The sequence below is a fragment of the Podarcis bocagei genome (genome assembly GCF_964188305.1).
Source record: "Podarcis bocagei genome assembly, chromosome: 7".
NCBI lineage: Eukaryota > Metazoa > Chordata > Lepidosauria > Squamata > Lacertidae > Podarcis > Podarcis bocagei.
The window spans coordinates 2,462,494-2,533,029 of NC_138132.1; the positions used below are offsets into that span (position 1 = coordinate 2,462,494).

Below are 70,536 nucleotides of genomic sequence, written 5' to 3' on the forward strand. Positions count from 1 at the left end.
TTTTTTCAGAAGCCAAACGTGCTCCTTTTTGAGTGTTACGCTTCCGATCTGAGTGTTAACGCTGAGGTCTGTCTGTTTTTGCTCTTCATTTTGTGTTTTCGGTTTTGCGGCTTTTTTTGTTTTTGTGACTGTGTGGAACCCGGTTCAGCTACCGATTGATGGATTGATTGTGCGACTGGAGTACATTGTTTATTGCTTTCATTTTATGGATCAATGGTCTTGTTAGATAGTAAAATCCATGTTAAACCCCTTTTAGAGGTTGTTTTTAAAAGCCTGGAACAGATTAACCCGCTTTGCATTACTTTCTTTTTTATATATAATTTTTTTATTAGTTTTTCACAATTTTTATAAACACAAACATTACACAATACAAAGAAACAAACACACAAACAAACATGTATAATTTCAAATCCTTTTTTCTTAAACTTTACTTCACCGACTTCCCCATACCTCCCCTTTCTGCATCCCAATTTCCAAATTTGTTTCAGCAAATCCTGCCCCTTGGTTTTATCAGATTTTCCCTGATTCTTTTCTTTTACTTAATGCTTTGCATTACTTTCTACGGGAAAGCGCGCCTTGGTTTTGGAACGGACTTCCAGAACGGATTAAGTTTGTGAACCAAGGCAGCACTGTATTTTACAATCGAGCGGAACTGCAAAAGTCGCCGAGTTTTAAAAATGAAATAAAGGGTATTAGGCAATAACTTGTTTTTTACCCCGTGACCTTGAGAAAGCTGAGCCCATGTTCTCTTGAAAGGTTTTCTCAACCCCTCTCCATCTCACAAGGAGGGTGGGGCTCATACTTCAGTCTGGCCTGTTCGCAAGCAAACACTTCTGTCCCTCTCCGTCCGAACTTGACGCTCCTTGAAGGTTCAGACCAGAACATTTACCTGTCAGCAGCACCTTGAACAAATGTCACCCGCAAGGACGCCCTTCACTCAGCCTCAAGAGGTATCACCAGACCTAATGGAAGAAGTGGGGGGGGGGGAGGGAATCTTCAAGGAGGCAGTGTGGCATAGTGGTTAGGGGGTTGGAGTAGGACAGGCATGTCCAAAATCCATTTCGGGGGCCTAATCCGGCTCCTGTGGAAGTTTACTTCCTGGGGTAAAATCCTAAAAAAAAAACCTCGACAACTTCAACCCTAAAAAAGGTCTGGTAAAGTCAACAACTTTGGTTGGCCCTCACGGCCCTTCACTTCATCAAATCTGGCCCTCTTTGAAAAAAGTTTGGACACCACTGGAATAAGACCTTGGAGAGATCAGATTTCAAATCCATCCCACCTCACACTCCCCCCCCCCGGGCCGGATTTAGGTTTGATGAGGCCCTGATCTACTGAAGGCAATGGGGCCCTTTCTATGTCCAGCTGTCCTTTGTCGACAACAAATTGTCGCTGTTTTTTGTGTTATATGCTATATGGTCATTTATGGACCTCACAGGTATACTCGAGCCATTTGCACATGTTTGCATGCAACCGGTCCATGCAGAATGTAGGCACCCTATATATAGAAAGGAGCAAACCAGGGATATTTTAGGGAGCAGGCTAGCAGGCGGGGCTTCATAAGAGCCTACACAAGACAAAACACTGTTGCTGTGTTGTCTAGCTGTTTAGTCATGTCCGACTCTTCGTGACCCCCTGGACCAGACCCCCTGGACACTTCCGGGTTTCGACGGTCCGTAAACTGAAAAAACGCAACCTGAAGCATCTGTAACCCGAGGTATGACTGCATAATTGGGACGCAGGTAGCGCTGTGGGTTAAACCATTGAGCCTCTTGGGCTTGCCGATCAGAAGGTCGGCGGTTCGAATCCCCGCGACGGGGTGAGCTCCCGTTGCTCGGTCCCTGCTCCTGCCAACCTAGCAGTTTGAAGGCACGTTAAAGTGCAAGTAGATAAATAGGTACCGCTCCGGCGGGAAGGTAAATGGCGTTTCCGTGCGCTGCTCTGGTTCGCCAGAAGCGGCTTAGTCATGCTGGCCACATGACCCGGAAGCTGTATGCTGGCTCCCTCGGTGTAGTAAAGTTAGGCCAATAAAGCGAGATGAGCGCCACAACCCCAGAGTCGGCCACGACTGGACCTAATGGTCAAGGGTCCCTTTACCTTATTATTATTGTTATTATTATTACTAAATAATAATAATAATAATAATAAAATTATTTATACTCCGCCCTCCCCAGCCAAGGCCGGGGTCAGGGCGGCTAACAACCAATAATAAAAACAAGTTGAATGAATACAACTTAAAAACAAGATTAAAATACAACATTAAAACATTAAAACAATTAAAATGCAGCCTCATCACAGGAGGAGAAAGGAAAAAGAAAGAAAAGGCTGGTTGCTTGATCAGCCCTCCAGCCCACCTTCTCCAGCCTCCTTGCCTCATAATAATAAATAATAATAATAATAATAATAATAAATGTTATATCCCACCCTCCCCAGCCGAAGCCGGGCTCAGGGCGGCTAACAACAATAAAACAGTACAAAAGTACAGCATAAACAACATTCTAAAATCATTCATTATAAAATTAATTAATTCAAGCCACTGGCAACCATTGGGCCAGAGCTTAGCGAAGATTGCCGAGGGAGGGAGTCAGGCTGTGCCCTGGCCAAAGGCCAGGCGGAACAGCTCTGTCTTGCAGGCCCTGCGGAAAGATGTCAAGTCCCCCAGGGCCCTGGTCTCTTGGGACAGAGCGTTCTACCAGATGCCGCAATGGAAAACCCACAAGCCAGCAAGACCCAAGTATGATCAGTTACAGATAGGTAGCCGTGTTGGTCTGCCATAGTCAAAATAAAAAAATTCCTTCCAGTAGCACCTTAAAGACCAACTAAGTTAGTTCTTGGTATGAGCTTTCGTGTGCATGCACACTTCTTCAGATACACTGAAACAGAAGTTGCCAGATCCTTCTATATAGTGAGAAGGTGGGGAGGGGTATTACTCAGAAGGGTGGTGGGAATGGGAGATTGGCAGATAGCTGAGATGAGCCTGTTGACGACTCTTAACGACTGTAATAGGTCTTACAGGGAAAGGCAAGGGGTGAGAAGGTGAGAAATGGCTTAGTCATGTATAATGAGATAAGAATCCAATGTCTTTGTTCAGACCAGGTCTCTCCATGGTTTTAAGTTTGGTAATGAGTTGCAATTCAGCAGCTTCTCTTTCCAGTCTATTTCTGAAATTCCTTTGTAGTATACTACAAAGACCTGGTCTGAACAAAGACATTGGATTCTTATCTCATTATACCTGAAGAAGTGTGCATGCACACGAAAGCTCATACCAAGAACTGACTTAGTTGGTCTTTAAGGTGCTACTGGAAGGAATTTTTTTTTATTCCAAGTATGATCAGAATCTCCTGTCCTGTTGTTTCCAGTAATTGTCCCAGCAAAAGTCACTTTGGGCTGCAGCAGTTGGTACCTGTTTTGGATTTGAATTGCTTAGTTTAATGCATGTGCTGTTGCTGTTTAAACTAATTTTTATATATATATTTAACTGTTTTATATATGTTTGTAAACTGCTTCAGGGTGTCTTGTTGCAAATGAGTCATAAATGAAACGGACTGGAATTAATTCCCATAGTAGATCTCCCATCGGTTTGCAGCAATCATGTCTTGAGATTTTTTAGTGATAATTATTATTGGTCACTTTCCTCACAAAAGAAGTCCATAGAAAGCTACAATTGCAAGACCAACTCTAAAACCAGTTCCTACGAATGCAGCCAATAATCTTATTTTTATTTATTTGTTAGGTTCGTATACGCACCCTGCCCCCCCCATCTGAAGATCTCGCAAGATAAAAATACAGAATGTGAACACAAAATGCGTCAGGATAAGAGGAACAAGAGCAAAACTAAAACAATACCCCCCCAATAAAACACATTTAAAAGGACATAAATGTGAATAGGCCTCAGCTAATTAAGACGTTAAAAACCCTTCTCTTTGCAAACAAAAGTCAAGGGCACCAGATTTGAGAAGCCTTGATCAAACAACTTATTAGCACAGGTGAGTTGTGCAACTTCCAAATACAATATTGCAGGGATTATACAATACTCTGTATTGCAGAGATTAGGATTCCGCCCTTACGTCTGTGAACTCAATCAAGGCACAACCAAGCCTTCTTCTTGGAACCCTGTTTCATCAGATAATTTTTAAAGCAATCCCAGTTCACAGACCTATGGGAAAGATTACTTATCGTAACCCTAGAATCATAGAATCCTAGAGTTGGAAGAGACCACAAGGGCCATTGAGTCCAACCCCCTGCCAAGCAGGAAACACCATCAGAGCACTCCTGACATATGGTTGTCAAGCCTCTGCTTAAAGACCTCCAAAGTAGGAGACTCCACCACACTCCTTGGCAGCAAATTCCACTGTCGAACAGCTCTTACTGTCAGGAAGTTCTTCCTAATGTTTAGGTGGAATCTTCTTTCTTGTAGTTTGGATCCATTGCTCCGTGTCCGCTTCTCTGGACCAGCAGAAAACAACCTCCCCCCCTCCTCTATGTGACATCCTTTTATATATTTGAACATGGCTATCATATCACCCCTTAACCTCCTCTTCTCCAGGCTAAACATGCCCAGCTCCCTTAGCCGTTCCTCATAAGGCATCGTTTCCAGGCCTTTGACCATTTTGGTTGCCCTCCTCTGGACACGTTCCAGTTTGCCAGTGTCCTTCTTGAACTGTGGTAACCATTGAATACGGACTACTAAAAAGCAAGAGAAATACAGTGGTGCCCCGCAAGACGAATGCCTCGCAAGACGGAAAACTCGCTAGACGAAAGAGTTTTTCGTTTTGGAGGTGCTTCGCAAAACGAATTTCCTATGGGCTTGCTTCGCAAGATGACAATGTCTTGCGAGTTCCTGCGGGGGTTTTTTCCTTCCCCCCCCTTTTTCTAAGCCGCTAAGTCGCTTATCAGCTGATCCAATCAGCAGATAAGCCGCTAAAAGCCGCTAATAGCGCTAATCCGCCAATCCTTCAATGGGCTTGCTTCACAAGACAAAAAAAAAACCGCTAGATGAAGAGAATCACAGAACGAATTCTTTTCGTCTTGCGAGGCACCACTGTATAGATACCGCAAAGAGATAGATGGAAGTCAAAAGGAAATATATAAGGGACACAAACCGGTATAGAGGATCGGAAAGAATGAGGAAAGTAGAAAAGTTTAAAGACGGAGGTCAATTCTTTCTAGGAATTTTGCGTACAGATTGCCGTATTTTTCGCACCAGACCACAAGTTTTTGGAGGAGGAAAACAAGAAAAAAAAATATTCTAAATCTCAGAAGCCAGAACAGCAAGAGGGATCGCTGCGCAGCGAAAGCAGCAATCCCTCTTGCTGTTCTGGCTTCTGGGATAGATGCGCAGCCTGCATTCGCTCCATAAGACGCACACACATTTCCCCTTACTTTTTAGGAGGGAAAAAGTGAGTCTTATAGAGCAAAAAATACGGTATTTAAAATATGGTTTGTACTCCTGAAATGATTCTGTCTATTGGAAAAATATGTGTTTTTGTGTTTTTTCTTTTTCAGTTTTCTGTTTTGCCTTTTTGGGGGGTCTTTTTTAATCTTTATTTTTCACGATTTCGATCTGTTTTGATAATGGATTGTTCTTGTTCGATTGTTTTTTAATGGCAAAATCAATAAAGCATATTAAAAAAACCCAAACAAAGAAGCGAATATTTTTATTTTCCAGAGATAAAAAAGAACACGGAGAGGGGGAAATAGGAATTGCACAATTCTGGGAATAATATCACCAGAAAAAAAAAAATGAGACCATTTTTTATGTACACAACAGTAACAGCCAGGATCTTAACTGCAAGAAACTGGAAAAGTGACAAAACACCTACAATAAATGAGTGGCAGGTTCAAATGATAGAATATCTACAGATGGCCATGATGACAGGGAGAATTAGAGGTTACCCAAAACAGAAAGTACAGAAAGAATGGAAAATCTTTAAAGAGTATCTGGGAAAACATTACAATAACAAACATCTCCTGGCAGAAATAGAATGATACTTGTAAAACAACAAATATAATGTTTTTTGATATCTGACGAAAACAAAGAAAGCAATACACTAATTTGGAACTGTGTGTGAAAAAATACTAGAAATAATAACACAATGAGTCTAATCGGAAGTCAAATGTGTTTTTTTTTGTTTTCTTTTTTCTTTTCCTCCCCCCCCCCTTCTCTCTTATTCTTCCTCTTCCTTTTTCTTTTTTGTTCCTCCTTTCTTGGTCTTCCTCTCTTTGAGAAAGAGATAAAAAGTGTAATATGAAAACTTCAGTAACTTAAAGGTGATGCTGTGTAATTTTTCCAATTACTATTTATATATTGTTAAAATTGGTTAATTGGAATGAATTGATGTAGCAATTACTGTGGTTTTTCCCCCTTTGTTATTGTTGAATTCTAAATAAAGTTTATAATAATAATAATATTTGCCCGATAATAAATGTTGGAAATGTAAAGAGACTGAAGGTACATTCTTTCACCTTTGGTGGACGTGCCCAAAGATTAAGGCTTTCTGGGAAATGATCTATAATGAAATGAAAAAGGTATTTAAATATACCTTCCTGAAGAAACCAGAGGCCTTTCTCCTGGGCATAGTCGGCCAATCGGTGCCAAAGAAGGACAGAACTTTTTTTATGTATGCTACAACAGCAGCAAGAATACTCATTGCAAAGTATTGGAAGACGCAAGATCTACCCACCTTGGAAGAGTGGCAGATGAAGGTGATGGACCAGGGAGAAGAGTCGGTGGAAGATTGGAAGAAATTTAAAGACTATTTACAGAAATACTGTAAAATTAATGAATGTTAAAGGGACGTTGGATTGAAAACAAGCGGTGTTGGTAAAAAGATTAATAAGAATATGTAAATATGGATTGATAATGGTGGAAAATATATATTTACTATAGGTTAAGATGCTGAGTAAGGTTAAATGATAGAGGGTAAGGATTTGCTGAACTAAATATCTGAATTGGAATACAAAAAGGGAGGTGTGAGGAGGTCAAGAAACTAGTGAATGAAATATAAGATATGAAAATACTAATCTTTTTTCTGCTTTGATTATTGGCGTTTTTTATTCTTTTTTCTTCTATTTTGTTAACTGTTTTTTATTGTGTATTTTTTATGTGTTTTGTTGTGTATTTTTTATTTTTGTAACTTTTCTTGGCTTTTGTATTCTGTGTCTAAATCTTGAAGCCTTTGATTGTTTATGAAACTTCAATAAATATTACTTTAAAAAAATATAAATAATAATAATAATAATAATAATAATAATAATAATAATAATAATAAATAAAGGAGATGCCTGCATTGCATGGGGTCAGGCTGGATGACCCTTAGGGGTCCCTTTGGGCGAAAGCTCCCCATTGGCGCGGAGCCGCCACACTCTCCAGCGCCCTCACCTGCCACTCCAAAGGTGGCGCCGGGCCAGGTACGGCGACGCGGGCGCGCCATGACGTCACGGGAGGGGCGCGGACCTCCCCTTAAAGGGCCCGCAGCGCGGCAGGTGAGAGGAGCTTCGCGAACAGCTGGGAGACGGAGGGGTTGCGGAGCGGGATCCCCGGAGCGCCGCCTGACACACCTGGGCTCAGGTGAGCAGCCGCAGCAGCATCTGCGGGACGTGCGCGCGCGCGCGGGGTCCAAATGGGCGGCAGACACGTGTACGCCTGCGCTCGTGTGAATGCGAAGTTGCGTGTCGCGGGCAAGAGATGAGACCTGCAGGCGGGGAGACAGGGTATTTCCCGCAGGAAGGAAGGTGTGTGTGGTTTTTTCTCACGGGAAACGTGCAAGGCAGGGAAGCAGGATAAGATAACAGAACGAGCGTGCAAAGAAGAAAAAGAAGAAATTTAATGCAAATCCGCCCTCTTTGCACGCCGGGCACAGACGGCAGCAGCGGCTCTCTCCGAAAGCGAGGGGCAAGGGTGTGTTTTCTGTAGGAAGCAAGGAGCAAAAAGCGTGCAAAGGGAAGGCAGTGTGGTGTTGCGGTTAGAGAGCTGGCGTAAGACCTGGGAGGCTTAACGCGGGGGCGGCCGAGCTCATCTTACTCAGAGTAGACCCATAGGAATCAATGGAGACAGGGTGGTGTAGCGATTAGACCGAGACCTGGGAGAGAGCAGGGTTCAAATCCCACCAGGAAGCTCCTCTCAACCCGGGGTTGGGCTAGATGACCCTTGGAACCCCTTCTCACCCTGCAATTCACTTATTCTTTGAGAGAGGGAGAAGAACTTTTCCCTACCTGCTTTCTCAACGCCGTGCATAATTTTTAAAATTCCTAACCTGTCGCCTCTTGCTTGTCTTAAGTCCCAAACGCTGCGCTCTTTCTTCATAAGCGATTCGCTCCACCCCTCGATCATTTTAGTCGCCCTTTTCTGACCCCTTTCCAACTCTGCAATCTCCTTTTTGGGGTGAAGCGCGTGTGTGCACTTGCACAGTCACAAACAATTCCTCAACATAAGATCTCCGTGATCCCAGTCGGTCGAAGCAACATCTTGCATTTTTTTATACGAACAAATTTAATGCGAATCCGCCCTCTTTGCTAATCTTCTCCCCTCCAGATATTTTGGGCTGCAGCTGGAGCAAACTGTTTAGTTGCTTCCCGCCTCTGTTTTCCTCCTCTGTAAAATGGGGGCAAAAGTTCTGGTCTGTTTTCTGGATCCGTGTGGGTGGATAAATGCCAGGGCAGGCTGCTGTTCTGGCTTTGATGCTTAAATGACATATTGCGTGCTCATTTAATTGAACTGGAGCCTGGAGCCAAAAACTTTATTGGGAGCAGGAGCAAAAGAGCAAAGCACATTTTTGGGTGGTGGGATGCGAGCTTTGGAGCACGTTTCTGAATGAGAAATGATTATTATTTATTGATTTATTAAATTTGTATTCCGCCCTTCATCTGAGGATCAGAGGACAGTTCACGGCGTAAAAATACAAAATGGAAACACAAAATGCATAGTAAAACAAAGGCAAAACGAACCAATAACCCGTCTCCCAATAATTTATTTCCATTTATTATTTGGTTATTACCTTATTTGTCTAGTTAAGGCAGCCTTTGCTAACCTGGTCTCTCCAGATGTTTTCGATTAAGACTCCCATCAGCCCAGCTCAGAACATCTGGAGGGCAACAGTTTGACGAAGGCTGATTCAAGGCGTTTCTTCCGTGCTTCTCAGCCAGAAAGGTTTGCAACGTGACTTTCCTGCGGGAAATCGAAAGAACACAGGCTCACATTCTGAAAGTTGCAGTCCGAAAGGAAACTGGGATGGGGAGGGAAGAGGAAAACCGGGAAACCTGGGCATCAATTTGCAAACTTACAAAGTAGCAACCAGCGGGAATGGAAACAGTTCAGAGAGAGGATGCTTTGAATGGAGCTGGTCTCTCAAGCACTGAGCCACAGAAGTGGTCTTGCTTGCCTTCTTTCAGTAAAGGTAACCCCTGACCATTAGGTCCAGTCGTGGCCGACTCTGGGGTTGCGGCGCTTATCTCACTTTACTGGCCGAGGGAGCCGGCATTTGTCCGCAGATGGCTTCCGGGTCGTGGGACGCAGGTGCCGCTATGGGTTATACCACAGAGCCTAGGACTTGCGGATCAGAAGGTCGGCGGTTCGAATCCCCACGACGGGGTGAGCTCCCGTTGCTCGGTCCCTGCTCCTGCCAACCTAGCAGTTCAAAAGCACGTCAAAGTGCAAGTAGATAAATAGGTACCGCTCCAGCGGGAAGGTAAACGGCGTTTCTGTGCGCTGCTCTGGTTCGCCAGAAGCGGTTTAGTCCTGCTGGCCACATGACCCGGAAGCTGTACGCCGGCTCCCTCGGCCAATAAAGCGAGATGAGCGCCGCAACCCCAGAGTCGGCCACGACTGGACCTAACGGTCAGGGGTCCCTTTACCATTTACTTTAAAGGGGTCCCTGACCATTTGGATTTAATGAATGACTCTGGGGTTGCGGTGCTCATCTCGCTTTACTGGCTGAGGGAGCCGGCGTTTGTCCGCAGACAGTTTTTCCAGCATGACTAAGCCGCTTCTGGCAAAACCAGAGCAGCGCATGGAAACGCTGTTTACCTTCCCGCCAGAGCGCTACCTATTTATCTACTTGCACTTTGATGTGCTTTCGAACTGCTAGGTTGGCAGGAGCAGGGACCGAGCAATGGGAGCTCACCCCGTTGCGGGGATTCGAACCGCCGACCTTCTGATCGGCAAGCCCTAGGCTCCGTGGTTTATACCACAGCGCCACCCATGTTTCATTTAAGCAGTTCAAATAGCTCAGTTGGTAGGAGGCTGCAGTTGGAAAGCCAAAGTCTGTGAGATTGAATCCTATGTGGATTTGTTTTTTTTTAATTATAGCTCAGTTGGTTAGAGGTTAGAGGATGGATGGCAGCTAACAGATTGAGGTTGAATCCTGACAAGACAGAAGTACTGTCCTTGAGGGACGGAGGGCAAGCAGGTGTGGAGGACTCCCTGGTCCTGAATGGGGTAACTTACCCCACGTAGAGTGAGTTACAGTAATCAAGTCTGGAGGTGACCAGCGCATGGATCACTGTGGCTAGGTCAGAGCGAGAAAGGTAAGCTAGCCTTTCCCACCTGGGAATCCCAGGTTGAAAGGTGCAGATCCGAGACCTGTGCTGTCGTCGGTCCTTGTCATTCACCGCCCCTCCCTCCCTGGCAAATGTCCTTGGCCGTCCCATGGTCCTGTTGAGCAAGGAGGCTGTGACGTCTCCTTGCAGGCTCCTCTTCTGTTGCAAGCCTAAAACTGCTCACTGCTCACCTGAACAAAGTTGACAAACATCTCCTTTCTCCTGGACGGTGGATCAGCCCACACACTTGACAATCAAGTCTTGCGTCCAAGCAGGAAAAGGAGCGCTACTCACAGGCAAGCCTCCCGGCTCTCGTTGTTGTGTCTCCTGGGCCGGACATTCCTGGCAGAGTTCCTGCACATACACACACACACTGACCCCACAGTGAATGCCAAGACCTACTGGGGGCACCAGGTAAGTTGTTTGCTTGGGTGAGCTGGGAAGCTGCCTGTGTTGGGGTAGGACTATCTTTAAGATGGACAGGTGAGTGGAAACAGCTGGAATGCCAGTTGTAGGTCGATTTGTCGATTTGCGTGTGAGAAGCGCCTTGAATTTCAGGTTTCTGCACTCAGGCAGGAAGAACCAGGTGCACAAATATGAGAGGGGAGAATATCTGGCTTGGCAGTAGCACATGCGGAAAGGATCTGGGGGGTCTTGGTGGACCACAAGTTGAACAGGAGTCAACAGTGTGATGCAGCAGCAAAAAAGGCCAATGTTATTCTAGGCTGTGGGGATGCGGGGGACACTGTGGGTTAAACCACAGAGCCTAGGACTTGCCAGCCAGAAGGTCGGCGGTTCAAATCCCCGCGACGGGGTGAGCTCCCGTTGCTCAGTCCCAGCTCCTGCCAACCTAGTAGTTCGAAAGCACATCAAAGTGCAAATAGATAAATAGGTACCACTCTGGCGGGAAGGTAAACAGCGTTTCCATGCGCTGCTCTGGTTCGCCAGAAGCGGCTTAGTCATGCTGGCCACATGACCCGGAAGCTGTACACCGGCTCCCTCAGCCAATAAAGCGAGATGAGCGCTGCAACCCCAGAGTCGGTCAATACTGGACCTAATGGTCAGGGGTCCCTTTACCTTTACCTTTTTATTCTAGGCTGCTTCAGAAGTATTATTATTATTATTATTAATTGAATTTATATACAGTGGTACCTCGGGTTAAGAACTTAATTTGTTCTGGAGGTGTCTTTTTTAAAAAAAAATCAATATTTTATTAAGTTTTAACAATAAAAAAGTTCAGAAAAATACAAAGACAGAGAAAATACACAGTTACAAAAAAAACCCAAAAATTCCCTCTTTCTTAATTTCATCTTTAGTTAACTTATTTTCCTGACTTCCTCACGTCTCCCGTTCTTGTATCCCTTTTAATAATTAATTCAGCAAATTCGTGTCCTATTAGTTTATCTATTATTAATCCAATCTTACATTTTACCTTGTCGCTAGAGCCCCTGCAATTCATTTCAATGTCATCAGCATTCAAATGTTCTGGAGGTCTGTCTTAACCTGAAACTGTTCTTAACCTGAAGCACCACTTTAGCTAATGGGGCCTCCTGCTGCCACGCGATTTCTGTTCTCATCCTGAAGCAAAGTTCTTAACCCGAGTATTTTAGTGTTTTGTTGGAAGCCGCCCAGAGTGACTGGGGGGACCCAGCCAGATGGGCGGAGTATAAATAATAAATTATTATTATATTATTATTACTATTTCTGGGTTAGCGGAGTCTGTAACCTGAAGTGTTTGTAACAAATAACCCAGAAATGCATTTTAAATAAAAGGACACATTCTGCTCATGTAAATGAGTAGAATCCGTGGGCCGGATTGAGAAGGTGATTGGGCCGCATCCGGCCCCCGGGCCTTAGGTTGCCTACCGCTGATCGAGGGTCTGGAAACCAAGCCTTATAAGGAACAGTTGAGGGAGCTGGGCATGTTTTTCCTGGAGAATCTGAGAGGGGAGATGATAGCCATCTTCAAATACTTTAAGGGCCGCCACATGGAAGGTGGAGCAAAGCTTGTTTTCTGCTGCTCCGGAGGGTAGGACTCGAACTCGTGGTTTCAAGTTACAAGGAAGGGGATTCCGACTCAACATCAGGAAGAACTTTCTGACAGCAAGAGCTGTTTGGCAGAGTCTCCCTCAGGAGATGGTGGACTCTCCTTCCTTGGGGGTTTCTGAGCAGAGGCTGGGTGTCCATTTGCCAGGGATGCTTTAGTTGAGATTCTCGCATTTCAGGGGGTTGGACTAGAATTCAGGGGTCTGCAACCTTTAAGACAAAAAGAGCCACTTGGACCCGTTTCCGAAGGAAAAAACAACCTGGGAGCCGCAAAACTCGTCATTATAAACATAACTTTTTTGTCACTTTTTAAAAAATATTTCTTTGTTTGACCCCTCAGAATTACTCTTCCTCATAGAAATAAACGTTAAATTAACAAGCTACCTTTTTGTGTGTGTGTGTTCTTCACTCCCCTTCAAAACAGTGACCAGCGTACATGCCCCCTTTCAATGCAGTGACCAGCGTACATGCCCCTTACAATGTAGCGGGCGGGTGGGAAGGTGACGTCGGGATGGTGCGTGACTAACGCACGCACTGGCCCCATGCGATGTCACAGCCAGTACAGCGCCCGCCACAGTGGGGAGTGTCGGGGCGCACAATGCGCCTCCTCCCCTCGCTAGTATCCGTCCCCGGAGCCGCAGCAAAGGTGTAAAAGAGCCACATGCGGCTCCGGAGCTGCGGGTTGCAGACCCCTGGACTAGATGACCCCTGAGGTCCCTCCAACTCTAGAATTCTACGATTCTATGATTCACTGTCATAGATAAGCCTCTGCCGATCAATTAGCCGTGTGGATCTACGGCCACTTGATCAGCGCCTGAAAACGCTCTTCAGACCAACCCCTGGAATTTTGCCTGGCTGGACAGGGCATCCTTGACCTCTAATATTGTTGGTCTGGAACAGGGCTGGATTTAGGTTTAAGCTACTGAAGGTAACGGGGCCCTTTATATGTCCAGCTGTCCTTTGTGAACAACAAATTGCCACTGTTTTTTGTGTTGAATAGATGCTATATGGTAATTCATGGACCTAATAGGTATCTGATGCAGGTGGCGCTGCGGGTTAAACCACAGAGCCTGGGACTTGTCGATCGGAAGGTCGGCGGTTCGAATCCCCACGACGGGGTGAGCTCCCGTTGCTCGGACCCTGCTCCTGCCAACCTAGCAGTTCGAAAGCACGTCAAAGTGCAAGTAGATCAATAGGTACCACTCTGGCGGGAAGGTAAACGGCGTTTCCGTGCGCTGCTCTGGTTCGCCAGAAGCGGCTTAGTCCTGCTGGCCACATGACCCGGAAGCTGTACGCCGGCTCCCTCGGCCAATAAAGCGAGATGAGCGCCGCAACCCCAGAGTTGGCCACGACTGGACCTAATGGTCAGGGGTCCCTTTACCTTAATAGGTATCTAAAATCATTTGCCGTGCGACCAGTCCATGCAGAATGCAGGCACCCTATATATAGAAAGGAGCAAACCCGTGATATTTTAGGGAGTAGCCTCGTAGACGGGGCCCATGACTTACATCACAGGAGCCTACACAACACCAAACACGGTTGCTGTATATAGGTTTTATTTTATTTGTTTTTATCTTATATTTCGGAAATGTACATCCAGTTTTTTCCCTTTACATTTTTGGGGGGCCCCAAGAGAGTGGGGCCCTAAGCTATAGCTTGTTTAGCTTATACATAAATCCTGCACTGGTCTGGAAGGAGGGTGCAGATGCTTGTGTGAATGTGCCTGGGAATCACCCATGGGCAGAGTGCTTCCTCCAGTCATCTGGCCTCCCATTGTGAGAGGGTCTGTCTAGGATTTGGCCTGAGGAGTGGGGTTTTTTGGGGGAGGGCAGAGACAGAGGCAGTCAATCCGCTCAGCTGTCTGACTTCTAAGCAGTGGAGTCCTATCTGTGAGGACGAATGGGCAGCCGCAGCCCTCTGCCAGTCTCCACCTGCTTACTTACAACCAGTAGTGGAGTGTCTATTATTGCCATTGCCTCTAGCGCCATCTACTGTTGACCTCCCTGCCTTTCATCCTATCAGTCCCCCTCTCCCTTGCTTCTAAGGCAGGTTTCAGGTGGGCTGTGTATTCACACACAGAAATGGCTGTTGCCTTCACTTTCCTGGGCAATTATACCATCACCTTTCTAACTCCATGGGTTCCAGGCATTTATCCATGGAATGAAGGTCAACGGAGACTGTATTTTTGCGATGTATGATTTAATTTGCACATACAGTCATGCCTTGGGTTACAGACGCTTCAGGTTGTGTTTTTTTGGGTTACAGACTCGCTGAAACCTGGAAGTACCGGAACGGGTTACTTCCAGGTTTCAGGGGTCGTGCATGTGCAGAAGTGCTAAATAGCGCTTTGTGCATGCGCAGAAGCACTGAATCGCAACTCGCGCATGTGCGCCTCTGCGGGTTGTGAACGTGCTTCCTGCATGGATCATGTTCGCAACCCGAGCGTACAGTGCTACCTTGGTTCTCAAACTTAATCCGTTCTGGAAGTCTGTTCCAAAACCAAGGCGCGCTTTCCCATAGAAAGCAATGCAAAACAGATCAATCCGTTCCAGACAACCCCTAAAGCAGCAATTTAACATGAATTTTGCTATCTAACGAGACCACTGAACCACAAAATGAAAGCAATAAACGATGTACTGCAGTCACGCAATCCATCAATTGGTAGCTGAACTGGGTTACACACAGTTACAAAAACAAAAAAAGAGCTGCAAAAACAAAAACTCAAAATAAGTAGCTGTTATGTACTGAGTTGAATAGGATCCAAAATGCAGCAGTCTGATTGGTCCTAGAACAATAGGATTCAGAATGCAGCAGTCTGATTGGCCCTAGAACAATGCAGCAGTATGATTGGTCTGCAGGAGCCACCCAATCCGGCCCCAGATGGAAGTGAATCCGCAACCTGATCGGCCTACAGGAGAATTCCGGAATTAGGCAATCACATGCAGCCCATTGTGTAAATAATGTATATAAAGCAGATACTTTGAGGAGACTTTCATTCCTCCTCACCACTATGAGCTGAATAAAGAGCATGAAATCCACTCTCAACTCTTTTGCTATTTCAGTAGCAAAAACACACTCAAATCGGAAGTGTAGCACTCAAAACGGAGCATGTTCGGCTTCCAAAAAAAGTTCACAAACCGGAACACTTACTTCCAGGTTTGCAGTGTTTGGGTTCCAAGTTGTTTGAGTCCCAAGGCGTTGTAGAACCAACGAACCACTGTACAGTCATACCTCAGATTACAGACGCTTCAGGTTGTGTTTTTTCGGGTTACGGACCCGCCGAAACCCGGAAGTACTGGAATGGGTTACTTCCGGGTTTCGGCAGTCGCGCATGCGCAGAAGTGCTAAATCACACTTTGCACATGCGCAGAAGCACCGAATCGCAACCCGCGCTTGCGCAGATGTGCCACTGTGGGTTGCGAACGCTGCAAGTTGCGAACGTGCATCCCGCACAGATCACATTCTCAACCTGAGCATCCACTGTATATATATATAACCTGCACATAGTATGGAGAGGCTCATGGTGTCCCAGAAGATCTTGCTTCTCCATTCATAGAATCATAGAATCATAGAATCCTAGAGTTGGAAGAGACCACAAGGGCCATCGAGTCCAACCCCCTGCCAAGCAGGAAACGCCATCAGAGCACTCCTGACATATGGTTGTCAAGCCTCTGCTTAAAGACCTCCAAAGTAGGAGACTCCACCACACTCCTTGGCAGCAAATTCCACTGTTAAACAGCTCTTACTGTCAGGAAGTTCTTCCTAATGTTTAGGTGGAATCTTCTTTCTTGTAGTTTGGATCCATTGCTCCGTGTCCGCTTCTCTGGAGCAGCAGAAAACAACCTTTCTCCCTCCTCTATGTGACATCCTTTTATATATTTGAACATGGCTATCATATCACCCCTTAACCTCCTCTTCTCCAGGCTAAACATGCCCAGCTCCCTTAGCCGTTCCTCATAAGGCATCGTTTCCAGGCCTTTGACCATTTTGGTTGCCCTCCTCTGGACACGTTCCAGTTTGTCAGTGTCCTTCTTGAACTGTGGTGCCCAGAACTGGACACAGTACTCCAGGTGAGGTCTGACCAGAGCAGAATACAGTGGCAGTATTCCTTCCCTTGATCTAGATGCTATACTCCTATTGATGCAGCCCAGAATTGCATTGGCTTTTTTAGCTGCCGCGTCACACTGTTGGCTCATGTCAAGTTTGTGGTCAATTCAGATCCAGCACAGAGCAAGCAGGTACTCTGTGTCTCCAGCTTCTAGCCAGCTCAGCACACAGACAACACTCCGGCTGTTGTTCTCCTGCCTAGCAGATAGGTGAGGAGGTGGAAGGAAGGTCCACGCATCATTCTTGCAGCTTTTGCAAGAACATGATGCTGATGAAGACATTGAAATGGCCAACTTTGGTCAGTGTCTTGCAAAGAAACTTGTCTGGCCAGTTGGACAACTCTGTTAGTCTCTAGCCCTTCCCAGGGTACAGGACCTCAAGACTTGGATGGTGCTCTGGGAATCATCCAGCCTGGCCCTCCCCAAACCCACAATGATTTTTTAAAAAGAGAGGAAGGCTTCAAAAGCACCGAATGGATAGAATATTTGAATATTTCCAGATTCCGTTTCCAAAGGCTGCAATCTCTCCTGCGCAAAAGGGTTCAGGGAGAGGATAGCAACCACCGAACTAAATAGTTTTCCTCCTACCTGTTGGAACAGACCCAGCCGGTTTGCAGGACTGAGCCAGGCCCCAAGGGGTGAAGCAACCTCCTTGCAAAGTTAAGAGAGCTGTCAAACTAAACTTGGCACAAAAGCATATGACAAATTTACTTTGTTTTCTTTTTAAAAGAAAAATGTAAAGTGGCCTCAGGCAGAGAATCCAGAGGTGCGGAGGAGGCGCTTAAGATATTTCCAAACTGGTTCCCCCCCCCCCCCCTAAAAATAACATACACACTTTCTTTTTCCCACCGGCCCAACGCACACTGATTTTTATGGTGCTGGCTCCAGGTTTTGATGAGTCTGCGGACAAGACACCTTAACGGACTCGCTGAATTTCTATCCCTCCTTTCTCTCCAAAGAGCTCAAGCTGGCGTAAATGGTTCTTCTTCCACTCCTTATTTAATCCCTACAACAGTCCTGCGAGGTAGGTTAGGCTGAGAGGCAGTGGCTTCTGGCTGTCAAGGTCACCCCAAGGAGTTTTGTGGTCATTTAGCAACACCCTCGAGGTCCCGGGCCCCAAGGAGGTCAGATTAGCCTCAACCAGAGGCAGGGCCTTTTCAGCACTGGCCCCGGCCTGGTGGAACGCTCTGCCTCATGAGACCAGGGCCCTGTGGGATCTGATTTCTTTCCGCAGGGCCTGTAAGACAGAGCTGTTCCGCCTGGCCTTTGGCTTGGAATCAACTTGATCCCCTCCTCCACTTTCCTTTTACCTTTCTCCTTCTGTGATGGAACTCCTATTTGGGGACTTCCCTGGCTTTTTTCTGGCCCACATAGGATCAGTCTGGATAGTTGGCCTTCGTGAAGATTTGACATTTTCATCCCCAAAAAAGTTTTTGATTTGAGTTCCTACTGAAATGAGGCTGCATCTTAATGTTGTATTTTAAACTTGTTTTTAAGTTGTATTTTAATCATTTGTTTTTATACCTGGTGTTAGCTGCCCTGAGTCCAGTCTTGGCTGGGGAGGGCGGGGTATAAATAAAATTTATTATAATATTATTATTATTTGAACCCTGGTCTCCGAGGTCCTAATCCAGCACTTTAACTACTGCACCACACTGTTTCCTTGAGAAGGTAAAGATCAGGCCAGAGGGGGCCCATCTAGTCCAGCCTCCTGTTCTCACAGTGGCCTCAGTGGCAGGATTCGAACACAAGACCAACTCTCCCCTCCCGCGTTTTCCAGCAGCTGGGATTCAGAAGCACTGCTGCCTCCGACTGTGGAGGCAGAACAGAGAAATCCTGGCCGGTAGCAGCCAACAGCCCTCTCCTCCTCCACAAATTTCTCCAATCCTGTTTTAAAATCGTCCAAGTTGGCGGCCATCCATGTCTCTTGTGGGAGGGAGTTCCATAGTCTAACCCTGTGCTGCGTGAAAAAAAGGTTTCCTTTTCTCTGTCCTGATAGGGCAGTGGGTAGTCCGGTTGGTTAGAGCATGGTGCTGAGAACGCCAAGGTTGCAGGTTCGATCCCCGTATGGGACAGCTGAATCGCAGTGGGGTTGGACTAGATGATGTCCAGGGGTCCCTTTCCGACTCTACAGAGTCTATGAAACTTCCAACACTCAGCGTCGTTGAATGCCCACCGCTTTCTCACTATGAATTTATAAAGTCCCAAACTCTGCAAACCACAGTGGTACCTCTGGATCCTTTCTGGAGGCCCGTTCGCAACATGAAAAGAACGCAACCCACAGCAGCGCGTCTGCGCACACGCGGATTGCAATTTGCCGCTTCCGCGCATGCGCGTGACATCGTTTTGCGCTTCTGCGCATGTGCGAGCGGCAAAACCCGGAAGTAATCCTTTCCAGTACTTCCGGGTCGCCGCGGGACGTAACCTGAAAGAACGTAACATGAAGCAGACATAACATGAGGTATGACTGTATTTCCTCATAAGGGAGTCACTCCATCCTAAGAATAACAGTAACAATGACAATTTTATTATTTCTACCCTGCCCATCTGGCTAGGTTTCCCCAGCCACTCTGGGCGGCTCCCAACAGAGTATTAAAAACACAAGGAAACATCAAACATTAACAACTTCCCTAAACAGGGCTGCCTTCAGATGTCTTCCAAAAGTCAGACAGTTGTTGATTTGTATATTGATCACGTGGGCTGCCTGTTACAGAATCCACTGTGGGCTTCGCAAGGTCGCTGAACCTGCCCTTATCGCCAATGGCTTCTGCGACTTCGGTTCCTTATCATTCGCTACCACCTGCCTTCTTGCCAGGGAGAAAACGAAGGAGAAAGCAGACTGCGTTCCTTTTACCCCGCTCCCTACAGTTATTTTCATGAATAAAGCAACTGATAAATCTATAATTATTATTAATAATAATAATTAAGAACAATACCCCCAAAGTGATTTGCCCATCCCTATCCCGGATGATCAGGGATGTGGGTGGTGCTGTGGGTTAAACCACAGAGCCTAGGACTTGCCAATCAGAAGGTCATGGTTCGAATCCCCGCGACGGGTGAGCTCCCGTTGCTCGGTCCCTGCTCCTGCCAAACTAGCAGTTCAAAAGCACGTCAAAGTGCAAGTAGATCAATAGGTACCACTCCGGCGGGAAGGTAAACGGCGTTTCCGTGCGCTGCTCTGGTTCGCCAGAAGCGGCTTAGTCCTGCTGGCCACATGACCCGGAAGCTGTACGCCAGCTCCCTCGGCCAATAAATCGAGATGAGCGCTGCATCTAGCCATCACAGCCTCCTGTGGAAGGGAGTTCCATAAGTTAACATAAGAACATCAGAAGGGACTTTGGCATCAGCCCATGGTTTCCAGCAACTTTGTAGATAACATACCCTCCAACATTTATTTGATGAAAATAGGGACGTCCTAAGGAAAAGTGGGTCATTCCAGAATCAAATCAGAAACCGGGACGGCTTCTTTAAATCCGTGACTGTCCCTGAAAAATAGAGACACTTGGAGGGGTGTGAGGGCATAGCCATTTCTGTTCTCCATGCCATATATCCTTAAATATGCCACCTTAATTCCTTTCTGCTTGGGACCGGTGGAATCTTTTGCTGCCCTGAGATTGAGGTGCTGTGTAGCAATATCTATACAGCGGTACCTTGGTTCTCAAACTTAATCCGTTCCGGAAGTCCGTTCCAAAACCAAAGCGTTCCAAAACCGAGGCGCGCTGCTTTCCCATAGAAAGCAATGCAAAATGGATCGATCCATTCCCGGCTTTTAAAAACCCCTAAAAGAGGAATTGAACATGGATTTTGCTGTCTAACGAGACCATCTGTCCATAAAATGAAAGCAATAATGTATTGCAGTCACACAATCAACCCATCAGTAGCTGAACCGGGTTCCACACAGTCACATAGCTGTCAACGTTTTCCTTTTTTAGAATCAGAATCATAGAGTTGGAAGAGACCACAAGGGCCATCGAGTCCAACCCCCTGCCAAGCAGGAAACACCATCAGAGCACTCCTGTCATATGGTTGTCAAGCCTCTGCTTAAAGACCTCCAAAGTAGGAGACTCCACCACACTCCTTGGCAGCAAATTCCACTGTCAAACAGCTCTTACTGTCAGGAAGTTCTTCCTAATGTTTAGGTGGAATCTTCTTTCTTGTAGTTTGGATCCATTGCTCCGTGTCCGCTTCTCTGGAGCAGCAGAGGGAAATCCCCTTATTCCAAAAAGGATTCCTCGCAAGAAAAGGGAAACGTTGGCAGCTTTGCACAGTCACAAAAACAAAACAAAAAGAGCCACAAAAACGCAAAATAAATAGCAAAAACAGACAGACCTTAGCATAACACTCAAAACAGAGCATGCTTAGCTTCCAAAAAAAAGTTTGCAAAATGGAACACATACTTCCAGGTTTGCAATGTCCGAGCACCAAGGCGTTTGGGAACCAAGGTGCCACTGTATAATTATTCCCTCTTGCTTTTCATCTCTCCGGCTGAGACGGCTCGCACTTGAACTGGAAACCCCACCTTTTGTGGCCCCAAGGGCTGAAATCATAATCCTCTGAGACCCGCCGGAGTCTAATTAGCAGGGGAGAATGAGATGTTCTCTAGGAAATCTTCCCCGCTGGCAGAGACGCTGCAGTTTGTTTACCAAGCCTGGCATCGGAGAGACCCAAAAGCAGAGCAAGGTGCCAACCTGGGAGCCCCAGGGAATCTTCAACGGCTGCTGGAAAAACCTACAGAGCAGAAATAAAATGCCAGGCAGTGAATTGCGATTGAGGAAGGCAGGGTGACTTCACACCTACGTTGGAAGCACCCAGGGAGGAGAGAGAAGAGGGGGCAGATCTTGGCCAAATGTGGACCCCAAGGCCTCTCATAAGACCGGAAGAGGCTGCTGGATCAGACCAATAGCCCATCTAGTTCAGCATCCTGTTTTCACAAGCAGGATCCGAGCAGAAGAGTTGGAAGGGGTTCCCGGGGTCATCCAGTCCAACCCGCTTTGCGGTGGCTGCGACGGGCAGTGGTGAAATCATCAAGCCTGATGAGGAACGGTTGAAGGAGCTGGGTAGGTTTCGCCTGGAAAAGAGGAGACCGGGAGGAGATTCATATCTGAACGAGGAGTCTTCTTCTGATATGTGATGGGTTTGCTGCATGGGAGAGGGAGCAAGCTGGTTTGCTCCTGCTCTGGAGGGTAGGACTTGAACCCGTGGCTTCAAGTTACGAGAAAGGAGATTCCAGCTGAACATCAGGAATGACTTTCTGATGGGAAGGGCTGTTTGACCGTGGGGTGGGAGGCAGTGGGCTCTCCTTCCTTGGGGGTTTTTAAGCAGAGGTTGGGTGTCCATCTGTCATGGATGTTTCAGTTGAGATTCCAGCATTGAATTGGGTTGGTCTAGAATGACCCTCAAGGTCCCTTCTAACTCTACTCATGGTTCTAGGAGTAAGTGGTCTGCCAAGACCCTTGGGATCTTGCAAGTGGTCTATGGAGGGGGAAGAGTTTGGAAACCACGGACCTGATTTTTGCGTGTCGGAAATGCAGCTTGTAGGACGTAACTCAGAGTCCCAACCTTTGTTCTGCCCTGCCTGGAAGGCTCTCCTTCAGGGCTCAAAAGGTTGACGCATCCCTAGCTTAGAAGAAGTCACATCCTTTGACCTGGATTTCTTCTTTATTGGGGTGGTGGTTCGTCCAGTGGTTAAAAGGCTACAAGGCAACTGCTCTTCCTGTGATTCTTTTAATTACGCCAGCCTGAAAAGGTAGAATCAGAGGATTTAATTGGGCTTTGGCAAGAGGAAGTGAGTCAACCAACAGCGAGTCGGACTTGTTCTCTGGCACACGACACCAGCCTAATAAAGACTCCTCTCTCCCCAGAGCTAAAAACAGGATTTATTCCACCCTGCTCCAACCACTGGACGACACTGCCTCTTCCAGAGCTGAGAAGAGGTCCAGGGAGTTTGCCTCCATCCGGCCATCTACTTGAGCAAAGCAGAAATTGGCCGCAGCAAATCAGTGGTAAGGACCTTCTTTTGCTCCTGTTTGGATGGGAGAGAGACTAAAAGGACAGGGTTCTAGCTAGGGCTGGGAGATATTTGGTTTTCAAACAGATCACCAGCTAAACGTCGCAATATACAAATATATCACGATATCTGAAAAAAAGGATGGAACTATGTAGAGGCAAACAGCAGGGCTGGGCGATATCTGGTTTTTTGATTTGTGATATATCACCCGCTAAACGTCGCAATATATGGGACGCGGGTGGCGCTGTGGGTAAAACCGCAGTGCCTAGGACTTGCCGATCGCATGGTCGGCGGTTCGAATCCCCGCGGCGGGGTGAGCTTCCCGTCTTTCGGTCCCAGCTCCTGCCCACCTAGCAGTTCGAAAGCACCCTTAAGTGCAAGTAGATAAATAGGGACCGCTTTATAGCGGGAAGGTAAACAGCGTTTCTGTGCGCTGCACTGGTGCTGGCTCGCCATAGCAGCTTCATCACGCTCGCCATGTGACCCGGAAGTGTCTTCAGACAGCGCTGGCTCCCGGCCTCTTGAGCGAGATGAGCGCGCAACCCTAGAGTCGGTCACGACTGGCCTTCGGGCAGGGGTACCTTTAAACGTTGCAATATACAGATATATCACGATAATCTGAAAAAAAGGATGGAACTGTGTACAGTGGTACCTTGGTTGTCGAATTGCTTGGCTCCTGAACAAATCGGTTCCTGAACGCCACAAACCGGGAAGTGAGTGTTCCGGTTTGTGATCGTTTTTTGGGAAGCTGAACGTCCGGCGCGGCTTCCGATTGAGTGCAGGAAGCTCTTGCAGCCAATCGGAAGCTGCGCCTTGGTTTTCGAACTCCCAGAACGGATTACATTTGACAGCCAAGGTCCCACTGTACTCATTTTTACATCCTTGAGATATCAATGACTTCCCTTCTTCTCTTTCCATGGTTCATTTTACATATCATGTTGTTGTCGTTTAGTCGTTTAGTCGTGTCCGCCTCTTCGTGACCCCCTGGACCAGAGCACGCCAGGCACTCGTGTCTTCCACTGCCTCCCGCACTTTGGTCAAACTCATGCTGGTAGCTTCGAGAACACTGTCCCACCATCTCGTCCTCTGTCGTCCCCTTCTCCTTGTGCCCTCCATCTTTCCCAACATAAGGGTCTTTTCCAGGGAGTCTTCTCTTCTCAGGAGGTGGCCAGAGTCTTGGAGCCTCAGCTTCAGGATCTGTCCTTCCAGTGAGCACTCAGGGCTGATTTCCTTCAGAATGGAGAGGTTGGATCTTCTTGCAGTCCATGGGACTCTCCAGAGTCTCCTCCAGCACCAGAATTCAAAAGCATCCATTCTTCAGTGATCAACCTTCTTTATGGTCCAGCTCTCACTTCCATACATCACTATTTACATATCATAAATCCCTGCATATTTTACAAAAACTATACCATTCAGTATTCCATTACTGCATCCATCACTTGTTTACACTGTTGAATTTATCTTAATGCTGCCCAGCGTTTTCCGCTGTGCACAATTATTTCCCATATATTCAATCAATGGTTTTCCAGTCTTCTCTAAACATACGTTCTTGTTCTCTTATTCTGTATGTTAAGTCTGCGAGTTTGCGCCTATTCTGTCATCTTATGTTGCCATTCATCTTTGGTCTCTCATTTTCCCTTTTTGGGGCTAACAAAACACGGGCCACAGTAGCAGCACACATAAACAGCCCTTTCTGACACCTGGGAATTTCAGTTTGAATGTATCGGGAAATTTTTAATGCCTAATGTTTTGCAATTTTTTTATGTGCTGTAAGCCGCCCAGAGGGACGCAGGTGGCGCTGTGGGTTAAACCACAGAGCCTAGGACTTGCCGATCAGAATGTGGGCGGTTCGAATCCCCGCGATGGGGTGAGCTCCCATTGCTCGGTCCCTGCTCCTGCCAACCTAGCAGTTCGAAAGCATGTCAAAGTGCAAGTAGATAAATAGGTATCGCTCCGACGGGAAGGTAAACGGCGTTTCCGTGCGCTGCTCTGGTTCGCCAGAAGCGGTTTAGTCATGCTGGCCACATGACCCGGAAGCTGTACGCCGGCTCCCTCGGCCAGTAAAGCGAGATGAGCGTCGGAACCCCAGAGTCGGACACGACTGGACCTAACGGTCAGGGGTCCCTTTACCTTTAAGCTGCCCAGAGTGCCTGGGGAAACCCAGCCAGATGGGCGAGTATTTATTATTATTATTATTATTATTATTATTATTATTATTATTATTATTATTACTATTCACAAATGCCCCCCTGTCCCCCATCTGTCCCACGCAGGTCTCCAGCCATGGGGAGCCCCGGGGAGCCGCTGAGTCGCTTCTGGCGCTGGTATATCTACGCCATCCACGGCTACTTCTCGGAAGTGATGTTCACGGCCGCCTGGTCCTTTGTGGTGGACCGGGACTGGAAGTTCCAGGGGGTGACCAGCGTGTGGGCCCTCTTCATCTACGGGACCTGCGGCCTGGCCCTCGAGCGCCTCTACGTCCTGCTCAAGGGCCGCAGCTTCCTGGTGACCCGCTGCGCCATCTACACCCTGTGCATCTACCTCTGGGAGTTCTCCACCGGTTATGCGCTGCAGTGCTTCAACGCCTGCCCCTGGGACTACAGCCACTACCGGTACAACTTCATGGGTCTCGTGACCCTGGAATATTGCCTCTTCTGGTTCGTCGGCGCCCTCCTGCTGGAGAAAATCGTCATCCGCAATGCCCTGAGGCTCAGGCTGGATCCGGCCGGTAGCACCCAAGGGCGCCCCTTCCCCAGGTTCGAACTAAAAGACGACTGAGTTCGGGGTAACTCAGGATGGAGAGAAAACCAGGGAGATTTAAAATCCTGGACAGTCAAACTCCATCCTTTTCTTCCTCTGGGCAAATCTGCGGAGGGGACGGCTATCACAATGGCCGCACTCTTCCTCCACGGTCAAGCGATGCTCCTGGAGGCCCGTTGCTGGAAGCCGCAGGCGGTGAGAGTTGTTCTCGCACTCAGGTCCCACTTCCGGGTTTCCGGCGGGTTGGCCACAGGTTGTTGGGTTGGCTGGGCCCCTGAAATATACTCGGAGTCGAGAGGGGATTTCATGCTCTTTATTCAGCTGAGGGTAGTGAGGATTGGAAGTTCCCCCAGAATGTCTGCTTTATATACATTATTTATACAATGGGCCCCACGTGACTGGCTAATTCCAGGATTCTCCTGTAGGCCAATCAGGTTGCGAATTCACTTCCACCCGAAGTTGGATTGGGTGGCTCCTGCGGACCAATCAGACTGCTGTGCTCTGGATCCTATTGTTCTAGGACCAATCAGACTGCTGCATTCTGGATCCTATTGTTCTAGGACCAATCAGACTGCTGCGTTCTGAATCCTATTCAACTCAGTGCATAACAGCCCTGATCCAGCAGACTTTTTCTTCTTCTTTGCAATATACCCCAAGCCTTGCTTTCCCTCCTTGCAAGGCGAGGGGAGAAGAGCGCCTGAACTTCCGACTTTGAGTTTGAGCCATGGGTTCGAATCCTCCCCCGCCAGCCACTGGGTGACCCTGGACTCTGGTGATGGTCTCCCACTTTCACCTACCCCACAGGGTTGTTGTGAGAGGAAGGCGGCAAACGCCGCGATCCTGGAGCCGTGGCGGAAAGGAGTCTCGAGTGATGGGAAGGATCGAACCCGGGACCTTCTGCAGGCCAGGAAAATGCTCTAACCACTGAGCCACAGTTGTCCCCCTGGGATCATAGACTTGCAAGCGTTTCAACCCCCTCGTACAATGAGCTAGTCTCTCAGCGAATAGCAACACTGGGAGCTGGGTCTGTTTAGCTCATATTGTCGACACTGGGCAGCGTCGGATCTGCAGGAGTTCAGCGGGAGACTTTTCCAGCCCTGCCTGGGGATTTCTTTTTATTTCTATTTATTTATTAAATATGCTGCTGTGGAATGAATTTGAGTCCTGTTCCTGCGTGCGCAGCAGTCACAACACCCCTGATTTGCGGCTCGCCCCCTAAAAATATACCAAGATGCCAGATTCTGAATAAAGGGATGGTTTAATAGACACACAGGAAGGGACCTTAGAGCAAACCAGTCCATTGGTCCATTTACCTCAGAACTGTCTACTCTGACTGGCACATAGCTGTCAACCATCCCTTATTTGGCGGGAAAGTCCCTTATCCCAGGGCCATGTCCCACTGCTGTCCCTTATTGATGATGTCCCTTAAATTTCCCGGGTTTCAAAGGAAGCAGCGCCTCTCCCTCCCTCCCTGCCGGCCAGGGAGGAGGGAGGCTCCAACTGTGTTGCTTGGCTGCGTTGCTCACCTAGTAAGGAGTCTAAGAACGACTGGGGGGTGGAGCTTGCATGCCTTGTGCCGATCAAATCAGCCGCGTTGCCTGGGGACTCGCCTTTGCTCAGCGCTTCCCAGCGGAGAGGTGGCGGTGGTTTTCCTTGCTGCATCCCCTTCGCCGGCTTGCTGCGCTGTGGGAACCACCGCTTGAGGCTTCGTTTGGCTGCTGGCTGGGCTTTCTGCCTTTGGCCCGGAGGGGATTGCCCCTTGGAAAATCCCTTATTTCGGCTGCTGATCCCTTATTTTCGAGGCTTCTGGTCCCTTATTTTCAAATCTGTAAGTTGACAGCTATGGACTGGCAGCAGCTCCCCAGGTTTCCAGGCAAAGCAGATGCTCAAATACTAAGCTACAACCTTTGCCCAATGTGCCCACACCAAGGTTTCCCAACCTGGCTCACTGTTTTTGGATTGCACTTCCCATTCATTCCCGGGCACTGGTCCTGCCAGCAAGGGATGATGGGAGTTGTAGTCCAGAAATAGCTGGAGAACCAAGTTTCGGGAAATCTGGCCTACACAATTTACTCCTGTAGCTTATTTCAAATCAGAACCAATAAAGGCGGTGAAGGTCCTGTGTGAGTATCTGGAGACGGTTGGAGGATGGATGGCAGCTAATGGATTGAGGTTGAATCCTGACAAGACAAAAGTATTGTTCTTGAGGGACAGGGGGCGGGCAGGTGTGGAAGATTCCCTGGTCCTGGATGGGGCAAGTGTGCCCCTGAAGGACCAGGTGTGCAGCCTGGGAGTCATTCTGGACTCACAGCTGTCCATGGAGGCGCAGGTCAATTCTGTGTCCAGGGCTGCTATCTACCAGATCCATCTGGTACGCAGGATGAGACCCTCCCTGCCCGCAGACTGTCTCACCAGAGTGGTGCATGCTCTGGTTATCTCCCGCTTGGACTACTGCTATGCGCTCTATGTGGAGGTACCTTTGAAGGTGACCCAGAAACTTCAATTAATCCAGAATGCGGCAGCTAGACTGGGGACTGGGAGTGGCCACCGAGACCGTATAACACCGGTCTTGAAAGACCTACATTGGCTCCCAGTACGTTTCCGAGCACAATTCAAAGTGTTGGTGGTGACCTTGAAAGCCCTAAACGGCCTCAAAGGCCCAGTAAACCTGAAGGAGCGTCTCCACCTCCATCATTCTGCCTGGACACTGAGATCCAGCTCCGAGTGCCTTCTGGCGGTTCACTCCCTGCGAGAAGCCAAGTTACAGGGAACCAGGCAGAGGGCCTTCTCGGTGGTGGCGCCCTCCCGTCAGATGTCAAAGAGAACAAAAACTACCTGACATTTAGAAGACATCTGAAGGCAGCCCTGTTCAGGGAAGTTTTTTATGTGTGACATTTTAATGTGTTTTTAAGCTTTGTTGGAAGCCGCCCAGAGTGACTGGGGAAACCCAGCCAGATGGGTGAGTTTCCCCAGCCACTCTGGGCAGCTCCCAATTGAGTGTTAAAAACAATACAGCATTAAATATTAAAAACTTCCCTAAACAGGGCTGCCTTCAGATGTCTTTTAAAAATAAGATAGCTGCTTATTTCCTTCACATCTGAAGGGAGGGCATTCCACAGGGCGGGCGCCACCACCAAGAAGGCCCTCTGTCTGGTTCCCTGTAACCTCACTTCTCGCAATGAGGGAAACGCCAGAAGGCCCTCGGCACTGGGTATAAATAATAAATTATTATTATTTGCACTCCCGCCATGGGCAGCCTCCAGTTCCTTCTTGAAGCCACGTTGGAGGAGGATGGGGGGTTTGGAGTGGCTCAGGACCCCCCAGCCTGTCCGGGCCCTGGGTCGGTCCAGCCCTCCATCCTCTCAAGTCAACAGTGTCACTGCACAACCAGGTCCAGGGATGAGTGTTTGCAGTGGCGTAGCGTGGGTTGTCAGCACCCGGGGCAAGGCAAGTAATTTGCGCCCCCTAACCCGTGGATTTGCGCCCCTAACCCTAACCCCCAGATGTTGCGCCTGGTGCGGCCGGGCCCCCCTGCACCCCCACGCTACGCCACTGAGTGATTGGGCCTTTCTGATTCACACCAGCTGAGAAGATACACAGGGAAACCTTACGGTATTACCCAGAAAAGGGGAGAGAAATGTCCCATGGGTGCTGGCTGCAATTGCTCGAAGGGGTAAGGCAGGCATAGGCAAACTCAGCCCTCCAGATGTTTTGGGACTACAACTCCCATCATCCCTAGCTAACAGGACCAGTGGTCAGGGATGATGGGAATTGTAGTCCCAAAACATCTGGAGGGCCGAGTTTGCCTATGCCTGGGGTATGGGGTAGAGGTGGCAATCAAAACACCCAAATAAAACACACCTGGCTGAAAATCCGGACTGTTTGCAGTAAGGAAAGTGACAGGGGGAAGCGTGAAATAACGCCTGCTTTGATCTAATGTCATCTAACATATCCCCACAAAAAAATCAGTGCAAGTGTTCAATGAGCAGGTCATCTGGAAGCGTCCTCCTTCGACCCAAGCCTACATTTAAAAATAAAATCAGAAAGTCTAAAGGGCTCGAGGATGAGCGAGTTCGACAAACAGGCTGCCTGTGCTTCTTCAGCCATCCAGCAGAGGGAGCTGTTGCTGCACTTTGAGAGCAGGCGAGGTGGTCCAGCGATTATGCGTTTTGCAGGACCGGGAAGTTTTGTAAGCGCTGCAAAAAAAGTTGGTTTATTTCATTTGCAGAGTCATACACATTCCACCCCCCACCTTTTAACCCTGCACGTAGCCAAGACTTTTGCGTATCAAATCTGCATTTTCGGAGCAGAAGGCAAAGATTAGCATTGTGACCCAGAAGCAGGCAAACACACATTTCAGGAATTTGGAGTGCCGGCATGCCGCTGGATGAAGCGCTGCAACAGGAGAGGCTGCACGCAATTATAATAATTATTGTTGTTGTTTAGTTGTGTCCGACTCTTCGTGACCCCCTGGATCAGAGCACGCCAGGCCCTCCTGTCTTCCACTGCCTCCCGCAGTTTGGTCAGACTCATGTTTGTAGCTTCGAGAACACTGTCCCACCATCTCGTCCTCTGTCGTCCCCTTCTCCTTGTGCCCTCCATCTTTCCCACATCAGGGTCTTTTCCAGGGAGTCTTCTCTTCTCATGAGGTGGCCAAAGTCTCAGAGCCTCAGCTTCAGGATCTGTCCTTCCAGTGAGCACTCAGGGCTGATTTCCTTCAGAATGGAGAGGTTGGATCTTCTTGCAGTCCATGGGACTCTCAAGAGTCTCCTCCAGCACCAGAATTCAAAAGCATCCATTCTTCGGCGATCAGCTTTCTTTATGGTCCAGCTCTCACTTCCTTACATCACTACTGGGAAAACCAGAGCTTTTACTATAAGGACCTTTGTTGGCAAGGTGATGTCTCTGCTTTTTAAGATGCTGTCTAGGTTTGTCATTGCTTTCCTCCCAAGAAGCAGGCGTCTTTTAATTTCGTGGCTGCTGTCTTCATCCGCAGTGATCATGGAGCCCAAGAAAGTAAAATCTCTCACTGCCTCCATTTCTTCCCCTTATAATAATTATAATTATGATTAATTGGGTTCTGATTATGGGCTTCTCGGAAGAGGCATGTGGTCAGTCGCTGTGAGAACAGGATAGTGGACCAGGTGGGCCACAGAGACCTGATCCTGCAAGCTTCTTCCTGTGTTCTTGTGACTTCAGTGTGAGGCGCAGCTAAGGAAATGTAAATTGCACAAAAACACACAAACCCCAGACCCTTCAAGCGTCCCTGTTTTCCAGGGACAGTCCCGGATTTACGGAAGCCGTCCCGGTTTCTGATTTGATCCTGGAATGTCCCACTTTTCATTAGGACGTCCCTATTTTCATCAAATAAATGTTGGAGGATATAGAGTTATGGGACCACCCAATCCAAGGAGATACCGCATTTTTCGCTCTGTAAGACGCACCAGACCACAAGACGGACCTAGTTTTTGGAGGAGGAAAACAAGAAAAAAAATATTCTGAATCTCAGAAGCCAGAACATCAAGAGGGATCGCTGCACAGTGAAAGCAGCAATCCCTCTTGCTGTTCTGGCTTCTGGGATAGCTGCGCAGCCTGCATTCGCTCCATAAGACGCACACACATTTCCCCTTACTTTTTAAGAGGGTAAAAGTGAGTCTTATAGAGCAAAAAATACGGACCAGCAACCTTTAGAAGTCATCTGAAGGCAGCCCTGTATAGTGAAGCTTTTAAATGTTTGATTTTGTGTTTATATATGTTGGGAGAGTGGCTGGGGCAAACCAGTCAGATGGGTGAGGTATTATTATTATTATCATTATCATTATCATTATCATTATCATTATATAGAGGTAAAGGGACCCCTGACCATTAGGTCCAGTCATGGCCGACTCTGGGGTTGTGGCGCTCATCTCGCTTTACTGGCCGAGGGAGCCGGCGTACAGCTTCCGGGTCATGTGGCCAGCAGGACTAAGCCGCTTCTGGCGAACCAGAGCAGCGCATGGAAACGCCGTTTACCTTCCTGCTGGAGTGGTACCTATTTATCTACTTGCACTTTGACGTGCTTTTGAACGGCTAGGTTGGCAGGAGCAGGGACCGAGCAACGGGAGCTCACCCCGTCGCGGGGATTCGAACCACCAACTTTCTGATCGGCAAGTCCTAGGCTCTGTGGTTTAGACCACAGTGCCACCCGCGTCCCTTATTATTATATAGGACATCCCTATTTTTGTCAGAGAAATGTTGGAGGGTGTCAAACCCACTGAAGTACTGTATATTTTATCCAAGCCTGAGTGTTGGCTTATTTGAATCTATAGCAGATGTTTCAGGGAGATTTGGAGTGGGGGAAAGTTCCCATTCATTCATCTTGGAGCTCTTCCCACTTTTTAAAGGAGAACAAAAGGTCTTTCTTAAAAGGGGGAGGGAATTCCCAATGCCTACTATGTACTGCAAGGCTGCTGGAGATTCTCAAGCCCTCTCCCCAAAGCCTTTCTGCCCTGCTCCCTCCCCACCAAGGCATCATTTCGTGGGAACTGCCCAAGGTCACACAGCCCAACAGGCAGCCTGGGAGAGGAAGGGTTAAACAGAGCAACCCCTCTCACCTGACCCAAGTCTATGGATAATAATAATAATAATAATAATAATAATAATAATAATAATAATTTATTATTTATACCCCGCCTATCTGGCTGGGCTTCCCCAGCCACTCTGGGCGGCTTCCAACAAAACACTAAAATACAACAACCTATTAAACATTAAAAGCTTCCCTCAACAGGGCTGCCTTCAGATGTCTTCTAAAAGTCTGGTAGTTATTTTTTTCTTTGACATCTGGTGGGAGGGTGTTCCACAGAGCGGGTGCCACTACCGAGAAGGCCCTCTGCCTGGTTCCCTGTGGCTTTGCTTCTCGCAACGAGGGAACCGCCAGAAGGCCCTCAGCGCTGGACCTCAGTGTCTGGGCAGAACGATGGGGTAGAGACGCTCCTTCAGGTATACTGGACCGAGTCCATTTAGGATCCCTTTAAGCAGGGCTGGAAGGCCCTGGACTATCCATGGACAAAGAAAGGGGGCTCTGGAAAGTGGGGGCAGACACTCACACCTACCCAAGAGCTCCATCGGTGGAAGGATCGTGTTATAAGAAAAAACTCATAGAATCATAGAATCATAGAAGAGTTGGAAGAGACCACAAGGGCCATCGAGTCCAACCCCCTGCCAAGCAGGAAACACCATCAGAGCACTCCTGACATATGGTTGTCAAGCCTCTGCTTAAAGACCTCCAAAATAGGAGACTCCACCACACTCCTTGGCAGCAAATTCCACTGTCGAACAGCTCTTACTGTCAGGAAGTTCTTCCTAATGTTTAGGTGGAATCTTCTTTCTTGTAGTTTGGATCCATTGCTCCGTGTCCGCTTCTCTGGAGCAGCAGAAAACAACCTTTCTCCCTCCTCTATATGACATCCTTTTATATATTGGAACATGGCTATCATATCACCCGTTAACCTCCTCTTCTCCAGGCTAAACATGCCCAGCTCCCTTAGCCGTTCCTCATAAGGCATCGTTTCCAGGCCTTGGACCATTTTGGTTGCCCTCCTCTGGACACGTTCCAGTTTGTCAGTGTCCTTCTTGAACTGTGGTGCCCAGAACTGGACACAGTACTCCAGGTGAGGTCTGACCAGAGCAGAATACAGTGGCACTATTACCTTACTTCCAAAACTGCTCCATTATCCCTTATGGGGTGTCCAAAAGAGCCCATATAGAGTCCTTAAGTGGGTCCCCCATCTGTAGGAGAAAATAGCAGAGGCCACCCAGGGAATATTGTTCCCCCCATAAGGGCATAAGGGCAGATTTTCGTTTATTACACCCTCCTCACTGAGGCTTCAATCAGATATCTCCCTTCTGAGATACATAATTCCTTGGAATTCCTTCCACTGTCTAATTTCCAAGCAGGGATGAATATTCCAGGTTTAGTCAGCCAATGTTCTGGCCATCTAGGAAGACCTGGAGCCCGACTTGGGTTTCCTCCCCTGAGTTTTAAGTTTGCTAACATGTTTACACAGAGGCACTCAAAGGAGTGGAGCAAAAAAAATGCCCCTCCCTGCAAAACACGTCTAATTATCCCCCTAATTATCAGCAGGTGCCTTTGAAATGGTGTGGAAAGCAAAGCCTCCGTGGGAGGAATTGCCACACACCCACAAATCGGGGCGTGGAACGGGAACTTCTCGCCTCACTGCTCCAACCACTAGCCATCATTCCCTTCCGGACCTGGGAAGAGGTCCCTGGAGTTCTCTGCCTCTGAGAAGACCCTGTTTCCCTTCAAGACCGCTGTGCTCCATTTAGAAATATATGAAAACATAGAAATATAGGCAGCAAAGGAAGACCGGTGGGGGAAATCCGTGATTTTGGGGTAAGTAGCTCGCTTTTGGACTGTTTGCATGGGAGATGGCAGAAAGTGCGGCAGGGTCTGAAACTGACCGATTGATTCCTGTACCGCTTGATATATTAAAAGCATCCCTAAGTGGTGTATAGGGAACGGAAGCAAGCGACAGGCAGCTTGCACAAAATATTGCAAAGATACGCTGTCACAGATAAAAATGTAATGTTTGTGCAAAGTTAATAATAATATATAAATCAATATCCATTCATTTTCCTTCTGACCCAGCCTCCCTCTCAGCCTCCAAATTCTCTCATCATCATCATAGTCTCTAAACATTGTTCCTGCTGGCTGGTGGGGCTGATGGGACCAAACCCTGAACTCATAGAATCGTAGAATTGTCACAAGGGACCCTCAGGGATCATCCATCCCAACCCACTGAAGTGCAGGGCAAAAGAATCCCCGGCAGATGGCCAGCCAACTTCTGTTTAAAAACCTCAACATGCCTTTGTGTGAATATTGTTCATGAAGAACAGGAAGAGGCGTATTTTATTTTATTTTTAAGTGCACTTTAGGTAACGCCACGTGGTCTGGTAACTTGAATTGCTACTCCAGCCAAATGAATGCCGTTGGCAGCAGGTTTAAGAGCAAACAAATGAGAAATTGCCCATACATTGAATGCTAAGCCTTAAGATGCAAGGATAGAGTTTCTGATGCCTTTAAAAGAGGATTGGACAAAGTCATGGAGGAGAGAGAGAAATATATATCCTTCGATGGCTAGTGAACAGATAGGGCAGAGTGGAGCCTCCATGCTCAGGGGGAGTCTATCTGTGAATACCCATTTTTGCTTATGGGCTTTCCTTAAACCACTGAGCCTCTTGGGCTTGCCGATCGGAAGGTCGGTGGTTCGAATCCCCACGACGGGGTGAGCTCCCGTTGCTCGGTCCCTGCTCCTGCCAACCTAGCAGTTCGAAAGCACACCAGTGCAAGTAGATAAATAGGTACCACTCCGGCGGGAAGGGAAACGGCATTTCCATGATCTCTGGTTTCCATCACAGTGTCCCTTTGCACCAGAAGCGACATGACCCGGAAAGCTGTCAGTTCCCTCGGCCTGGAAGCGAAATGAGCGCCGCAACCCCAGAGTCGACTTTGACTGGACTTAACCGTCCAGTTGTCCCTTTACCTTTTTGTGTGTAGCCACAGCTGGAAACAGAGTCCTGGGCTGTGATCTGAGCAAGCTCCCTACACGTTCTTCTGAATTGCAGCTGGTGGGAAATCTTGGGGAACCTGTCTGAGGCAGCACCACCTAGACTGGGTTAGGCAACAGAGTTGTCAGAGCAGTCTAATGGGTGAGGCGACTGTGCAAGCTGGGCAGGATCCAGGAGGAACCCACAGCTTTCGTGTTTCATTCATGGCAAAAGAGCATGCTTCTAGCCCTCAAGGTTGCAACAATCAAGTTGCAAAACACGGCGATGTGCAGAGCAGAGAGTGAGCGGGTTTTTTTTTAAAAAAATATTATTATTAATATATATATATATATATATATATATATATATGTAGGTTTTGGTGTCTTCGGGTGTCTTCCCGTGTAAGAGTTGGGGTGTCTAGGCGACGTTTCGACGAGGTCTCACTCGTCATCTTCAGGCTGGTGCTTTCGGCTTCTTGTTACTAGAACAGAGCCCAGGGCTCTGTTCTAGTAACAAGAAGCCGAAAGCACCAGCCTGAAGATGACGAGTGAGACCTCGTCGAAACGTCGCCTAGACACCCCAACTCTTACACGGGAAGACACCCGAAGACACCAAAACCTACATTCCTGTACCCGTGAAAATCTACGAAAGCATATATATATATATATATATATATATTTGCTTTCGTAGATTTTCACGGGTACAGGAATGCAGGTTTTGGTGTCTTCGGGTGTCTTCCCGTGTAAGAGTTGGGGTGTCTAGGCGACGTTTCGACGAGGTCTCACTCGTCATCTTATATTATTTTATATATATTATTTTTTTAGGTAAAGGTAAAGGGACCCCTGACCATTAGGTCCAGTCGTGACCGACTCTGGAGTTGCGGCGCTCATCTCGCTTTATTGGCCGAGGGAGCGGCGTACAGCTTCCGGGTCATGTGGCCAGCATGACTAAGCCGCTTCTGGTGAACCAGAGCAGCGCACGGAAACGCTGTTTACCTTCCCGCCGGAGTGGTACCTATTTATCTACTTGCATTTTGACGGGGACTGAGCAATGGGAGCTCACCCCGTCGCGGGGATTCGAACCGCCGAACTTCTGATCGGCAAGTCCTAGGCTCTGTGGTTTAGACCACAGCACCACCCGTGTCCCTATATTATTTTTTACCAACCACCAAAACACAAACAGTGAAGCCCCCCCAGGCGGCTGATACATTGGGTATACAATATTCAATAATATACGGTACATATTCAATAATATTCAATAATAACATATTCAAATTAACCATATGTACACTTCTGTATACCTTAACACTCCTCCTTCCACAAGGTTTATTTAACTTTTAACATTTTAATTGCCCCAAATTGTTGAAACCTACTCAAATAATTCAATATCTTTCGAACCAATCCTCCTCTTTCTCACTGACCTTAAACCCTTTCATTCTATGTATCTTCACAGTTAGGTATTCTAATATTATTCAGTTTTTCCTTCCACTGGTTTACCCCTAACTCTTCTGCATTTTTCCAATTACTCGCTATAACATGTCTGGCTGCAATTACCCATTTGCATTCCTCTTTTGTTTTTAACTTGGTACTACTCAGGGTAACAAGAACCATCAATTTAGTTATTTCCACGTTCCTTCCCACAATTCCTGATATGTGAGTGGGGCTTTATCTGCCGCACCGTAGCTCTTCTCCAACTTTCCAGATGTTCTGGACTACAACTCCCATCAGCCTGAGCCAGCAGGGGCTGATGGGAATTGTAGTCCTCAAACCCTGCTTGCAGGTTTTCTAGCCAAGAATCTAGCCAGCCACTGTGCCAAATAGTTTGGCCTGATCCAGCAAATTCCTATGTCCTTATGGAACCTCCAGGTAATAATGCTGTTTTCTGCATGTTACAAAGTTGTATAGATCCTGAAACTGTTTAGCTGATTATTATTATTTTTTAAAAAAGATTTTTATTGAAGTTTCACAGATTACATAATAACAAACAAGACAATAATACAAACAAACAAAGAAACAAAAACAAGTATAATTTCAATCCCTTATTTTCTTGTAACTTACTTCCCCGACTTCCTCATACCTCCCCTTTCTGTATTCCAATTTCCAATTATTAATTCAGCAAATCCTCTCCCTTATTATCCATTTAAATTTTTAGGCTTTCTTTTCTTTTTACTTAATCATTACAGCTAGAAACCACATAATTTCTAAACCCACGTCATTCTAACATTCAATAATTTTACAATGTTTCCTAAGATAGTCCTTAAATTTCTTCCAGTCTTCTTCCGCTGTCTCTCTTCCCTGGTCTCGGATTCTGCTGGTCATCTCTGCCAATCCCATATAGTCTATCACCTTCATCTGCCAATCTTCCAAGGTGGGTGTTTAGCTGATTATTATCAGTAAAAAAATTGTGGATGTTTATTCAAAACCTGCCAAGGAGTCCAGTTCGCTTTGCTGTGTCTTCAGATACTTTGTAAAGGGTTCCCATTCATCTTTAAAGTCACAATTATCCTTGTCCCGTAGCTTATATGTCAGTTTTGCCAGTTCTGCATAGTCCATCAATTTTTCTTGCCATGATTCTTTAGTTGGGGTTTCTTCAGTCTTCCAGCCTTGTTCTACCAGAACTCTCGCGGCCGTTGTCACATACATGAAGATGGTTTTCAACTTTTTTGGCAATTCTTCATTTCCAACACCCTCTGCCTGATGAGCCCCATCTCTTCCTGTGCGCAGGTCGCGGCGAGCCATGGGGACGGCCCCTGAGCCCCTGAACCCCCTCTGCCGAGCGTACCTCTACGCCTTCCACGGCTACCTCTTGGAAATCCTGTTCACGGCCGTCATCTCGGGCGAGGACTGGGCTTTCGGCGGGGCCACCACCTTGCTGTCTTTCTTCGCCTACGGGACCTGCGGCCTGGCATTGGAGCGCATCTACCTCTGGCTGCGCAACGATTGCTGCCTCCTGACTCGCTGCCTCCTCTACAGCCTCTGTATCTACCTGTGGCAGTTCACGGCGGGCTATGCCCTCCGCTGCTTTGGCGCCTGCCCCTGGGACTTCAGCGAGTTCCGCTACAGCTTCCTGGGGATCGTGGCCCTAGAGCACAGCCTCATCTGGTTCGTGGGATCCCTCCTGCTGGAAAAGTGGGTCCTCGCCAATGTGTTGCGGCTCCGTCTGGACGAGCCCTGGAAAGCCAAACCTCGTCCCATGCCCAAATTTGCGCTGAAGGACGACTGACCACCGGCTGGTTTTAAGGAGGAGTATAAAAGAGCGAGGGTCTGGGTGGTGGGACTCCATCCTCCTCCTCCTCTTCCACTTGGACCTATAATCCTCTTTTAAATCCATCTAACAGATGGAGGTTGAATCCTGACAAGAGAGAAGTAGTGTTTTTGGGGAGACAGGAGGCGGGCGGGTGTGGAGGACTCCCTGGTCCTGAATGGGGTAACTCTGCTCCCTGAAGGACCAGGTGCGCAGTCAATTTGGACTCCCAGCTGTCCATGGAGGTGCAGGTTAATTCTGTGTCCAGGGCAGCTGTCTATCAGTTCCATCTGCTACGCAGGATGAGACCCTCCCTGCCCATAGACTGTCTTGCCAGAGTGGTGCATGCTCTGGTTATCTCCCGCTTGGACTACTGCAATGCGCTCTATGTGGGGCTACCTTTGAAGGTGACCCGGAAACTACAACTAATCCAGAATGCAGCAGCTAGACTGGGAGCGGCCGCCAAGACAGCATAACACCGGTCTTGAAAGATCTTCGTTGGCTTCCAGTATGTTTCTGAGCACAATTCAAAGTGTTGGTGCTGCCCTTGAAAGCCCTAAACGGCCTCAAAGGCCCAGTATACCTGAAGGAGCGTCTCCACTCCCATCGTTCTGCCTGGACACTGAGGTCCAGCTCCGAGGGCCTTCTGGCGGTTCCCTCACTGCAAGAAGTAAGGTTGCAGGGAACCAGGCAGAGGGCCTTCTCGGTGGTGGTGCCCACCCTGTGGAACGCCCTCCCACCAGATGTCAAAGGAAAAAACAACTACCAGACTTTTGGAAGACATCTGAAGGCAGCCCTGTTTAGGGAAGCTTTTAATGTTTGATGTATTACGGTATTTTAATATATTGTTGGAAGCCGCCCAGAGTGGCTGGGGAAGCCCAGCCAGATTGGTGGGGTATAAATAATAAATTATTATTATATTATTATTATCTAGGTTGGTGGCTATCACTGTTTCCTGTGGCAGTGAGTTCCACAGGAACTACGCGCTGCATCTGGTTGGCCGCTGTGAGGATGCTGGACTAAATGGGCCAATCCAGGAGCCTCTTCTTAGAACCGTAGAGTTGGATGGGACCATGAGGGTCATCTAGACCAACCCCTGGCAAGGCAGCAGCCTTTCACCCAACATGGGCTCAAACCCACAACCCCGGGACTAAATGTCTCATGGGCAACTGACCAAGTTCTTAGGCTCTTAACTCTCACCGAGGGAGCAATGAAAAGGATTCACGGGGCGATCTGAACCATGTCTACTCAGAAGTCAGCCCTGTCAATTTCACTCACAGGTAAGTAGGTTCAGGATTGCAGATGATGTGTGAAAGGAACGTTTTTTTAATGTGCTGGGAAACTTCACTGAACTCCTTGCGAGTAAGAAGAAGGATCCGGGCCATGGGAAAGAACACTGCTGGATTATATAGCAGCGTATCAAATGTGGACACACTGTTTAAATTCCATTTACAACTAACTAACTAACTGCATCAATTCTTCGGTGATCAGCCTTCTTTCAGGTCCAGCTCTCACTTCCATACATCACTACTGGGAAAACCATGGCTTCTTCTTGGGAGAAAAGCGATGACAAACCTAGACAGCATCTTCAAAAGCAGAGATGTCACCTTGCCGACAAAGGTTCGTATAGTTCAAGCAATGGTTTTCCCAGTCGATTAGTCACGTCCGCCTCTTTGTGACCCCCTGGACCAGAGCACGCCAGGCACTCCTGTCTTCCACTGCCTCCCGCAGTTTGGTCAGACTCATGCTGGTCGCTTCGAGAACACTGTCCCACCATCTCGTCCTCTGCTGTCCCCTTCTCCTTGTGCCCTCCATCTTTCCAACATCAGGGTCTTTTCCAGGGAGTCTTCTCTTCTCATGAGGTGGCCAAAGTCTTGGAGCCTCAGCTTCAGGATCTGTCCTTCCAGTGAGCACTCAGGGCTGATTTCCTTCAGAATGGGTAGGTTTGATCTTCTTGCAGTCCATGGGACTCTCCAGAGTCTCCTCCAGCACCAGAATTCAAAAGCATTTATTCTTCGGTGATCAGCCTTCTTGATGGTCCAGCTCTCACTTCCACACATCACTACTGGGAAAATGATAGCTTTAACTATGCAGACCTTTGTTGGCAAGGTGATGTCTTTGCTTGTTAAGATGCTGTCCAGGTTTATCATCACTTTTCTCCCCAGAAGTGACTGCTATCACCGTCTGCAGTGATCATGGAGCCCAAGAGAGTAAAAGCTCTCACTGCCTCTATTTCTTCCCCTTCTGTTTGCCAGGAGGTGATGGGACAAGTGGCCATGATCTTCGTTTTTTTGATGTTGAGCTTCAGACCATATTTTGCGCTCTCCTAGAAATGAGCATACCAGGGATATTTGAGGGAGCAGGCTAGCAGGCGGGGCCCATGACTTACATCATAGGAGCCTACACAACACAAAACACAGTTGCTGTACGTAGGTTTTATTTCATTTGTTTTTTATCTCATATTTTGGAAATTCACACCCAGTTTTTTCCCCCTTTAATTTTTTGGGGGTTTCCCCAAGAGAGTGGGGCCCTAAGCTAGAGCTTATTTAGCTTATACAGTGGTACCTCGGGTTAAGTACTTAATTTGTTCCGGAGCTCTGTTCTTAACCTGAAACTGTTCTTAACCTGAAGCACCACTTTAGCTAATGGGGGCTCCAGCTGTTGCTGTGCTGCCAGAGCACAATTTCTGTTCTCATCCTGCAGCAAAGTTCTTAACCCAAGGTACTTTTTTCTGGGTTAGCGGAGTCTCTAACCTGAAGCACCTGCAACCTGAAGAGTCTGTAACCCGAGGTACCACTGCATGTAAATCCGGCACTGATTTACCCAAACAGATCTCTTAGTAGTGTTTTCTTTTTCATCCCTGGGATAGCAGTGAGTCCGGGCGATTCAGCCCTGCTTACAGGGATCAGTAGTCTAGGCTGAGGGTGTTTTAGGGCGGGTCGATCCATTGAACCCCTCCTCTCCCAGGCTGCCTGTGGGGCTTTTGTGATCTGGGGCCATTTCCGTAAGGCTGTGCACTTTTGTGGGGGCAGAAAGGCGAGCCGGGGATGTGGGGGGGGGGTTGAGAATCTCTGGGCATCCCGACATCACAGGGGACGGCGATTCTTCCTTTAAAAATAAAATAAAACAAACACGCCTTTTGTTCTCTCAAGAAAGGGGGAAGCAGGGCAGGAAGATGGATCGCTGGGAAAACTCGTTGCAAAGCCCGGAACATCTGTTATGGATTCAAAGAAGCAGCCGGCAAGGCCTGGAGAAAACGCACAAAAAGATTTTACAGTGTGGCTGGAGGCAAAAAAAGAAAGGGATATTTTTGGGGAGGGTTGCACAAATTCACCGCAGGTGAGATCCTTGCCTTGCATGAGACCTGACCTTCGCAGGCTTGGATTTGATCGAAGAATGTTGATACTTCTTAATTCATTACCATATACATTTATATCCTGCCTTTAAGCTTAGCCAAGACTCAAGGCGGCTTTGCAAATAAAGACCCGAAGATGCAGCTAAAAAAAGAAGAAAAGCTAAAAACGTAGAAAATATTTTATCCATGTACGAGGAACTCAAAGTTCACCCATATTTACCTTCATTCTGGGCTTTCCAGTCTGCCAGAGCACCCTGGTAGGTTCTAGCTGGTTCAGAGTGAGGTTTTTAAAAAATAAATCAAGACGAGAGAGTTTAAAATTAGACAGACTTTATTACGACAGAATCAAACCGGAAATGCAGAAGCATCCATTTTAAAAGTCGTTCTGATTAACACAGAAACCCGTTAACGAAAGGGGAAAGAGAGACTATAAATAAAAAGACACAAACAAGCAATAAGTTAATACTGAATATTCCCCCGACACACACCAAATTAAGGCAGATGTTGGCTTTTTCAATTTTTAAAGTTAGCAGATAAACTAAGAACCTTTTACGCACTTCTATAAAAAGGAGAAAAAAATAATATTTGGTTCCAAATATCAGAAATAACCTTCATATATTTTTTTTAAAAAGGATGCAATAAATAGCTTACAATATATTAAGGATTCAGGGTGGAGTTTTGCCAATTCCGAGGTTCTCTATCCCGGATTTCCACTCCCTGGAGACAGTTTATCTCCTGATATGCTTTCTCCATACACAGAACTTGTGTAGGTAGGAATCGCCCGCAATCTCAGGCGACACAATGTGTTCCTGTGCTCCACACATCAAACATTCCTTGGAAGAATGAACTGCAAAACCAGCACGAGATTAAGGATTGTTTTCCTATGCACAAAAATATTAGCTCGGTTATGAGAGGTGCAATTCGCCCACCAAGCTCCTGAAAAAATTATGAGAACCCTCACTCACACACAAATAGATATTGAAAGGGAATCCGAGAACGGAAACCCTTCCTTTCCTCCTGTTCCATGCAACGTAATCCGAACCTGCAAAATTCCCCCTTATATTTTAAAGGGAAAAAAAGAAGTCGTCGTCGTCCCTGTGGGGAAAATACCACACTTTCTTCAAAAAAACTGAAGAGAATATCTTTTTTAAAACACACACACACACACACAAACTTGGAGGCTAATCCTGTCCCCACTACAGAAGCATTATTGTGAAGGGGGTCTGGCTCTTTAAGAAGACCGGCTGTGCAATAAGGGGATGAGCGAATTAATGCAGGAGACAGACAATGACCCCCCTCTCCCCCCCCCTCAATCTTGGAGACTTGAAGGCGGTTTCAAAAGACAGATCTCAACCCAGGGAAAATGAGTTTTTAGCAGGGCTCTGCCGCTTGCATCAGGGGCGATGGCGTAAAGGGGAACCCATTTTTGAGTCCGCAAACACTGTTTTCTAGATCTTTTTTATCAGGTAACGCTCACGAGACCCAGGCATGAGCCCAAAAAACCAGTGTTGTGTTGACATACTTGTGCGACCGAGAGTTTCCAAACAAGCCCTGGAAAGAAGAATGCGAAGGGCTGCTGTTTCCGTTGCAAAAACCAGAGGGCCAGCCCAAGATGCAATCTGGGGTCCCTCCAGGTGCTTGGGACAGCATCTCCCATCAGACCCTGCAAGGGCTGATGGGAAAATCCCAGTTGCAGTTGGCACAGTGCAGCGGCCTCCGTCCTTGGACCCAACTAATCTTCTTCTCAGCCTGCTCTGCAAAAATGAATAAATTAAGAAGCACTTGGGTGTTTGGCCTGAGAAAATGTGAAACCCGCCGTTAATACAATCTCTTCTCCACACCCACCTGGCCTTCTCCCTCACAGAGCCATTCGGAAACATCCAACATTCTTTCCTCTAAGCACCCAAATTTGTGGGAAGAGTTCCGATTCCAATGCGTCGCCACTCCCTTAAAAATTAAAAAATGCTTTCGGTCTCTGGTCAGTTTTCAAGGGCTTCTCTCCCATTTCTCCCACCCCCTCAGTAGAGAGAGAGAGAGAGAGAGAGAGAGAGAGAGAGAGAGAGAGAGAGATCTTGGCAGGCGAGTATTTGTCAGTTTAAGTTTTTCATTCTGTCAGTTTCGTCCCCCAGCTTTCCTGCCCATAGTCAGAAAGTTCTTGGCTTTCCGTTTTTGCATGCTGCCAGATCCTCAGCTGAAACAACACAAAGGAAAACCCTTGCTTAAGGCTTTTTGGGGGGGTGAGGAAAGCAACCACCAAAATTAAGGTTTTCCATATTGCAACTTCAAAAAGACAAAAAGCACGAGTAGCTGCAGGTTCGCCGGCCCCTTCTCGCATGGAAACAGGAGCCAACATTCAGGGTCTTATCCAATGCTAGCGCTACACAGAGGAGACCAACTGGAGATAAGGAACACGGCCGACTTAGGTCCCTGAATGCCAGTGGGTCTACTCTGTGTAGGATTTGGTTGACTACATCCCAACGGTATCGAAATAAAGTTCTGCAAATCTTTTGGAGTCAGGCCCTAAGCCAGATTTCCCCAACTTGGTGCCCACGCCAGAGGTTTTGGACTACAATTCCCAGCCAGGTGCAGTGATGACTACAGATAATGGGAATCGTAGTCCAAAATATGAGCACCAAGTTGGGGGAGGAGACCCTGAGAAAATGTGAGTAGCCCAGTGGAAAACAACATCCTCCTGGATGCCACAAAAAATCTCGCCACGTTCCATGGAGTCGGCTTTGCTCCAGACTGCCCACATGTCCCCGGCCACTCTCTGTAAAACTATCGCAGCAAGCAGAACGTCGCCTGTTCTCGTGGTTCCATGTCCTTCTCACTCTGCATATAATTTCCTCGATCCCTCCCTCAAGCAGAGAAAACCAGCAATATAGCGCAGAAGTTGTTCATCTTAGTCCATTGCTTAAGAAACGTCAGTTTTTTTATCAAAAAAAAAATCATTGACAGCATAAAAGAGTCTTCCCAAACAACTCAGGATATCTAGAGAAACCAGACATTTTTTAAGAGCGCTGGAAGGGGTCTGAGAAAGACACACCTCTCGCCCCCCAACAGCATACAAAAACACACATTGTTGCCTCTGGATAAACAGGTCGATGAGGTTTTTGAATCGCTGCGGGAACCTAGCGAACCTCTTTAAGCTGAGGCGGAAAGTCAGGTGGGCATCCACACACAAAGAGCAGAGGTTCCTAGCTGCCTCCAGCTCTCTCTGGGAGCGGACAAGGGAAATCTCGACTCTTTCTCTCCATGCCTCAGTTTCTCCTCCCAACCTCGAAACGCCCCTTCAGTCGTCGGAGACGGAGATCTGGCTGAAGATGGGCAGCCGGCGGCCCAGCGGACCCAGCCCCGGGGATTCTGACCCACTGCTGCCCCCTGAACTCCTGGAGTCTTCCTGGTCGGAGAGGGAGTCGGCGGAAAGGCTCTTCTGTAGCGTCAGTAGGGCTGGGAAGGCGAAGGGGCAGGGCAGGGACCCCCGAGCGGCTCCGGCGGCAGCATGGAGGGGGCAGGCGAGAGTCGGCTGGCTCAGGGCGTCGCGAGGGAAGGAGGTCTCCGGAAGGTGGGGGCCCACAGGCAGGGGGTCGGCGGTGGGGCAGTGGCGGGCCGGCAAGGGTGCCCGCGGGGGCGGCACGCGGCGCTCCTCTGCATTGTGGATGAAGTGGCAGCGTGCGCCGTAAGGGCAGATGCCCGAGGTGTGGAAGGTGCGGCAAGGCTCTGTCTTGTACTTGGGGTGGCGGCTGAGCCCCCGCAGCTCGGCCGCGCCGTGGGCAAACTGGCACTTGGCCCCGTACTTGCAGACGCCGCTCTCCTCAAAGGTGCGGCAAAGCTCCGTCTTGTAGCGGGACGAGGGCGGCTTGGCGTCGCCGCGGCAGCAGCCCTCGATCAGGCTGGTTGAACGGTCCGCCCGGAAGGGGATGCGCTGGAGGGAGGTGGGCGGCAGCTCAGAGTCCCGGCCCCACGGCTGCTGGAGGGGCCACGCTGGATTGCTCGGACCGGCCACCGCCACGTGGGGATTGATGGCGTCGGCCGGGTGCGCCGCACAGCCGGTTTCTTCGAGGCCGGAAGCCGAGAGGGCGACAGGGCAGGCAGAGAAGGTACGCTGGAAGCGGAGGAAACGCCTGGCATCCGGGCTGTTGTCGTCCTCGTTCAGGTTCAGACTCAGGAACGTCTACGAAAGAGGGGAAGGGAGGAATATTATGAGAATTGAGAATTGGACTTCCAATTTACTGCGGAGCTGAATGCAAGCGGGATTCAGGCCTCCGGGGAGAATCTGGCTTTTCGGGGGGAAACGGGGGCTTTGCAAGGGCGCTGAAAGCCCCCAAAAGCCTCAGGAGGAAGATCCTGAGGACAGGATCCCAGCAAGCCATAGAGCAGTCTCTCCACTGCCAGAAAAAGCTCCTTTGAGAATTGAATATATCAGTCGCTGTTTTGGTTTTTTTGGCCACAGGCAACTCAAAGCGATGTACAGAAAAATGGAAAACACAAACAACCGTATTTTTCGCTCCATAAGATGCACTTTTTTCCTCCTAAAAGGTAAGGGGAATTGTCTGTGCATCTTATGGAGTGAATGTGTGGTCCCTGGAGCCAAATTGCCCAGGAGAGAAAAGCAGATCATGCTCTTTTTTTTTTGAAAGAGGGAAGTGGGTGTTGAAACGAAGCCGCTGATCGTTTGCCAATCGGGGAGAGAGATAAGGGATGCTACAGATAAAGGAGGCTGCCTGGGAAGGGGGAGGTAAAGACAGCAAACTTGCAAAGGGGGGGAAACAGGAAGACTAAAGCAATAAGGAGAGAAATTGGAAGAAAAGGAGGAGCAAAAAACTGCCCCAGCTAAGGAAAGGACACTAAGGCAAACAAGAAGGAAGGGAGTGTTGAAAGGAAACAGCTGATTGGTGGGATCAGAAGAGAGATAAGGGAGGTTAGCAGGGGCTGCCTGGGTGGGGGGAGGTAAAACCCCATGGATCCTCAGTATTTTTACATTGGGTCACCCCAAATTCACCATCAGATCACACAGCATGTCCATGGCTACAGCCTGCACCAAAAAAATCACGCATCTGCTGTTTCCTGGGGCCGCAAGGGTGCAAAAACATGGTTACAAAGCACGGATCCACATGGATCCTCAGGATTTTTGCATTGGGCTACTCCAAACTCACCTTCAAATCACATGTCTGTGGCCACAGCATGAACCACAAAAATCATACATCCACTGTTTCGTTCAGAATATATTTTTTCTTGTTTTCCTCCTCTAAAAGCTAGGTGCGTCTTATGGAGCGAAAAATACAGTACATTAAAGCCAGGAGAGAGAGAGAGAGAGAATAATAGAATTGTAGAGTTGGAAGGAACCTCAATGGTCATCTAGTCCAACCCCCTGCAGTGCAGGAATAAAGAAATGCCACTCACTCTAAAAGGCCATAGATGGGAAAAGCCACAGGTCAGGTTAAAAAGGAAGGTTTTCTCCTGGCAGCTGAAGATACCGGTAAGTAATGACTAGACTCCCTGGGGAGAGCTAAACCCAAGTCAACGGAGTAATGCAGCAGCAAAAAAGGCGAATGCTATTCTTTTTTTTGAAAAAAAATATTTATTAAAGTTTTCACAATATTACATAATGAAAAAGGAAAAAGAAAAAATAGGAAATAAAAAACAGTTAAAAATAATTCCATCTTTACATCACTTATCTTTCATTTACTTGTTTCCCGGACCTCCTCATACCTCCCTTTTTTGTATTCCAGTTCAATTTATTAGTTCAGCAATTCCTTTCCCTCCTTATTATCCTGATCTTTAATCTTAATATATTATAACATTAAATTTTTACCTATTAAAAATCCAATTTTTCCACATTCTTTTAAACCATTACAGCTAGAAACCACTTAACTTCAATCCAACATCATTCTAACATTCCTTAATTTTGCAATATTTCTGTAAATAGTCTTTAAATTTCCTCCAATCTCCTTCCACCGACTCTTCTCCCTGGTCTCGGATTCTGCCAGTCATTTCCGCCAATTCCATGTAGTCCATCACTTTCACCTGCCATTCTTCCAGGGTGGGTAAGTCTTGTGTCTTCCAATACTTTGCAATAGGTATTCTTGCTGCTGTTGTAAAAAAGGCGAATGCTATTCTGGGCTGCATCAACAGAAGTCCAGATTGAGGGACATAATAATCCCACTCTATTCTGCCTTGGTCAGAACACACCTGTAGTCCTGTGTCCAGTTCTGGGCTCTGGAATTTCAGAAGGATTTTGACAAGCTAGAAGGTGTGCAAAGGAGGGCGACCAAGATGACCAGGGGTCTGTAAACAAAGCCTTATCAGGAATGGTTGAAGGAGTTGGGTATGATAATAAATAATAATAATAATAATAATAATAATAATAATAATAATAATAATAATAATAATAATAATAATAATGTATTATTTATAACCCGCCCACCTAGCTGGGTTTCTTAAGCCACTCTGGACGGCTCCCAACCGAATATTAAAAACACAATACAGCATTAAACATTCAAAACTTCCCGAAACAGGGCTGCCTTCAGATGTCTTCTAAAATTCAGATACAGTGGTACCTCGGGTTAAGTACATAATTCGTTCCGGAGGTCTGTTCTTAACCTGAAGCACCACTTTAGCTAATGGGGCCTCTTACTGCTGCCGCGCTGCCGGAGTCCAGTTTCTGTTCTCATCCTGAAGCAAAGTTCTTAACCTGAAGCACTATTTCTGGGTTAGCTTCTGTAACCTGAAGCGTATATAACCTGAGGTACCACTGTAGCTGTTTATTTCCTTGACATCTGATGGGAGGGCATTCCACAGGGTGGGTGCCACTACCGAGAAGGCCCTCTGCCTGGTTCCCTGTAACTTGGCTTCTCGCAATGAGGGAACCGCCAGAAGGCCCTCAGAGCTGGACCTCAGTGTCCAGCAGAACGATGGGGGTGGAGACACTCCTTCAGATATACTGGACCGAGGCCGTTTAGGGCTTTAAAGATCAGCACCAACACTTTGAATTGTGCTCAGAAACGTACTGATTAGCCTGGAAAAGAGGAGACTGAGAGGAGATAATGATGGCCCTCTTCCAATATCTCAAGGGCCATCACATGAAAGAGGGAGCTCGCTTGTTTTCTCCTGCGCTGGAGGGTAGAACTCGAATCCATGGCTTCAAGTTACAAGAAAGGAAAAACTCGGAAAAACTTTCTGACAGTAAGAGCTGTGGAACAGTCTCCCTCGTGAGGTTGTGGACTCTTCTTCCTTGGAGATTTTTAAGCAGAGGTTGGACGGCCATCTGCCATGGATGCTTGAGCTGAGATTCTTGCATTGCAGTGGGTTGGACTAGATGTCCCTTGAGGTCCCTTCCAACCCCACATTTCTACGATTCTATATTTCCATGCAAGTCCCCGATGCAACTATGACTTCCACACTTCTCTGCAGGCAAAGAGTTCTCCCGTTTTCAACGCTTGACCTCCAGGGACCAGGGCTGCTCTCTCGGGCCAAGTGACGCCAAGGAGGAAGCGATTTGCTGACCGACCCGTCCTCCCAGTGGGCTAATTGTTTTGAGCTGCGCAATCCGGCGACGTCTAAGCCCAGGCCAGCCGCTCCGAGCCCTCCCTGGGTTTTCCCCACGAGGCGCAAGCTTGTGGCCGCACTCTCCCTCTGCAAATCCCTCGGACGGAGGCAGCTCGCCCCAGAGGAAGCTATTAACTAAATGGATCTCCATCTGGTCGCTGGGCGGATGACACCTGCCTGGCCCAGCGCCTCAGGATGGCATCCAGGGGAGGAGCCTTGAAATCAAGGGTGAGGAATGCGAGACCCTCCAAATATTGACGGACTTCAGCTCCCATCGTTCACGGCAACCAGTGTGGCCAAGGGGCAGCAGAGGCATTTTAATGTTTTGCTCCCTGGCAGTGTTTGAAATACCCCAGGTACAGATCTAATAATAATAATAAATAATAATAATAATAATAATAATAATAATAATAATAATAATAATAATAATTTATTTATTTATTTATACTCCGCCCATCTGGCTGGGTTTTCCCAGCCACTCTGGGCGCCCTCCAACCGAATATTAAAAACAATACAGTATCAGACATTAAAGACTTCCCTAAACAGGGCTGGCTTCAGTTGTCTTTTAAAAGTAAAATAGTTGTTTGTTTCCTTGTCATCTGATGGGAGGGCGTTCCACAGGGTGGGTGCCACCACCGAGAAGGCCCTCTGCAACTTCTGGTCTTCTGGCAGTTCCCTCACTGTGAGAAGCGAAGTTACAGGGAGCCAGGCAGAAGGCCTTCTCGGTAGTGGCACCCTCGCTTCAGAAGTCAAGGAGATAAAGAACTACACAACTTTTAGAAGGTGTCTGAAGGCAGTTTTTAATGCTTGATTTTTCTAATGTTTTTAGAAAGGCTGTAAGCCGCCCAGAGTGACTGGGTTAACCAGCCAGATGGGCAGGGTATAAATAATAAACATTATTATTATTATTATTATTATTAGTAGTAGTAGTAGTAGTAGTAGTAGTAGTAAAGGGACCCCGGACCATTAGGTCCAGTCGTGACCAACTGGAGTTGCGGCGCTCATCTCGCTTTATTGGCCGAGGGAGCCGGCGTACAGCTTCCGGGTCATGTGGCCAGCAGGACTAAGCTGCTTCTGTCAAACCAGAGCTGACTCAGCTAGGGGACGCGGGTGGCACTGTGGGTTAAACCACAGAGCCCAGGGCTTGCCGATCAGAAGGTCGGTGGTTCGAATCCCCACAACAGGATTTGCTCCCGTTGCTCGGTCCCTGCTCCTGCCAACCTAGCAGTTCGAAAGCACGTCAAGTTCAAGTAGATAAATAGGTACCGCTCCGGCGGGAAGGTAAACAGCGTTTCCATGCGCTGCTCTGGTTCACCAGAAGTGGCTTAGTCATGCTGGCCACATGACCCAGAAGTTGTACGCCGGCTCCCTTGGCTAATAAAGCGAGATGAGCGCCGCAACCCCAGAGTCGGCCACGACTGGACCTAACGGTCAGGGGTCCCTTTACCTTTACCTTCTTGACTCAGCACATGGTTAAACTATGGAACTCCCTGCCACAGGGAAATGGGATGGTCACCAAACTGGATGGCTCTAGAAGAGGATTAGAGGAGGAGATAGTACGCACCCCGGAAATGATCTCTTTCAGCTTCTGCCTTCTGGAAGAAGGTATAGGGTTATAAAGGCCAGGACTAGCCGCCTGAAAAACAGTTTCTACGCTAATGCAATTCTGGTTCTAAACGCAGCATAAGGGGTTTCTGTAGTATAGTGTGTTTTAAAATGGGGTTTTTAGGGGTTTTTGAATGTTTTATGCAGTTTTGTAGTAGTTTTATGTAGTTTTTATGTAGTTTTATGTAGTTTTGTGGTAGTTTAATGTAGTTTTGTAGTAGTTTTATGTAGTTTTGTAGTAGTTTTATGTAGTTTTGTGGTAGTTTTATGTAGTTTTATGTAGTTTTGTGGTAGTTTTGTTGTAGTTTTATGTAGTTTTGTTGTAGTTTTATGTAGTTTTGTGGTAGTTTTATGTAGTTTTGTGGTAGTTTTATGTAGTTTTGTAGTAGTTTTATGTAGTTTTGTAGTAGTTTTATGTAGTTTTGTGGTAGTTTTATGTAGTTTTGTTGTAGTTTTATGTAGTTTTTATGTAGTTTTATGTAGTTTTGTGGTAGTTTTATGTAGTTTTCAATTTCATTGTTCCGCAAGGGACAATGACAATAAAGATATTGTATCGTACCGTATCGAGAGGGCTGTTGATGGCAGCTAGCCAGAATAGCTACGCGCTGTGTCGGCATTTGAAGGCAGTAATGCGTCTGGGTCCCAGCTGCTGAAAGCTGCAAGGGAGGGGAGAGTTGCTTTTGCACTCAGGTCCTCTTGTGGGTTTCCCATCGTGGTCATCTGATTGGCCACTGTGAGAACAGGAGGCTGGACTAGACGGGCCATTGGCTTGATCTTCTGATGTTCTTATGGAACCTCCAGGTGCAGAGGCAGTCTATCCAGATTCCTATAGTTCCCCTAGGAAACTGAGAACAGGGGGTGCTGGACTAGACTCCCTGGTCCTGAATGGGGCAACTCTGCCCACAAAGGACCAGGTGCGCAGCGTGGGAGTCATTCTGGACTCACAGCTGTCCATGGAGGCGCAGGTCCATTCTGTGCCCAGGGCGGCTGTCTACCAGCTCCATCTGGTACGCAGGATGAGACCCTATCTGCCCACAGACTGTCTCGCCAAAGTGGTGCATCCTCTGGTTATCTCCCGCTTGGACTACTGCAATGTGCACTACGTGGGGCTACCTTTGAAGGTGACCCGGAAACTGCAATTAATTCAGAATGCGGCAGCTAGACTGGGGACTGGGAGCGGCCGCCAAGACCACATAACACCAGTCCCGAAAGACCTACACTGGCTCCCAGGATGTTTCCGAGCACAATTCAAAGTGTTGGTGCTGACATTTCAAGCTCTAAACAGCCTCGGTCCTGTATACCTGAAGGAGCGTCTCCACCCCCATCGTTCTGCCCGGACACTGAGGTCCAGCTCCGAGGGCCTTCTAGTGGTTCCCTCATTGCGAGAAGCAAAGCTACAGGGAACTAAGCAGAGGGCCTTCGCGGTGGTGGCACCCGCCCTGTGGAACACCCTCCCACCAGATGCCAAAGAGAACAACAACTACCAGACTTTTAGACCTCTGAAGGCAGCCCTGTTTATGGAAGTTTTTAACATTTGATGCATTTTAATATTGTGTTGGAAGCCGCCCAGAGTGGCTGAGGAAGCCCAGCCAGATGGGTGGGGTATAAATAATAAATTATTATTATTATTTAGATGGGCTGTTGCTGTGATCCAGCAGAGTTCTCCTTTGGGATCTCTCTCTCTGCATGGGTGAAACCCAGTTCCTTACTCTTTTTGCACCTTATTGGGGGGCGAGCGCCTGCATGGCGCGTGAAACGCTTCGGCCCGTGACGCAGACATCTCCCTGCTCTGTCCAGCAGGTACCAGCCACCACCGCAAGTACCTCCAGATGCCCCTAAGATGCAAATCCTGGTCTGAATAGTGGCTTTTATCCCACAACTGAGGACCATATGCCACAGGTCAATACTCCGGGTTGCCAGGGAAACAGACAGGGCATTGGGAACAAAAGTCTCACCACAGTGGCTCCCTAGAGTCACCACCAATTGTGATGGAAATTTCCACACTCGATTCCGAATACCATCACATGCAAACACCTCCAGCCCAACCTGCAAGGCCAAACCACAAACCTTCCTTCCTCTGTTGCTAATATTTCCTGTACGTTAAGAACTCTCGATTAGGCACAAGATAAATGGTGTGTTCTGGGGTTGTTGTTTTTTACTTTGCTTCTCTCTCTCATTGCAACACAGACATTGTTTTGTATACAGCATTAGCAGCAATGCCCTGACCGACTGAAGCATAGCTGTCAACTTCCCCCCTTTTTTAAGTGAAGTTCCATTATTCCGAATAGGATTCCTCGCAAGAAAAGGGAAAAGTTGACAGCTTTGAACCAAACACTTCCAAACTTGCAGCCAGGTGTTCTAACCCGGCAGACCCCAACATTTTACAGTTGCAGGGCCCACCTTTAATGCGTATTTGGGGACCAATTTCTCAGTCTTTTACCATATACAGTGGTACCTCTGGTTACATGCACTTCAGGTTATAGACGCTTCAGGTTACAGACACCGCTAACCCAGAAATAGTGCTTCAGGTTAAGAACTTTGCTTCAGGATGAGAACAGAAATCGCGCGGCGGCAGCTGGAGGCCCCATTAGCTAAAGTGGTGCTTCAGGTTAAGAACAGTTTCAGGTTAAGAACGGACCTCCGGAATGAATTAAGTACTTAACCCGAGGTACCACTGTATTTGCATGGTGGTAGGGCTGTGGAGAATTGCACCGTGGATCAGGCCGTGATCTAGGAAGAGGTCCCGACCCACCAGTTGCAGACCATTGTCCAATACTTGCATGCACCCATAACCTCTTTATTTCTGCGAGCAGATCAAGGACTAAGTGGGGCATTGATGTCCCAAAGGGTCTCCAATTCTGGCAGGCTCAGAGAGGCTCTTACACCTTTACTTAGAAGCTGCCTTTCAGGGAAACTGTTAACTAACTTGGAAGAACTTGCTAGGTTCTTATTTTCTCCTAAACACACAAAATTATACATGCAGCAGCGTTCAATATTTGGTTCTAAGCAGGAAACAAGATTGATGTTGAACCCCTGAGGGTTCCCCATCTCTGCCTTACAAACAACCCTGTAAGGTAGACCAGCACGATTACCCGATGCGCAAGAACCAGGAGGGGGAATCTCTGTGTCCAAGGCCTTCCAGAATGTTCACAGCAGACGCTACACGCAAACAGGGAACCTCTCTGGATATCTAACTGTGCACCCTGACTTGGGACTCAGCTCCAGACAACACAGCAGGATGCTGCCCCAGTTCACATGCGGTCAGGCACCATAGCCAACGTGGCACCCTCCAGCAGCAAGGGCTTCTGGGATATGAAGTCCAGGCACAGCCATAACGTCCACAACACCCCTAGTGCATCTCCATTTTGCAGGCAATGTGTAGAATCTCTCCCTCCCTTTCGCGGGGCAAAGTCTCTTTCACCTTTGCAGGAAGGAAGCATCATCTAAAAGCAGACCTCTATTCGAATTCAGGGCCCCAGCAGAACAGAGACATACCGCCTGGGGCTCAGCCAAGGCTCAAATTATGGGGAGGTAGGGAGCCCTTGCCCAAACTCAAAAACTCCCCATTTAACACCCAGACACTGCTTTATACACACTCCATAATTTCTTTAAAGCAAGGCCCCTCTGCCACCCTCCCTCCATGGTGGAAATCCCAGAGATCTGGTCCCAGGTTCATCGACTATTGGACTTTGAAATGCTGGGATCAAGTTCATACATTTTGCTGAATTATTTGAACTAAATAGTTTTCATCAAGAGTCTGAATAAATTATTTATTACTGTATATGAGTTTTATCACATTATTATCTTCCTCAGTGGGGCGTGCAAACTGCTATTCTGAATAATGTTTTTTATTATAGGGTAAGAGGGTACATGGGATGAGTTTATGGAACCCAAGCAGGCAGTGGCCCAAAAAAGTTTGGGAACACAAAAAAAACACAAATCAGACTGCAACACATGTCGGCTTTCTGAACAGCTGGGCAGGCTCGTCCAAACAAAAACATGCACCCAAAAAAAATAGAGGACAGCGAAGGCGTCTGCTTTATATCAAGAGGCAGGGAGTTCCAAAGGGGACCTTGCAAATGGGATGCTTAAAGAGGAGAGAGAGAATGCGAGGCAGGAGGAGAAGAGGGTTTGATGAAGAACAACAGGTGGACTGAAAAGAACTGCTGCAAAAAATCCACTCAGTATAAAGGCCCAAAGCAATGGGTCAGTTTTTTCAGTGGCGCCTGCCCCCTGCAAGAAGGAAGCCTCTCCAGAGGAGAGCGGATTGCTTCTACATACATAACAGATTGTGATGGGATCCAGTGATCCAGAAAGGTCGCTCCATGCACCAAGCAAGCAGCTCAGGAGAAAGCAGAAGACTTTTGGGGTATCCTTGCATTCTTAGACAACGCTGAGTGATGTCGGGACCTGTTGATCTGGCCCAGTAACTTCCTAATTGGGGATTTTATTTTATTTTAATTTTTGCAAGCGAAGTCACAGCTGGGGAGGGAAAGAGTTTGCTGCAGTTTCCTTAAAACATAAAAATAGGGGCAGAGTCCTTCAGCAAGCAAAACAAAAAACAAAACACTGTTTTAAATGAGTTTTCAGAGTACTCTCTGCCTTCTCCTGCCCCCCTATTTTTAACTACCACGGTTTCTGGTAGCTAAAAAAAGGGGCAATGAGTTTGCAGAGGCTTAAGCAACACGAGGAAGTTGCAAGGCTAAAAATAAACCGGCAGAAAAGCGCTTTTCCTGAACTTCTGGGGAAGTCCAGCAGTTAAGAAGAGCATCCTACAAGCACACACCTTACCTTGCAGAGAGCATCATCCAGCTCCTGGAAAGGACTCAGGAAATACGAGGGCATCTTCTCCTCGTGGAAGCGTCTGGCTCTTCAAAAATCGCCCACCCTCGTCCCCGCCAGGGAGAACCGATTAAAACCCAGAAAGCCCTGAAGCGGCTCTTTTAAAAGCCTCCTGCCTCCCATCTCAGATTTGGGGGGGAGCCACGCCTCCTGGTCCAGAGTGGGCGGGGCATAGGCGGGGCGGGCGGGGCGGGGGAGTCCCGGGCAAGGAGGGGGCTAACAATCTGGTGGGATGGAGGGATGGAAAGGGAGCGGGGCGAGAAAAGGAACCGGATGGAGAGGGAGGAATGAATACCTGTGGAAGGTCTTTTTGCGCAAGAGCAGCAAAGCACCTGGGCTCCTTAACTGGAGCTGTGCTTTTCAACGAAAGGAAGAGGTGCAGGCTTCTGAGCTATGCAGAAATCTTAGTGCTGCAGAAATGAGTCGTCTTCTTCTTCTTCTTCTTCTGCGATCCCTCATAGCCAAGTAAGATTGTCTTCCATAAACACGGTTTTAAAAGTGAGTCTGTAAGTGACTGTGGAGGCCAGTTCTGGATCCACACGTCCTTCCACAGTGGGGACATTGGTTTCCAGGCGGGAGTTGATCACGGTGTGGATTTGCCAAGCGTGCCTTCCTCTTAGCACGTTTCTTCCTTGTGTCCTGAGTTCGAGAGTCTTCAAAGCCCATGACACCTTTGGTCAAGGCTGTTCTCCAACTGGAGCGCTCGCAGGCCAGTGTTTCCCAATTTTTAAACATTTGCCTTGAGACAGTCTTTCAACCTCTTTAAACCAGCATTAGGCTTCCATTTTTAAGTTCAGAATAGAGTATAGTGGTACCTCGGGTCACATACACTTCAGGTTATATACGCTTCAGGTTACAGACTCCGCTAACCCAGAAATAGGACCTTGGGTTAAGAATCAGAAAATCATAGAATCATAGGGTTGGAAGAGACTACAAGGGCCATCGAGTCCAACCCCCTGCCAAGCAGGAAACACCATCAGAGCACTCCTGACATATGGTTGTCAAGCCTCTGCTTAAAGACCTCCAAAGGAGGAGACTCCACCACACTCCTTGGCAGCAAATTCCACTGTCAAACAGCTCTTACTGTCAGGAAGTTCTTCCTAATGTTTAGGTGGAAGCTTCTTTCTTGTAGTTTGGATCCATTGCTCCGTGTCCGCTTCTCTGGAGCAGCAGAAAACAACCTTTCTCCCTCCTCTATGTGACATCCTTTTATATATTTGAACATGGCTATCACATCACCCCTTAGCCTCCTCTTCTCCAGGCTAAACATGCCCAGCTCCCTTAGCCGTTCCTCATAAGGCATCATTTCCAGGCCTTTGACCATTTTGGTTGCCCTCTTCTGGACACGTTCCAGTTTGTCAGTGTCCTTCTTGAACTGTGGTGCCCAGAACTGGACACAGTACTCCAGGTGAGGTCTGACCAGAGCAGAATACAGTGGCACTATTACTTCCCTTGATCTAGATGCTATACTCCTATGGATGCAGCCCAGAATTGCATTGGCTTTTTTAGCTGCCGCGTCACACTGTTGGCTCATGTCAAGTTTGTGGTCAACCAAGACTCCTAGATCCTTTTCACATGTACTGCTCTCAAGCCAGGTGTCACCCATCTTGTATTTGTGCCTCTCATTTTTTTTGCCCAAGTGCAATACTTTACATTTCTCCCTGTTAAAGTTCATCTTGTTTGTTTTGGCCCAGTTCTCTAATCTGTCAAGGTCATTTTGAAGTGTGATCCTGTCCTCTGGGGTGTTAGCCACCCCTCCCAGTTTGGTGTCATCTGCAAATTTGATCAGGATGCCCTTGAGTCCATCATCCAAGTCGTTGATAAAGATGTTGAATAAGACCGGGCCCAAGACAGAACCCTGTGGCACCCCACTAGTCACTCTTCTCCAGGATGAAGAGGAGCCATTGATGAGCACCCTTTGGGTTCGGTCAGTCAGCCAGTTACAAATCCACTGAGTGGTAGCATAGTCAAGACCGCATTTTACCAGCTTCTTTACAAGAATATCATGGGGCACCTTGTCGAATGCCTTGCTGAAATCAAGGTAGGCTACATCCACTGCGTTCCCTTCATCTACCAGGCTTGTAATTCTGTCAAAAAACGAGATCAGGTTAGTCTGACATGACTTATTTTTCAGAAATCCATGCTGTCTATTGGTGATCACAGCATTCCTTTCTAGGTGCTCACAGACTGTTTGCTTAATGAACTTTGCTTCAGGATGAGAACAGAAATTGTGCTCCAGCGGCATGGCAGCAGCAGGAAGCCCCATTAGCTAAAGTGGTGCTTCAGGTTAAGAACAGTTTCAGGTTAAGAACGGATCTCCGGAACGAATTAAGTTCTTAACCCGAGGTACCACTGTAGTTGCTTTGGAAGACGATCATCAGGCATCTGCACAACACGACCAGTCCAACCAAGTTGATGTTGAAGAATCATTGCTTCAACACTGGTGATCTTTGCTTCTTCCAGTACACTGGCATTAGTTCGCCTGTCTTCCCAAGTGATGTGTTATATTTTTCAGAGACCTCATTGATGCAATCTTTTGAGGAGTTGGAGATGGCGTTTATAAGTGGTCCATGTTTCACAAGCATATAGTAAGGTTGGTAGTACAATAGCTTTGTAAGCAAGCATTTTGGTTTCCCTGCAAACGTCCCGGTCCTCAAACACTGTGCGCTTCAATCGGGAGAAAGCTGCACTCACAGAGCTCAGGCGATGCTGAATTTTGGCATCCATCAGTGCTGGCCCTAGGACCCTTGTGAATGAAGCAGAAATGGGTAGCTCGCCTGCAGCTGAGCAGAGAGCAGGGTGGGCAGCAGCTAATCTAACCAAGTAACGGTTTTTTCACAATTCTTTATGTGATGTTTTATCTCTTTGCATAGCCAGTCTGGTGCAGCAGTTAGAGTGTCGTACTTAGGCCTGGGTTCGAATCCCCTGTACTCAGCTCATCACTGGGCGAGACTTTGGGCCAGTCGTGGCCTCTCAGCCTAACCTACCTCACAGGGCTGTTGTTTTGGCAATTAAGTGAGGCGGGGGAGAATGATGCCCTCCGCATTGCGCTTCTTGGAGAAGAAGTATACCTGAAGGAGCGTCTCCACCCCCATCTTTCAGCCCGGACACTGAGGTCCAGCTCCGAGGGCCTTCTGGCGGTTCCCTGATTGCAAGAAGGGAGGTTACAGGGAACCAGGCAGAGGGCCTTCTCGGTGGTGGCACCTGCCCTGTGGAACACCCTCCCACCAAATGTCAAGGAAAGAAACAATTATCTGACTTTTAGAAGACATCTGAAGGCAGCCCTGTGTAGGGAAGTTTTTAAGGTTTGATATTTTATCGTGTTTTTAATATTCTGTTGGGAGCTGCCCAGAGTAGCTGGGGAAACCCAGTCAGATGGGCGGGTATAAATATATTATTATTATTATTATTATTATTATTATTATTATTAGATGTAAATGCAATCAGTGCAATCCATCAATAAAGGGACCCCAGACCATTAGGTCCAGTCGTGACCGACTCCGGGGTTGCGGCGCTCATCTCGCTTTATTGGCTGAGGGAGCCGGCGTACAGCTTCCGGGTCATGTGGCCAGCAGGACTAAGCCGCTTCTGGCGAACCAGAGCAGCACACGGAAACACCGTTTACCTTCCCGCCGGAGTGGTACCTATTTATCTATTTGCACTTTGATGTGCTTTCGAACTGAATCAATAACCAGTGAATAAACCTTGAGGACAGATTGCTGAAATCACCTACAGTAGAAAGAACTGTGGTTGCTGGTTTTACCCTAGCTCTGCACAGTGGATTCATACTGGCCAATGCCCCACCTAGTCCAGCATCCTGTTTCTACGGAGGCTGACAGGATGCCCCCAAGAGAAATCTGCAAGCAAGACTCTCCCCATAAGAGCCCTCGCCCCTCTTGCAGATTCCAACAACTGGGATTCAAAAGCATTACTGCTTCCGATCGCAGCCTGGTATCCATCCATAGCCCTCTCCTCCTCCATGAATTTGTCCAACCCTCTTTTAAAGCCGTCCCAGTCGGCAGCCATCCCTGCCTCTTGTGGCAGTGAGTTCCACAGGTCAGCTATGTCCCGCATGCAGGATTTTCTGTTACCCGTCCTGAATCTTCCCACTTTCGCCTTCATTGGATGCCTATGGGTTCTAGCGTTGCAAGAAAGGGATGAGATATTTTTCTCTGCCTGTTTTCTCGACACCATACAAAATTTTCTGTACTTCGGCCGCGTGGCCCCTGGCTCACTTTCCTCTAAACTAAAAAACTCTCCTGGCAGGAGAGTCTCTCTGGAGGGGCATTCCTGCAGCACTACAAGAGTGGGGAATATGGGGTGTGGGAAATTATTTATGTGCAGTTAGAAGTCAATCGCTTTGGGTGTAACATTTGACGCCTCCCTTTCCATGGAGCCACAGCAAAGGTGGCATTTTTCCATCTCCGCCAAACTAAGCAGTTGGCTCCTTACCACTCTCGCCCTGATCTGGCCACAGTGATCCATGCAACGGTCACCTCCAGGCTTGACTACTGTAACTCGCTCTACTCGGGGCTGCCCTTGGAGCTGACCCAGAAACTCCAGCTGGTGCAGAATGCCGCGGCGAGGCTCCTTACGGGGTCCTTGCCACAGGATCACATTCATCCAGTGCTTTACCAACTGCACTGGCTCCTGGTGGAGTACAGGATCAGGTTTAAGGTGCTGGTTTTGACCTTTAAAGCCCTATGCAGCCTATGACCCTCGTACCTACAGGACTGCCTCTCCTGGTATGCCCCACGGAGGACCTTAAGGTCCACAAATGACAACACCTTGGAGGTCCCAGGTCACAAGGTAGTTAGATTGGTCTCAACCAGGGCCAGGGCCTTTTCAGCACTGGCCTTGACGTGGTGGAACGCTCTGTCATAAGAGACCAGGGACATTTTTCCGCAGGGCCTGAAAGATGGAGCTGTTCTGCCTGGCCTTTGGTTTGGACTCAGTCTGACCCCTGTGTTTCCCTCCCCTTATGGTTTTGATCTATGGGCTACTTTTGAAATGAGGCTGCATTTTAAATTGCATTTTAACCTGTATTTTAAATTGGTTTTTCCCCCTATTATGTTTTTACTGTAATTTTACTGTTATTAGCCACCCTGAGTCCAGCTCTGGCCGGGGAGGGTGGGGTATAAATAAAATTTATTATTTATTATTATTATTAAGTCATACGTTTTGGCTCATGAATGGCGCAAATCCGGAAGTGAGTGTTCCGGTTTGCAAATGTTCTTTGGAACCTGAACGTCCAGCCATAGCTGTCAAGCGTCCCTTATTTGGCGGGACAGTCCCTTATTCCAGCGCCATGTCCCGCTGCTGTCCCTTATTGATGATGTCCCTTAAATAAGCTACTGAAGGTAATGTGGCCTTTTCTATGTCCAGCTGACCTTTGTCAACAGCAAATTGTTGCTTTTTTGTGTGTTGAATATATGCTATATGGTAATTTATGGACCTAATAGGTATCTAAAGCCATTTGCACGCAACAAAATATGTATTTTATCAAAGTAATTGTTGATCCCTTATTTTGGCTGCTGGTCCCTTATTTTCAAATCTGTAAGTTGACAGCTATGTGTTCAGAATGGGTTCCGCAGCTTCCGATTGGCTGCAGAAGCTTCCTGCAGCCAATCAGAAGCCGCGCCTTGATTTCCGAACGTTTTGGAAGTCAAACGGACTTCCGGAACGGATTCCGCTCGACTTTTGAGGTATGACTGTAGTTACTCGTTGCATTTCTACCCCCCCACTTTCTCAACGGAGTTCAGGGTCCTGCAGCGGCTGAGAGTTGTGCGGGGATCGGGACCCTTGAGGGCAGGCAGGAAGCATTGAGAACACCTGCTGCCCCAGCTGCTAGGAAGCCGGTCTGCCAACACGGAGAGGCGAAAAACAGGACTCGATTTTCTGGGGCTGCACTCCCACAGAAGTCCTGCGACTCGCATGGGATCACAACCCCCAAATACACTTTTTGGGGGGCTTGCCACTCCAAAACATGTCTTTTGGGGTGTTGTGCAAGATTGCACCCAGGGCCGGATTTAAGTTTGATGAGGCCCTCAGCTCCTGAAGGTAATGGGGCCCTTTCTGTGTCCAGCTGTCCTTTGTCAACAACAAATTGCCGCTGTTTGTTGTGTTGAATTCTGTATCTGCTAGAATGGTAATTTATGGACCTCATAGGTATCTTAAGCCATTTGCACATCACCAAATGTGTATTTTCTCAAAGTAATTGTTGAACTGATATACAACGAAGAAGTCTATTAATGGTGAAATACAATTAAGAAGAAGTCTATTAATAGTGAAATAATTATTAAGCTCTAACTTAAAATGAGGGACACGGGTGGCGCTGTGGGTTAAACCACAGGGCCTAGGACTTGCTGATCAGAAGGCTGGCGGTTCGAATCCCCATGATGGGGTGAGCTCCCGTTGCTCTGTCGCAGCTCCTGACCACCTAGCAGTTCGAAAGCACGTCAAAGTGCAAGTAGATAAATAGGTACCGCTCCGGCGGGAAGGTAAATGGCATTTCCGTGCGCTGCTCTGGTTCGCCAGAAGCGGCTTAGTCATGCTGGCCACATGACACGGAAGCTGTACGTTGGCTCCCTGGGCCAGTAAAGCGAGATGAGCACCGCAACCCCAGAGTCGGCCACGACTGGACCTAATGGTCAGGGGTCCCTTTACCTTTACTTTAAAATGATTTTTTATTCATAACAAACTTAATAATGCAAACACATTGGCATTTGGCAATAAAATAAAATAAAAGTTCCTATAGAAATGAGCAAACCAGTGATATTTTAGGGAGCAGGCTAGCAGACGGGGCCCATGACTTACATCACAGGAGCCGACACAACACAAAACACTCTTGCTGGATGTAGGTTATATCTTATTTCTTTACTTTTTATCTTATATTTTGGAAAAGTACATCCAGTTTGTTTTCCTTTAATTTTTTTGGGGGGTCCCCAAGAGAGTGGGGCCCTAAACTCTAGCTTGCTTAGCTTATACGTAAATCCAGCACTGATTGCGCCCCCCAACTTCTTTTGGGGGGGCAAGATCGCAGCACCCAAAGTGGCCACCATGTTCTCGTGCCAAACCACAGGATGTCCTGTGTTTTTCAGGACAATTGAGGGGCATCTGTAAGATGTGAACATGCTGCAAAACAGATAGCGCCAGGAGCGCAAATTATCAATATAGTTATTTATCAAATTGCCTGTTTGCTTTATCTTGCCCATGGCAACTCAAACCCGCTTACATCCACACAAGCAAACAGAAACACAACGCCTCTTAAATGCATTAAAACCAAGAGGAACAGAGGCCCCAAGGATTTCATCAGCAGAGGGCAAAGTGATTTTTAAAAATTAATTCTAAAACAATAAGTTCATAAGTTATGTTACTTTGTTGCTCAATTCTTTTTTTACTCTTGTTTTTAATGTATTGTGGTCTTTTATGCCGCAATTGGGTCGTACCTTTGTTGTCGGGACGCGGGTGGTGCTGTAGGTTAAACCACAGAGCCTAGGACTTGCCGATCAGAAGGTCGGCGGTTCGAATCCCCACGACGGGGTGAGCTCCCATTGCTCGGTCCCTGCTCCTGCCAACCTAGCAGTTCGAAAGCACGTCAAAGTGCAAGTAGATAAATAGGTACCACTCCGGCAGGAAGGTAAACAGCGTTTCCGTGCGCTGCTCTGGTTTGCCAGAAGCGGCTTAGTCATGCTGGCCACATGACCCAGAAGCTGTACGCCGGCTCCCTCGGCCAGTAAAGCGAGATGAGCGCCGCAACCCCAGAGTCGGCCACGACTGGACCTAATGGTCAGGGGTCCCTTAACCTTTACCTTAACTTTGTAGTCATATTTAGGAAAAGGTGAAAGATTTGTATGCTCCGAGGAAAAGCCAGAGCGCTGATATTTTTACTGATTCTAATTCAGCAACTATTTATTGTTGGAAGCAAAATTCTGCTTCGTTATTCTTTGCTGGCATTGCGAGAGTTAATTTCATTGCATGCTATTATATGCAAATGGGGTGTCGAATATCACTTTATTCAACATAAAGTGGCTTGTTTCAAAGTCATATTTTTTTGCATCGGGTCGCATTGTTAGAAGGCGTGTGACCCTCCAAGGCCATCTTAACCATTGGGCGTAGTGGCGCGGCGAGCGAAGGCGCCAAGCAGTGGAGTGCGCCAGACGGAGCGTCTGGGGAGGGGAGAGCGGGGAGGTAATAATAATAATAATTTATTATTTATACCCCGCCCATCTGGCTGGGCTCCCCCAGCCACTCTGGGCGGCTTCCAGCAAAAAAAATAAAATACCGTAATACATCAAACATTAAAAGCTTCCCTAAACAGGGCTGCCTTCAGATGTCTTCTGGAAGTCTGGTTGTTGTTTATCTCTTTGACATCTGGTGGGAGGGCGTTCCACAGGGCAGGTGCCACCACCAAGAAGGCCCTCTGCCTGATTCCTTGTAACTTGGCTTCTTGCAGAGAGGGAACCGCCAGAAGGCCCTCGGAGCTGGACCTCAGTGTCAGGGCAGAACGATGGGGATGGAGACGCTCCTTCAGATATATTGGACTGAGGCCGTTTAGGACTTTCAAGGTCAGCACCAACACTTTGAACTGTGCTCAGAAACGTACTGGGAGCCAGTGTAGGTCTTGAAATGAGCATGAGTCCTAGTGGTTAGATCTGCGGCGGATGCCTCGCCGAGCTCTGCTTGCAAGACCTTTAAGCTACCCCGCTCCTCACATGCTTCTGCAATTTCTTCATCGCTCTCACATTTTCCCCTTGCGGCTGAGACCTCTCCATCCCACAGTGACATCAGCTCCCATCAAGGTGTGCTTATATAATGCTTTGCCTCCGCAACGGTTGAAGCCCTTCCTGCCTGCCAGCCACATGCCGGGTGTTCGCACAGTCACACTCCAGGCGACACAGGCATCCGGAACGCGCCTGTCTCCATTTCACACCGACGCCCCCACTGGGTCCTGCAAAGGCCTGAGCGTTGCCTCTGTAAAAGCCCCTGCTCCTCTTCTCTGTCCCAGGTTATCATTGCCCGATTTACGTATAAGCTAAACAAACTGTAGCTTAGGGCCCCACTCTCTTGGGGGCCCCCCAAAAAATCAAAGGGGGGAAAACCGGATGTACATTTCCAAAAGATAAGATAAAAATAAAATAAAATAAAATAAAACCTACCTATATATATAAATAAAACCCAATGTAAATTGGGAGGAGAATTTCTATATTGATTGTTTTTCTCGTGGATAGTCAAATATCAAAATTCAGCTGTGGTCTGAAATTCACACATATATATATCTGTATATCTATTAAACGCTGGGTGAATGTTAGGTTCCAGCCCTGATATTTGGCAAGTGTTTCCTAACAACGCTTGGGTAACCTTGGAAACTCAGGCATCACGTTCCGCAGAAACATTTTGCAGAACCTCAGCTTGTGAAACACCTTGGTTCATTTTTGCCTTGAACGTTGCAGAACTGTTTGGAGTTAGTCAGGGTAGGGGATGAATGAGGCTGCCTTAAGGTTGCCAACTTTTATTTCCAGCGAGGCTCCTGTGTCCTTAGCAACTACATGATGTAGCAAAATCCAGCAGGTTATTAAAGGCCCAGGAGCCCCGTCAAAGAGAGAGAGAGAGAGAGAGAGAGAGAGAGAGAGAGGAAGGAAGGAAGGAAGGAAGGAAGGAAGGAAGGAAGGAAGGAAGGAAGGAATCAGATCTCAACTCCTTTTTGCTTTGGGAAGGAATGCTATTCTAGGCTGCACCAAAAGGAATTACAGTGTCCAGATCAAGGGAAGTCATAGTACTTCTCTATTCTGCCTTGATCAGACCAAAACTGGAATCCTGTGTCCAATTCTGGGCACCGCAGTTTAGGAAGGATGTTGGCGAGTGAAACGTGTGCAGAGGAGGGCAACGTAGAGGATCAAGGGCTTGGAAGCCAAGCCTGATGAGGAACGGCTGAAGGAGCTGGGTATGATTAGCCTGGAAAAGAGGAGACTGAGAAGAGATATGACAGCCATCTTCAAATATTTCAAGGGTTATTACATGGAAGGTGGAGAAAACTTGTTTTCTCCTACTCCAGAGGTTAAGACTCGAACCCATGGCTTCTTCTTCTTCCACCACCGCCTGCTGTGCGGTCCAGGAGTTGTCTGAGCTTCCTGAGCAGAGGATGAAGGGCTGACTGACAGAGCCAAACGGCCCCATAGCGGTTCTCCCCAAAAACCCACACAGCCCAACGGCTGTTTCGTGGGCGATGCCGACAGGAGGCACCTGGAGAAGGCAGCGAACAACCCCCCAGCCCATAATCTTTCCCTTCCTCTTCTCCAGGGCGCCTTGCCCTCCCCGCTTCCCCTCTGTGCCAAAGACATGCCCGTCTCCTTCTCTTCTCTCCCTCCATTTTGCCTGTTTGCAATAGAAGCAGAGGTGATCGCCCTGACCTTTAGGCTGGTCGTCCGAGGTGCACATACCTTGCAAATGGGTCTAATATAGAGGCAATATTTCTCCAATGCAAATATTATGCAAATGTGAGTGTCTGGAGGCGGTTGGAGGATGGATGGCGGCTAACAGATTGAGGCTGAATCCTCACAAGACAGAAAGACTGTTCTTGGGGGACAGGGGGCGGGCGGGTGTGGGGGACTCCCTGGTCCTGAATGGGGTAACTGTGCCCCTGAAGGACCAGGTGCGCAGCCTGGGAGTCATTTTGGACTCACTGCTTTCCATGGAGGCACAGGTCAGTTATGTGTCCAGGGCAGCTCCATCTGGTACGCAGGATGAGACCCTCCCTGCCCGCAGACTGTCTGGCGAGAGTGGTGCATGCTCTAGTTACCTCTCGCTTGGACTACTGCAACGCGCTCTACGTGGGGCTTCCTTTGAAGGTGACCCAGAAACTACAACTAATCCAGAATGCAGAAGCTGGAGTGGTGACGGGGAGCGGCCGCCGAGACCACATAACACTGGTCTTGAAAGACCTACATTGGCTCCCAGCACGTTTCTGAGCACAATTCAAAGTGTTGGTGCTGACACTGGTCCAGTATAACCGAAGGAGCGTCTCCACCCCCATTGTTCAGCCCGGACACTGAGGTCCAGCTCCGAGGGCCTTCTGGTGGTTCCCTCCCTGCAAGAAGTGAGGTTACAGGGAACCAGGCAGAGGGCCTTCTTGGTGGTGGCGCCCGCCCTGTGTAACGCCCTCCCACCAGATGTCAAAGAGAAAAACAACTACCAGACTTTTAGAAGACATCTGAAGGCAGCCCTGTTTAGGGAAGATGTTTAATAGGTTATTGTATTTTAATATTCTGTTGTAAGCTGCCCAGAGTGGCTGGGTGGGGTATAAATAATAAATTATTATTATTATTATTATTATTATTATTATTATTATTATTATTATTAGCATCCTATTTCATAACAACAACAACAACTTTATTATTTATAACCTGCCCATTTGACTAGGTTGCCCCTGCCACTCTGGGAGGCTTCCAACATATATAAAACTTCCCTCTACAGGGCTGCCTTCAGCTGCCTTCTAAAGGTTATATAGTCAGGGGGGGGTCACATAACTCCATACCCTCCAGCGTTTCTCAGATGAAAACAGTGACTTCCTACGGAAAAGCGGGACATTCCAGGATCAAATCATAGACCGGGACGACTTCTGTAAATCTCAGGCTGTCTTTGGAAAATAGGGGCTGGGTTTTCTCCCTCTGAAATTTTGGGACAACGACGGGTTATATGTTACAGACGGAAGACACTGCTTTGTTTGTGTCCTTGTGTCTGTATCCCACAGACAGAATATAAATAAATGAAATTATTGCGGGCTAGGATGTCCCTGTTTTCATTGGGTAAATGTTGGAGGGCATAGGGAACCTTGTGACTCCGAGGGAAGCCAGCGATGGGATGGTTTTAATAAAAAGGCCCCCGGCCAGCTGATGGAATTCGCCATCTGCGTCGGGGAGAAGAGAAGAAGGCGATGGATTACCCTGGCGTGAAAGGCCTGCCCCCCCTCCATTTCATAGAGATTAGGGGCAGACGAGCTAAGAGTGGGTTTGGCCCCATATGTCCCCGTGCTGGACAAAAGAAAGCCAAGACCTCTCGCAATAGCCCCCGTTTCCCAGGGCAACGGCTGAGCCCAGGGTCTGTTAAAGGACTTATTGTGGCTGCTCTTCGAAAGGAGATGGCCAGGGAGGGGGGTGGCAGCTGCTCCCTCCATCAATGGGGGGGAGGCGATGGGAACAGCAGGCTGGCACATGCCTCCATCCTCTGGGCTTTCTTCCCAGAGACCGCCCAACCCACCCGCTCCCTGGCCCACCCCCTTTTCGCTGGAGGGTCCTGGGTGAGTTGGGGGCACAGACCTCTGCCAGGCGGGGGTCCGTGGTGTGTGGAGAAATTCTCTGCGCATGGATGCATGCCGTAAGCAAGAGGAGCGATCTGCAAGGAGCTCTCACGAAGAAAGTCACTTGCGGAATGAACCCCCAGGGCACGGGGTGAAATAGTTTACAGTGGTACCTTGGTTCTTAAACTTAATCCATTCCAAAACCAAAGCGTTCCAAAACCAAGGCGCGCTTTCCCATAGAAAGTCATGCAAAACAGATTGATCTGTTCCGTACTTTTAAAAACAACCCCTAAAACAGCAACTGAACATGGATCCATAAAATGAAAGCAATAATCAATGTACTGTGTTGTTGTTATTGTTTAGTCGTTTAGTTGTGTCCGCCTCTTCATGCCCCCCTGGACCAGAGCACGCCAGGCACTCCTGTCTCCCACTGCCTCCTGCAGTTTGGTCAAACTCATGCTGGAAGCTTCGAGAACACTGTCCCACCATCTCGTCCTCTGTCGTCCCCTTCTCCTTGTGCCCTCCATATGTACTGTGGTACCTCGGGTTAAGAACTTAATTCGTTCTGGAGGTCCGTTCTTAATCTGAAACTGTTCTTAACCTCAGGTACCACAATAGCTAATGGGCCCTCCTGCTGCTGCCGCGCCACCGGAGCACGGTTTCTGTTCCCATCCTGAAGCAAAGTTCTTAACCCGAGGTACTATTTCTGGGTTAGCGGAGTCTGTAACCTGAAGCGTCTGTAACCCGAGGTACCACTGTACTGTACTATAAAATAAATAAGACAGTATTGTAGATGAGAGAAATTAAAATTATTATTTTTTTCTTACCTGCACTGATGATAGTCATTGTTTGGATGGGGGGGGGGCTTTTATCCATTTCTGCAGTTTCACAATCAATAAATCAATACATCAATCAGTAGCAGCTGAACTGGGTTCCACTCGGTCACAAAAACAAATTAAGCGAAAAAGCCTCAAAAACAAAAACGCAAAATAAATAGCAAAAGCACGAAAGTTAATCCATTCTGGAAGTCTGTTTGACTTCCGAAATGTTCGGAAACCAAAGCGCAGCTTTGATTGGTGCAGGCGCCCCAGAAACAATAGCCGACAGCCGCATTGGACGTTCGGCTTCTGAAAAGTGTTCGAAAATTGGAACACTTTCTTCCGGGTTTTCGGCCTTTGAGAACCAAGGCGTTTGAGTACCAAGGTACCACTGTACGGCTGTGCGCCAAGAGCTGTGCATAGTGTCGATGTGCCCGTTCCTAAAGTGCTGTGCTGCCATCTTTCATCCAGGAGGGGGCAGCCTTGACAAACCCAGCCGAACCTTTGAACGCCTGCTGTTTGGCACAGCTCTGAGCTGAACACTCAGGTCTTGCTAGCGACTTGCTTTTTTTGCTTCGTCGCTGCGATTTCATAACTTCTTTTTCTTTCAGAGAGAAAAATCCCCACAGGTCAGAACAGTTTGTTCCACCCTGCGGGGAGATGTGTGACAATGAATCACGGCGGGCTTCTATTGATCGCTGCCTCTGATTTCGTGGAAAATGGAATCAAAGGTTAGCAAGTCTTGGCTTGCTGAAAGAAAATCTGGGCCGGGCGGGGGGAACAAATGTTTGCTTGGAGGTGGGTGGAGGGTCAGATAAACACAGGAGGGAGAGAGAGAGAGAGAGGCACTATGCCTTCGACAGCTGCACAACAGGCAAATATTCTACCCGTGGAGCTTGGTTGTGGTAGTGGGGTTAAAGGTCTACCTGTTGGTTGCTTTAAAGTCCAGGGGTCAGCAAACTTTTTCAGCAGGGAGCCGGTCCACTGTCCCACAGACCTTGTGGGGGGCCGGTCTACATTTTTTGGGGTGAAATGGACCAATTCCTATGCCCCACAAATAACCCAGAGATGCATTTTAAATAAAAGCACACATTCTACTCATGTCAAAACACCAGGCAGGCCCCACAAATAACCCAGAGATGCATTTTGAAATAAACTCAGAGTCAAGAGTGGATTTCATGCTCTTTATTCAGCTCATAGTGGTGAGGAAGAGGAATGGAAGTTCCCCCAGAATGTCTGCTTTATATACATTATTTACACAATGGGCCCCACGTGATTGGCTATTTCCGGGACTCACCTGTAGGCCAATCAGGTTGCAGATTCACTTCCACCTGGAGCTGGATTGGGTGGCTCCTGTGGACCAATCAGACTGCTGCATTCTTGACTCTATTGTTCTGGGACCAATCAGACTGCTGCATTCTGAATCCTGTTCAGAGTGGCTGGGGAAACTCAGCCAGATGGGCAGGGTATAAATAAATAAATTAATAATAATAATAATAATAATAATAATAATAATAATAATAATAATAATAATAATAATAATATTGTTCTAGGACCAATCAGACTGTTGCATTTTGGATCCTATTCAACTCAGTACATAACACATTTTAAATAAAAGGACACATTCTACTCATGTCAAAACACCAGGCAGGCCCCACAAATAACCCAGAGATGCATTTTAAATAAAAGGACACATTCTACTCATGTCAAAACACCAGGCAGGCCCCACAAATAATCCAGAGATGCATTTTAAATAAAAGGACACATTCTACTCATGTAAAAACACGCTGATTCCTGGACCGTCCATGGGCCGGATTTAGAAGGCAATTGGG

General features: G+C 47.7%; 2 protein-coding genes, 1 long non-coding RNA gene and 1 pseudogene across 8 annotated transcripts; 2 read left to right on the forward strand and 2 right to left on the reverse strand.

Moving 5' to 3' along the window:
* Positions 1-6,157: 6,157 nt before the first annotated feature.
* LOC308590633 lies at positions 6,158-9,390 on the reverse strand. The gene is made up of 2 exons (XR_014009820.1): positions 8,253-9,390; positions 6,158-6,217 (listed from the first exon to the last, which is right to left on the reverse strand). It is a non-coding gene; the product is annotated as an uncharacterized lncRNA (long non-coding RNA).
* On the forward strand, positions 7,452-26,608 carry LOC308590586 (transmembrane protein 229B pseudogene; annotated as a pseudogene). 4 transcript variants are annotated; one of them, XR_014013540.1, is made up of 4 exons: positions 7,525-7,567; positions 10,304-10,521; positions 22,547-22,687; positions 24,966-26,608. The product of XR_014013540.1 is annotated as a transmembrane protein 229B pseudogene (transcript). The 4 variants fall into 4 exon arrangements; XR_014013538.1 differs by lacking the exon at positions 10,304-10,521 and having other exon boundaries at positions 7,452-7,567; XR_014013541.1 differs by lacking the exons at positions 7,525-7,567; positions 10,304-10,521 and adding an exon at positions 7,635-7,731.
* LOC308590583 (transmembrane protein 229B-like) lies at positions 10,673-38,628 on the forward strand. 2 transcript variants are annotated; one of them, XM_081200759.1, is made up of 2 exons: positions 10,673-10,947; positions 37,722-38,628. In XM_081200759.1, the coding sequence occupies exons 1-2, from the start codon at positions 10,922-10,924 to the stop codon at positions 38,218-38,220; spliced, it is 525 nt and encodes a 174-aa protein (XP_081056885.1). In that variant the 5' UTR covers positions 10,673-10,921; the 3' UTR covers positions 38,221-38,628. The 2 variants fall into 2 exon arrangements, with proteins under 2 accessions (XP_081056885.1, XP_081056886.1); XM_081200760.1 differs by lacking the exon at positions 10,673-10,947 and adding an exon at positions 33,638-33,844 and having other exon boundaries at positions 37,722-38,626.
* A 5,489-nt stretch (positions 38,629-44,117) lies between these two features.
* Positions 44,118-55,645, reverse strand: LOC308590496 (mRNA decay activator protein ZFP36L1-like). The gene is made up of 2 exons (XM_081200593.1): positions 55,541-55,645; positions 44,118-45,770 (listed from the first exon to the last, which is right to left on the reverse strand). The coding sequence occupies exons 1-2, from the start codon at positions 55,592-55,594 to the stop codon at positions 44,889-44,891; spliced, it is 936 nt and encodes a 311-aa protein (XP_081056719.1). The 5' UTR covers positions 55,595-55,645; the 3' UTR covers positions 44,118-44,888.
* Positions 55,646-70,536: the final 14,891 nt, after the last annotated feature.

Excerpts from the sequence above, each read along its gene's own strand:
- LOC308590583 (XM_081200759.1), top strand. The coding sequence starts at position 10,922 with ATGCCAAGACCTACTGGGGGCACCAG. Across the intron at positions 10,948-37,721 it reads AGACCTACTGGGGGCACCAG|GTCGCGGCGAGCCATGGGGA; the intron begins GTAAGTTGTTTG and ends TCCTGTGCGCAG.
- LOC308590496 (XM_081200593.1), bottom strand. The coding sequence starts at position 55,594 with ATGCCCTCGTATTTCCTGAGTCCTTTCCAGGAGCTGGATGATGCTCTC. Across the intron at positions 45,771-55,540 it reads TGGATGATGCTCTCTGCAAG|ACGTTCCTGAGTCTGAACCT; the intron begins GTAAGGTGTGTG and ends CCTCTTTCGTAG.